The sequence below is a fragment of the Papio anubis genome, unplaced genomic scaffold, assembly GCF_008728515.1.
Source record: "Papio anubis isolate 15944 unplaced genomic scaffold, Panubis1.0 scaffold551, whole genome shotgun sequence".
Taxonomy (NCBI): domain Eukaryota; kingdom Metazoa; phylum Chordata; class Mammalia; order Primates; family Cercopithecidae; genus Papio; species Papio anubis.
In genome coordinates, this window is record NW_022165729.1 from 1 (window position 1) to 51,264 (window position 51,264).

Sequence of the window (51,264 nt, forward strand, 5' to 3'; positions counted from 1 at the left end):
TGATGTAAATGACGAGTTGATGGGTGCAGCAGACCAACATGGCACAAGTATACATATGTAACAAGCCTGCACATTATGCACATGTACCCTACAACTTAAAGTATAATAATAATAAATAAATTTAAAAAAAAAAACATTGTATCTTGGAGTTTTACACTCCATGCATGTTGTTTTGATTACAAATGCTGTATAGTGTGAATAAAACACAAGTTAAAGTATGTATGTACAGTTATAGCACAATATTTAACTGAATTACCTATTCTTCATCACTGAAGAATGCCATACTATTATATACCACAATTTCTACAAATTGTGAGTTTGTTTTTGGGACTGTCCATTTCTGTCCCTGTATATCCATTTTTTAGCCACATATTAGGACACAAAATGAATCTTAAAAAACTTCAAAGAACTAACCTCATAGAGATTAAATTCTCTGGCCAGAATGCTATTAAATTAGAAACTGGTAACAAAAAGATAGTTTAAGAAAACATGCTTGTAAACTAAGAATGCACTGCAAAATATTACTTAAGACCTTGAAAAAAGCTTGAGAGAAGGTCCAGGTGCAACTCCTGCCAGTGCATGGAGAAAAAGAAGACTGCATTTACAAAATTTGTTGGGATAAAAATGTATGAGTTTTCCTTAGACTAACTTTCCTTGGACCCAAGGATGGTACATGAGCTGTGTCGTCTTGAAAATCATTCCACCTCAGAGAATTTCTTGCTTGAGTAAGGCAATTCTAGAAGAAGCTTAGAAGGGTGCAGTCAGATGTCCAGCATAAGGGAGGGGCTCTAAGGGATCCGACAGGGTATGAAATAGTCTTGTCTGGGAAGAATGCAGTAATGGTTACCTGTAGGTGGTCTCAAATGGACCAACATGATGCTCCGCAAGAGAAAAGAGTCAGTATTTGTAACTTCTACCAGCTTGATCATTCAAAAAGACCTTACCTTTCCATTTCCCTTCTTCAAATTAACACTGCAATAGCCAGAGACAGGAAAGGAAGGAGACAATGGTGCAATTATGAAGAGAGTCACATCCCCCTTTCCCTAATGCAGGTTTCTGGATGAAAACATAAATCCATAAATCCTGCCTGGGAAGAAAGCACAGTTTAAATTGCTTGAGAATTAAAATGTTTATATTCTAATGTGTTAGAATTTTAGTACCTAAAAATGAGACTTTTCAAAAAGCAGTCGTGTGAAAAAAGTTACTTTTTGCTTTGTCTCTGCAAAGTTCAGCTTCTTCCAAAAATACTCTCTTAACAGAAGATGTTCTCCTTTAATCTTCTCTACCCTATAAGAAATTTTGTTACTATTTGACATATGAAAAAGCATAACTTGCTTAAGATCACATAGTTAATAAATGGCAGATATGGAGTGAAGCTCCAGGTAAGTCTGACTCCAAAACCTTTGTATTAACTTCTAGACTACTGCACTTTAGTAGAAAATCTCTTTTTCTAGTTAACAAATGTTTAACGAGCACCCACTCATTTCCCAGCTCTGTGTTAGGTATTAGGAAGTCAGTGATGAATGCAGGAAGTCAGTGATGAATGTTTGTTTGTTTGTTTATTTATTTTTAAGACAGAATTTCATTCTCGTTGCCCAGGCTGGAGTGCAATGGCACGATCTCGGATCCCACTGCAACTTCCGCCTTCTGGGTTCAAGCAATTTTCCTGCCTCAGCCTCCGAAGTAGTTGGGATTACAGGCACCTGCCACCATGCCTGGCTAATTTTTTGTATTTTTGGTAGAGACCAGGTTTCACCGTGTTGGCCAGGCGGGTCTTAAACTCCTGACCTCAGGTGATCCACCCACCTTGGCCTCCCAAAGTGTTGGGATTACAGATGTGAGCCACTGCTCCTGGCCAGTATATATGTGTACGTATGCGTGTATGTGTATATACAGAGGTTCATATGAATATATGTGTGTGTGTATACACACACATTAACAGTGTACATTGGGAGATAGGCAAGTCAATATTTACAAAGTTACTTGAAAAGTGAAAAGTGCTGTACTGTGCAGGGACTTGGTGAAGTATCCAAGTAGAAATGAAACCATCATGTAGCTTTTCACTTGTTAGCATGTGGCGCTAAGTTTGGGCCCTAAGAGGATGGGAGGACATTCCATGAAAGAGAAAATATCATGTGTAAAAATGCTTTTTATTTTTTCAATAGTTTAAAGGGATATAGAATTTGAGTTTGGTCATTATTTTCTCTCAGCACTTTGGAAATATTATTTCCTAATTTTCTAGAATCTCTTGCTGCTGATAAATCTTTTGTCAGTCTGTTTGTCTTTCTTTCTTGTTGCTTTTAATATAACCTCTTTGTATTTTCTATTCAGTGGTTTCCCTAACAGTGTCTATGTATGGAATTTAAAAAATTTATCTTGTTTGGGAGTTGTTGTGATTCTTCAATCTGAGGATTCATTTCCTTCATTAAGTCTGGCAAATTCTTAGTTTGTGTCTCTTCAATATTGCCTCTCCTCTGTTTTCCCATATATTTAATCTTGGACTTATTTTTTATTATGTATATTTAATGTGTACAACATAAGATTTTAATGTACACATACATAGTGAAATGGTTACAACAGTCAAGAAAATTAACATATCCATTACCTCACATAGCTACCTATTTTTTTTTGTGGTAAGAACACCTTAAATCTACTTTCTTGGCAAATTTCCACGATAGAAGTATACAATGCAATATTATTAATATGTCATCTTGCTGTATAGCATACCTGTAGACATCCATCCTACAAAACTGTAACTTTGTATCTTTTGACCTCATTTCTTCCCCTCCCCTACTCCCGCTAATCACTCTTCTAGTCACTGTTTCTATGTATTTAGCTTTTAAAAAATAAGATTCTATGTAAAAGTAAAATTATGCAGTATTTTTTTCCTGTGCCTGGCTTATTTCACTTAACATAATATCCTCCAGGTTCATCCATGTTATCACAAAAAAAGAGCAGAACCCCTTCTTTTTTAAAGACTAAATAATATTCCACAATTTCTTCAGCCATTCATTCATTAAAAGACACTGAGGTCATTTCCATATTTTAGCTATTGTGAATAAGGCTGCAGTGAACATGGGAGTGCAGATACTCTCTGAGGCACTGATTTATTTTCCTTTGGGTATATGCCCAGGAGAGGGGTTGCTGGGTCACCTGGTCATTCTATTTTTAAGTTTTTGAAGACCCTCTGTACTGTTTTCCATAATGGATGTACCAATTTACATTCCTACCAACAATGTGCACATGTTCCCTTTCCTTCACATCCTTGCCAATGCTTGTTATTTCTTCTTGTTATTCTGCATAATAACCATCCTAGCAGGCGTGAGGTGCTATCTCATTGTGATTTTGATTTTCATTTCCCTGATGATTAGTGATGTTGAGCACACTTTCATGTACCTATGGCCATTTGTATATCTTTGGAGGAATATTTATTCAGGTTCGGGTATGGTTTGGCCCTGTGTCCCCACCCAAATCTCATCTCCAATTGTAATCCCCACATGTCAAGGGAGGGACCTGGTGGAAGGTGATTGGATCATGGGGGTGGTTTCCCCCATGCTGTTCTCATGAGAGTGCATTCTCAAGAGATCTTATGGTTTTATAAGTGGCAGTTCCCCCTGCATTTTCTCTCTCCTGCTGCCTTGTGAAGAAGGTACTTGCTTCTCCTTTGCCCTCTGCCATGATTGCAAGCTTCCTGAGGGCTCCCCAGCTGTGTGGAACTGTGAGTCAATTAAACCTCTTTCCTTTATAAATTACCCAGTCTTGGGTATTTTTTGTTTCTTTTTTCTTTTTTTTTGAGGTGGAGTTCGCTCTTGTTGCCCAGGCTGGAGTGCAATGGTGTGATCTCTGCTCACCACAACCTCCGCATCGTGGGTTGAAGCGATTCTCCTGCCTCAGCCTCCTGAGTAGCTGGGATTACAGGCATGTGCCACCATGCCTGGCTAATTTTGTATTTCTAGTAGGGACAGGGTTTCTCCATGTTGGTCAGGCTGTCATGTATTTCTTTATAGCAGCATGAAAATGGACTAATACAGGTTCTTTTTGCCCCCACCCCTACCCTTTTTTTGAGACATAGTCTCGCGCTGTCACCGAAGCTGGAGTGCATTGGTGTGATCTCGGCTCACAGCAACCTCACAGGGACCACAGACATGTTCCACCACACCTGGCTAATTTTTGTATTTTTAGGAGAGACGAGGTTTTGCCATGTTGGCCAGACTGGTCTCGAACTCCTGACCTCAAGTGATCTGCCTGCCTTGGCCTCCCAAAATTCCGGGATTACAGGCATGAGCCACCATGCCTGGCCTCTTTGCCCATTTTTAAACTTGGTTATTATTATTATTGTTTTGCTATTGAGTATAAGTTTTTAAGCATATTTCAGATATTAACCCCTTATCAGATATATTGTTTGCAAATATTATCTCCCAGTCTGTCGGCTGCCTTTTCATTCTGTTGATTACGTCATTTGTTGTGCAGAAGCTTTTTAGTTTGATGTAGTCTCACTTGTTTACCACTGCTTTTGTTGCCTGAGCATTTGATGTAGTATCCAGAAAATCACTGCCAAAACTAATGTCAATGAGTCTCCCCCTTTTATTTTCTTCTCGGAATTTTATGGTTTCAGGACTTGTGTTTAGGTCTTTAGTCCATTTTGAGTTGATTTTAGTAAATGGTATAAGATAAGGGTCCAATTCCATTTTTTTGGTATGTAGTGTCCATATTTTTTCCTTGGACTTATTTGATATATAGTGGGTTTTCTTATTTTGTTTCCTGAGATTCTTAACTCTTGATATGGTTTGGCTGTGTCCCCACCCAAATCTCATCTTGAATTCCTATGTGTTGAGGGAGGGAGTCAGTGGGAGGTAATTGAATCATGGGGGCAGTCTGTCCTGTGCTGTTCTCATGATTTTAAATAAGTCTCACGAGATCTGATTTTTTTTTTTTTTTTTTTTTTTTTTGAGACGGAGTCTCGCTCTGTCACCCAGCCTGGAGTGCAGTGGCTCAATCTTGGCTCACTGCAAGCTCTGCCTCCCGGGTTTACGCCATTCTCCTGCCTCAGCCTCCTGAGTAGCTGGGACTACAGGCACCCGCCACCTCGCCCGGCTAGTTTTTCGTATTTTTTAGTAGAGACGGGGTTTCACCGTGTTAGCCAGGATGATTTCGATCTCCTGACCTCGTGATCTGCCCGTCTCGGCCTCCCAAAGTGATCTGATGGTTTTATAAAGGGGAGTTTCCCTGCAGAAGCTCTCTTCTCTTGTCTGCCGCCATGTGAGATGTGCCTTTCAACTTCTGCCATGATTGTGAGGTCTCCTCAGCCTTGTGGAATTGTAAGTCCATTAAACCTCTTTATTTTTTATATTGCCCAGTCTTGGGTATGTCTTTATCAGCAGGGTGAAAACAAACTAATACAAATACCCTTCATATTATCTTTTTCAGCAGGGTGAAAACAAATGAATACAAACCCTCTTCGTATTATCTTGGTCACTTTGTACTGTCTTCTGGGTATTTTTCTTAGAATTAGCTGCTTTCCATTATTCTAGGTGAAGTAACTCAGTAATGGAAAACCAAACATTGCATGTTCTCACTCATAAGTAGGAGCTAAGCTATGAGGATGTAAAGGCAAAAGAATGATACAATGGACTTTGGGGACTTGGGGGAAGGGGTGGAAGGGAGGTGAGGGATAAAAGACTACAAATTGGGTACTGTGTATACTGCTTGGGTGATGGGTGCACCAAAATCTCAGAAATCACCGCTGAAGAATTCACTCTTATAAGCAAATACCACCTGTTCTTCCAAAACCTATCAAAAAAAAAAAAATTTAAAAAGAACTAACTTCTCTCTTCAGCCACTGTCCAACCCATCCATTGAGTTTTTCATTTCAATGTGAATGTTTTTATTTTCTAGTAATTCTTTTTGGGGCTTTAAAAATATGTTTTCTCTTTCTGATTACTTCTTTCTTATAATCTTTATTTTCTCTCTTAGACGCTAAGTACTTTAAACATAATGTATATTCCTTAACAGTTTGGTTAATTTTATGACATTTCGAGGAGGCGATTCACATTATTTGTTGATTGATGAATATCTTCATAATGAATAAACATTATGTGTGTTTTGTAATTTTGAATTGTGAGCTTGTCTTTGGTGGGTTTCTGTTTGTGGGATTCCTGTCTAGAGTCTGTAAGTCACTGAGGAGAAGTTTTATGTTCCCTTCTATAAGATACTCCAATGCTTTTACCTGTATGAGGATAATTTTTATGTTACTTTTTTATTTTGATGGTTCTAGAAAAATGTATATATTTTGTAAATTAGCATTATCCACTCCTTATGTGGTACAGATCCATAACTGAATTTTCATTAGTTCTCACATACCCTGTGTGGGTGTAGGTGTGTGTGTGTGTTTTCCTGTTTGTGTATACCCTTTCGCTGAAAGTTTAGCCTTTTGAATGTCCTGAATTTATGTGGTGATCTCTACCTCCTGCCTCGTACAGGTTTGAGCTCTCATCTGTTCTACATGGATGTTAATAATCAAGCCTGTGAACTATGAAGACTGATGTGATGCCCTTGAACCTACCTGCCACCTCTCACCTGCCTTCACTATCTCCACCATCACAGATAGTTTTAAGATATTAATTTTTCATATTCCTCTTTGATTACAGACTCTTATATTTCCCTTACATTCTTGAAAGCTCAGTTATGATTTTAAAAGTATGATTATTATATTTTCTCTAAATTTCTATTTGTGTTGAGTGGGTGTGTGTGGATGATTGTATTATGTACCTCATATTTCAGAAAGCCCAAATTCTCAAAATAATGGGAAGATGTGCAGGGGTGTGAGAGCTTACCATGTTTGAGAATTGAGAAAAAATGTCTAGTTTAAAACATTGGGGCCGAGCATGGTGGCTCATGCCTGTAATCCCAGCATTTTGGGAGGCCAAGATGGTTGGATCATGAGATCAGGAGTTCAAGACCAACCTGGCCAACATGGTGAAACCCTGTCTCTTCTAAAAATACAAAAATGAGCTGGGTATGGTGATGTGTGCCTGTACTCCCAGCTACTTGGAAGGCTAAGGCTGGAGAATCACTTAACCCTGGGAGGTGGAGGTTGCAGTGAGCCAAGATCGAGCCACTGCACTCCAGCCTGGGTGACAGAGCGAGATTCTGTCTAAAAAAAAATTGAAACAAACAAAACAAAACACTGGATATGTGACTCAGTATAATCCTAAGAGAAGTTATGTACTAATAATGAAAGTTCCATACAAGACAGATTAAGCCATTTGGATTTTATTCTGAAGTCCCTGACTATTTAAACACAGAGTCACATGTTGAAAGTTTTATTCTGGTATCAGTATGGAAACCCTATCAGGAGAGATAAGTAGAGAAACCAGTAATGAGGTTATAGAAATTAGTATTGGTTAGAGATGCAAAAACTTAAACAGTCATAGTAGACTAACAGCAAAGAATGGATATAAGGGAAAACATAGAAGTTAATGAGTGATTGGATGTGGGAGATGATGGAGTAATTCCTTCAGTTTTTTGTTTGTGCATCAGGCAGATGATAATGATAATGCCATTAACTAACATAGGGAACAAAGAGAAAGAACAGGTAATTTCATGACATTCTAAAGCAGTATCTCATGTAAGAGTTGTTTGATGGGGTCTTTAGGTTTTTCTAAATATAAGATCATGTTGTCGGCAAACATGGATAATTTGGCTTCCTCTTTTCTAATTTGGGTGGCTTTTCTTTCTTTCATTGGCCTGATTGCTCGGGCTAGAACTTCTAGTACTATGTTGAATAGGAGTGGTAAAAGTGGACATCCTTGTCTTGTTCCAGATCTTAGAGGAAACATAAAAATGTCAGCTTTGTCAGAAGAATTGTTTCTTTATATGGTATGTGTTTTAATGGTATGTTATTTTCCATACAGGTTCAGCGAGAAGAAATCATGAGGATTGCAGTTGGCTGAGGTATGAATGGAAGGTAAGGAATCAGAGACAGTGAATATAGATAATTCTTTCATGCAGTCAGCCCCTGGAAAAAGATAAGAAATAGTTGGATGAACAGACAAGTATGAATGAAGAGTTTTTCACTGTAGGTGGAACTTTAGTAGGGCTTGTGAAGTAGATGGAACAAGTCACTACGGTGGGTGAAAAGGAAGAAATAAAGGAGAAAATAAATACATTAAGGAAGCGAAATCCTACACCTTAGAGAGGGAGCATAGATGGTCAAGGTTGAATCTAGGTCTTTAATGATATTGAGTAACATAATATAATTAAATAGAAATGTTATGATCCCTAACCTCAGATCCATGAGTTTCTTTTTGACTTAAATTGTCTTTCAGGCAGACTGTCACTCATCATGAGCTGTGCCTCTAATGCTTCACACTCTCCAGTTTTCTTGCTCCTCGGGTTCTCAAGAACTAATATCTCCCACACTCTCCTCTTCTTCCTGTTCCTGGCTGTTTACCTGGCCACCATATTGGGGAATGTGACACTAGTGCTGCTCATCTCCTGGGACTCCAGACTCCACTCACCCATGTATTATCTGCTTCGTGGCCTCTCTGTGATAGCCATGGGGCTATCCACAGTCACATTGCCCCAGTTGCTGGCCCATCTGGTCTCTGATTACCCAACCATTCCTGCTGCCCGCTGCTTGGTTCAGTTCTTTTTTTTCTATGCATTTGGGGTTACAGATACGCTTGTCATTGCTGTCATGGCTCTGGATCGCTATGTGGCCATTTGCGACTCCCTGCACTATATTTTGGTAATGAATCACCAACGGTGTACCTGCTTACTAGCATTGAGCTGGGTAGTGTCCATACTGCACACCATGTTGCATGTGGGACTCATCCTGCCTCTTTGCTGGACTCGGGATGCTGGGAGCAATGTTAACCTTCCTCACTTCTTTTGTGACCACCGGCCACTTCTGCGAGCCTCTTGTTCTGACACACATTCTAATGAGCTGGCCATATTCTTTGAGGGTGGCTTCCTTATGCTGGGCCCCTGTGCCCTCATTGTACCATCTTTTGTCTGAATTGGGGCCACTATTCTACGTTTGCCTTCAGCTGCTGGTCGCCACCAAGCAGTCTCCACCTGTGGATCCCACCTCACCATGGTTGGTTTCCTCTATGGCACCATCATTTCGGTCTACTTCCAACCTCCCTCCCAGAACTCTCAGCATCAGGATATGGTGGCTTCAGTAATGTATACTGCTATTACACCTTTGGCCAACCCTTTTGTGTATAGCCTCCACAATAAGGATGTCAAGGGTGCATTCCACAGGCTGCTTGAATGGGGGAAGGTAGACCCCTGATTAGCCTGCTGTGGGCCATATTGAATAGGCGAGAAAAGTTATGGGCATATTATAAGCAGAGTTGGTTTTGGGGAGATCAGAGGGAGGAATATCAGAGGGAGGGAGGGCCTAGATAACTTAAGGAACTCTAGATTTGCTTCTTGTCAATGTTTTGCTTTGATAGAGCCATAAACATTGTATATTCATAGACACATAACATCAGGGCTTCTTTATCAACATACCTCTGGACACCCTCCATCAGGCCTTTTATTTTATCAAAATGGATGAAAATGAATTACCAAGTCTGGGTGGTTTTAATTTTAGAGTTCTGAGGGAATATGAGGATAGGATTGTGAAACTATGAACTAAAGGAAGGGCAGTAGAGTTAATCATCGTCACATTTAGGTTGGTGTGCGTTCTTGTGGGAGTGTGTTTGTGTATATCAGAAAGTAAGGGAAGACAGCAGTTTAGACAAATAGGGCTGTCAAGTTCACTACCTATTCCATTCAATGAGCAAAAATATGTCCCAGAGTGAGTATGAAATGATAATCACAATTCTACTATTCCGTAAGTTAGCCCTAATTTCCATGGGTTTCTTATAGTGTGAGCATCTAACTCTGATGCATATGAGTTCTATTTTATATATTTTTAATTAATTTTTTATGTGCATTAAAAATAAAATATAGATAGAAAAATGCAAGCTAACTACTTTGTTGCATAAAAGAAGGAAGAGTGAACTATCTTAACACTGATTAAAGCATTGGGACTTTTCTTAGCTTTTTGGCAGCTGGAAAATTGGTCTCTATTTTGGTGCTTCTTAAAAGATTAAAATGGTAATTTTGAGGGTACTCAATTTTCACTTTTATGCATTGACTTTTGCCCTCCACCCCACTTGAGATGCAGCTTCACTCAAATAGATTGTAATGTAATTGTAAGCAGCGTTTTCTGTGTTGAGGATTTCCAGGACATCTACAGCTTCTAGAGTTATAAGAACTCTAGAAGGCACCTTGACAATCACAGAACACTCTTTTTGGGACATCTTCAGCATTATTGGTCATTATTGGTCCAGCCAAGATGTGGTCTTCTCTGCTGCTTCTCCTTACTGAGTTTGCTGACCTCTGTCTCTATTCCTCTATAAGTCCCTCTACCCCCATCCCAAGGTACTACTTCAGTCCCTGGGATCTCCCCATTTCAGATACAATTTCTATATTCCCCTGACTACTTCCACACTGTCTTCTCACCAGCATCTTCTGTTCACTCAATACATGCTACCTTTCTCAAAGCATTGGAAACATGTAGTGGTCTCATCTCAATGCTTAATCTACATTGTCTGCTGGTGAGTTTTGACATAGTTTGTTGGGAACCATCACTTCACCCATATGCCTGGCTCCCTTGACATTGTACCATTGGTGGCCTCTAATGTCTCTCCATCTTTTCTGTACCCTGTGTGACATCTCTTCCCTCTACTTCAAGTCTTAGGCACCTTGCCTATGCTTGTCTCATCCTGTTACAGAACTCATTCACTCTAAATATGTCACTTCTCTTTTCAAATTAATACCACCTTACAATGAAAATCTAGGAAACTAAATCCTCACAGTAGATTCATTTCCACAGCTCTTCATTTATTGCCATTATCACCACTGATATCTAAGGTTACAATAAGTCAAGCCTAATTCTTCCTCTGTCTATATCAGTACTTTTCAACTTTCACCGTACATTAGAATCACCTGGGAGTTTTAAGAAATTCAGTTTCCTGGGCCCCCACTCTAGAGATTTGGATCCACTTGCTGTGAGGTAAAGCTTAAGCATCAGTATTTTTAAGTGTTCCCCAAATGATTCTAATATGTAGCTACAGTCAAGACCATTGGCTTAATGTGATATGTTTTGAAGCTTATCAATTAATCCTCCTAAAACCTCTTGCATCTGAACAGCAGCAATAGCTTTTATATAGCACTTACTATGTGTCAGACACTGTTTTAGGATCTCTCCACATATTAACTCACTATGTCACTATGTCACTCAGCAACCTGATGAAGTAATTGCTGTAATTGCCCCCATGAGGCACAGAGAGAATAAATTACTTGCTTGGAGTCAAACTTTGGTCATCTGTCTCCAACTATCCTGCGGCTTGTATTCCATATTTCCTCTCCAAATTGAACTATACCTAGTTCTCATAATTTTTACGTCATCTAGATCTTTATCACATCCTATGCAAATTACAATGGGCCTCCTTGCTATCAATCTCTTCCATTGTTGATGGTGTTAATCTTACAGAGTGCACTGCATAAATCAGCACATATGCCACCCATGTGCATTGGATTTGAAGTCATCAGGCTTCATCCAGTTTTGTTCAACTCAATCCCATCACTTCCTCACTGTGTCATCTTAATTGAAGTCTTGCATCTGTGAGCCTTGGTTTTCCCAGAGATGATAATACCTGCATTACTTTCCTCACGAGTTAATTATGCTTCTAACATTGTGCATGCGATTTTGCTTTGTAAACTGTTAAGAACAGAAAACCAAATACCGCATGTTCTCACTCCTAGGTGGGAATTGAACAATGAGATCACTTGGACACAGGAAGGGAGCATCACACACTGGGTCCTATTGTGGGAGGGGGTAGGGGGAAGGGATAGCATTAGGAGATATACCTAATGTAAATGACGAGTTAATGGGTGCAGCACACCAACATGGCACATGTATACATATGTGACAAACCTGCACATTGTGCACATGTACCCAAGAACTTAAAGTATAATAATAAAAAAAGAAAAGTTATGACGATTATGGTCCATTTTTCAAGTTCATCAGCATCATTTTTGAAATTGGATTATACTGTTGAAGAGAGAAAAGGCTATATTATATATTTATTAATTATTTCCCAAAGTAGCTGGTCACGAAACAGGTGCAAATATTCATAAGCACCCATTGACAACTATGTTCTTTGTTCTTTTTTTGCTGGAAATGCTCACAGTTTCTACAGCACTGGAGTACAAATGATGAGAAATTTTAATTTCTCATCAAATTATACATTTTCCTGGAATCCTGTCCCAGCCCCCTCTATTCTCTTCTCTATTGTTCTCTGTCTTTCCTTTTCTTCCTCTACCTCTTCTGTTTCTTCTGCTTCTGCTTCTTTTGACAATTTCCTAGTACAGTGCTTTTCAAACTTTACATGGAACTTTTATTTCTAATAATAGATTTTCATGTAATGCCAATGTTGCTGCTCAGTGGACCACACGTTGAGTAAGTAGCAGGGTCCTAGTGTGTTTTATTTGATTAAAAAATTATCCTACCAGTAGAACATAGGAATTTTATTCGTATGCATATTTTCATAATAACAATTTACATACAATTTTGCAAAAATGTTTAAAATAATGTCAAAATAATTTTCATGGTGTTACAGTGTCATTGTTATAAGAATTTTCATGGCTGCTAAATACCTGGTGGTAGGAACCATTTAATTCTTCACCCTCAAGTGTCCATCAAAGAGAACCAATCTTACCTCAAAGTGCAGAAGTAAAACAACTGGCAAGAAAATTTCTGTAACCCTCATCTACCACTTATACACAGGAAGAGGAGGAATTTTTCTAATTAGTAATCTTTACATTTATTCTGGCTAGCCCTGAGCTTCAATCTTCTGTGTCAGTGGCACAGAACAACCCCACAGCATATCAGAAACATGTGATAGCTCTAAAAGTATACTGATGCCCAGGTCATACCACAGACCAATTAATGCAGAATCACAGAGGTGGGCCAAGACAGTGATATTTTTACGATTTTCTCCAGGTGCAAAGTCAGTATTGTGAATCATGGCTGTATGAACTAATGTGACTATAAATAGTCACACTTCTGCTCTCTCTGTCCAGGTACAGGGAAGGTTAAGGAGAAATTATCCTCAATTGGGAGGAGGAAGAAAAAATCACTCTGTTATGAATTGAATGTTTGGGTCCCCCAAAGATCTGTATGTTGAAATGCTAACCTCCTAGGTGATAGTGTTAGGAGGTGGGAGACTTTGGGAGATAATCAGGTTGTGAGGGTGGAGCCCTCATGAATAGAATTAGTGCCTGTACAAGAAGAAGTTGGAGAGAGCTTCTTTATCCTGTCTCTCTGGCTGTCCACCATGTGAGGATACAATGAGAAGATGGCTATCTGAAAACCAGGAAGTATGCCCTCACCAGACACTAGATCTGCCTGCACCTTGATCTTGGATCTTCCAGCTTCCAGAACTGCAAGGAATATTGTTTAAGCCACCCAGTCTGTGTTACTTTGTTATAGCAGCCCTAACTGACAGACAGATTTACTGTTAATAAAACTTTGATCCTGATGTGACCCTTTTTGTCTGCTCCATTGGTTAGAAGCTGAGTGAAGCAGGGATGTGATCTCTTAACTTCCTACAATAAACACTGAGTGGGTACACCACTATTTATTTTCTTCTGTAAATTAATGTTGTCTCCTTTTTGTTGCAGTTAATATATGCACTTACTCCATATTTTGAATTACTTCCAGATGTGGGATTACTCAGAGATAGTGTATGATCTTATTTTAGCTCATATATTCTCATAATTTGTATTGCATTTCACATTTTTTGTTATCTTTTCCCCCACTAGATATCTAGAGGCTTATATGTCTTACTTTTATTTAACTGCTGGTCATATTTACATTTTTCAAAATTGTACTGAAGTTTATATTTCACTGACAATATCAAAAACATATCTTTGGATGCCTTCTCATATACACTGTGAGGTTTACCATGATTTTTCTGCTATTGCCCAAAATGCATTTGGTTTTTATTTTATTTCCTAAAAATAAGATTAATATTTTAAAGTAGCTTTAGGGCTGGGCATGGTGGTTCATTCCTGTAATTCCAGTACTTTCAGAGCCCAAAACAGGAGAATCACTTGAGGCCAGGAGTTGAAGATCAGCCTGGGCAACATAGTGAGACCTCATCTCTACAAAAATTAAAAAAAAAATTAGCCATGCGTGGTGGTGGGCATCTGTGGTCCCAGCTACTTGGGAAATTGAGATATGAGGATGGCTTGACCTGGGAGATTGAGGCTGCAGTGAGCTATGATTGTGCCACTGTACTCCAGCCTGGGGGACTGAGTGAGACCCCGTCTCAAAAAATAATAAATGAAATAGCTTTAGGTTCACAGCAAAATTGAGCAAAAAACACAGAGAGCTGCCATTTACTTCTTTCTCTCATGTACATAGTCTATTCCACTATTAACATTCCACACCAGAGTAGTAGTATATTTCTTAACATTGATGACCCTACATTGACATACTGTCTCCCTGAATCCATACTTTACATTGGGATTCACTCTGGGTTTAGTACATTCTATGGGTTTGGACAAATGCATAGCAGCATTACAGAATCATACAGAAGAGTTTGACTCCTTAAAGATCCTCTGTGCTCCTCCTATTCATCTCTTTCTTCCCCCTAACCTAGAAGCAGATTATGTAGTTGTTCTGTGTATGAGTTTTTGAGGAACCTCCATACTGTTTTCCACAATGGCTGTACCAATTTACATTCCCACCAACAGTGAACAAGAGTTCTCTACTTTTCGCTCTTGCACTTAGGTCTTTGGTAAATTTTGAGTTAATTTTTGTGTATGGTATGAGGAAAGAAAGGGTCTAACTTCATTCTTTTACATAAAAATAGCCAGTTATTCCAGCACAATTTTTTGAAGCATTGAATGTTTGGGTCCCCCAAAGATCCATATGTTGAAACGCTAACCTCCTAGGTGATAGGAGGTTCTTTCCTCCTTGAATGTTCTTTACACCATTGTAAAAAAATCAATTGACTTTAGATAGATGGACTTATTTCTAGACTCTCAATTCTATTTCAGTGACCTATATTTCTATATTTTTGCCAGTGCCACATGGCTTTTATTGTTGGGAACAGGCCCACAACTCTGGCCATAAACTGGCCCCAAAACTGACCATAAACAAAATCTCTGCAGCTCTGTGACATGTTGATGATGGCCATGATGCCCACACTGGAAGGTTGTGGGTTTACCAGAATGGAGAGCAAGGAACACCTGGCCCACCCAGGGCGGAACACTGCTTAAAGACGTTCTTAAACCACAAACAATAGCATGAGTGATCTGTGCCTTAAGGACATGTTTCTGCTGCAGATAACTAGCCAGACCCATCGTTTTGGCCCATCAATTTGTTTCCTGTAAGGAATACTTTTAGTTAATCTATAATCTATAGAAACAATGTTTATCACTGGCTTGCTGTCAATAAATATGTGGGTAAATCTCTGTTTGAGGCTCTCAGCTCTGAGGGCTGTGAGACCCCTGATTTCCCACTCCACACATGATATTTCTGTGTGTGTGTCTTTAATTCCTCTAGTGCCACTGGGTTAGGGTCTCCATGACCAAGCTGGTCTCAGCAAGCGGCACCCAACGTGTAGGCTCGAATCCAGGTTGAAGTGTCGGTGGAGCGACAGTTGAAGAACGTGGAACTAAGCTGGAGGACACCAGAGTACTCTTAAAGCAATCCCTGTGATGAATAAGGGGAACTTGGAAGCATCAGAGTAACAATGGGACAAGTGTGGGCTCTGGTTCATTCCACCTTGGAACCTTTTCACACTAATGATAAGGAAAAAAGGAGAGTATAATGAAGTAACAGAACAGGTGACAGAGCAGGTTTGTTTACCAGCTAAAGCTAAAGCGGCAAAGGAGGAAGAAGTTCATCCTTACCATTCTGTACCCACTCCTTATTTTGAAGAAAAAAGAGTGGCCTGACCCCCCAGATTTTTCTTTTCTGGAGGACCCTGGGCGAAAAGTAGTTGCCCCAGTGACTGATTGAGCAGCACCTCGAGAAACTGCTCTGAGTTCTATTCAGGCAGGAATTCAGCAAGTTAGAAGAGAGGGTGATTTAGAGGTTTGACAGTTGCCTGTTAGAATACACCCCTCAGATCAACAGGGAAATATAGCTACATTTGAGCCTTTTCCTTTTAAATTCAGGAAAGCATATTTAGTTGACTATATCAAGGCCTGTGATGATATCAGAGGTAATGTGCATAAGGCTACTCTGCTAGCCCAGGCAATGGCAGGACTGAGAGTGGATAAAGGAAATACTCCATTTCCTGGAGCTTGTTTTAAAAAGCAAAGCATACTAAACATACTAAAGGAAAAAACATACTAAAAAAGAATGTAGAAAAAGTCAGCGAGGCAGGCTGCCAGATAGGGAAAAAAGAAAACTGCTGAGCCTGAAATATGTCCAAAATTTAAAAAAGGAAAACATTGGGCTAATCAGTGTCACTCTAAATTTGATAACGATGGGAGCCTAATTTCAGGAAATGCCATGAGGGCCTGTCCCATGCCCTGTTCCAAACCAGGGCATTTCAGGCTCAGGCCATTCCCTCACCCCTGTACAATGTCTGTCTGCTACCACAGCTGGTAGTGCCACAGTAGATTTATGCTACACAAAAGCTGTGAGACTTTTGCCTAGGGAACTCCTGCAAAAAGTTCCAACAGGAATCTGTGGACCCTTGCCAGCTGCGATGATAGGATTACTTCTAGGAAGGTCTAGTTTAAATTTAAAAGGGGTACAAGTACAAACAGGAGTCATTGATTCAGATTACAATGGGGAAATTCAAATTTTTGTATCTACTTCTGTTCCCCAGAAAACAGAGCCAGGAGAGTGCATAGCACAGCTCCTGATTGTGCCATATGTGGAAATGGGGAAAAGTGAAATTAAATGAACAGGAGGATTTGGAAGCACAAACAAGGCAAAAGAGCTTATTGGGTGAATCAAATTACTGATAAACATCCTACCTGTGAAAGAACTATTCAGGGAAAGAAATTTAAAGGTTTGGTAGATACAGGAGTGGATACTTCAATCATTTCTCTACAGCACTGGCTGTCTGTGTGGTCAATTCAATTTAACACAGTTGGAGTTGGTAAAGCTGTATGTCACAGTAGTTATATTTTGCATTGTGAAGGGCCTGAAGGACAACCTGGGACTATTGAACTAATTATAACTTCTGTACCTATAAATTTATGAGGAAGAGCTTTATTACAACAATGGGGAGCACAAGTTCTAATTCCAAAGCAATTCTATAGCCCTCAAAGTCAACATATGATGCATGAAATGGGGTATGTCCCTGGTATGGGACTAGGAAAAAAATTGCAAGGTTTGAAGGAACTGCTTCAAGCAGAAAGACAAAGTTCCTGCCAAGGTTTAGGATATCATTTTTGATGGTGGCCATTTTAAGCCTCCAGAACCTATACCTTTAAAATGGTTAACAGGTAAGCCAATTTGGATAGAACAATGGCTGCTGAGTAAAGAGAAACTGGAGCCTTTAGAGGACTTAGTTACTGAACAATTCTTGATAATCATTTTTCTAAAATGAAACTGTTTCAATTTTTGAAATTAACTAATTGGATTCTCCCTAAAATAACTAAATTTAAACCAACTGAAGGTCCTGAAAATGTTTTTACAGATGGGTCTAGTAATGGTAAAGCTTCTTATTCTGACTCAAAAAGTAAAGTGTTCCAGACGCCCTATACTTCAGCTCAAAAAGTAGAGTTTGTAGCTGTAATTGAGGTATTGACTGCTTTTAATATGCTTACTAATGTGATTCGGTGTTTTGCGGTGATGGGCATTCCAGCTTCTATTAATGTATGTTTATTGCAGCACTATTCACAATAGCAAAGACTTGGAATCAACCCAAATGTCCATCAGTGACAGATTGGATTAAGAAAATGTGGCACATATACAGCATGGAATACTATGCAGCCATAAAAAAGGATGAGTTTGTGTCCTTTGTAGGGACATGGATGCAGCTGGAAACCATCATTCTTAGCAAACTATCACAAGAACAGAAAACCTAACACCGCATGTTCTCACTCATAGGTGGGAACTGAACAATGAGATCACTTGGACTCAGGAAGGGGAACATCACACACCGGGGCCTATCATGGGGAGGGGGGAGGGGGGAGGGATTGCATTGGGAGTTATACCTGATGTAAATGACGAGTTGATGGGTGCAGCAGACCAACATGGCACAAGTATACATATGTAACAAACCTGCATGTTATGCACATGTACCCTACAACTTAAAGTATAATAATAATAAATAAATTAAAAAAAAAAAAAAACAGATAATGCCCCAGGCTATACTAGCCAAGCTCTAGCTACATTTTTCTCTACATGGAATATTAAACACATTACTGGCATCCCATATAATTCTCAAGGACAGGCCATAGTAGAAAGAATGAATCTCTCCCTGAAACAGCAATTGCAAAAGCAAAAAGTGGGGAAATAGGGATTATGGGACACCCCATATACAATTGAATCTAGCAATATTAACTTTAAATTTTTTGAGCCTGCCTAAAGACCAGATGTCAACAGCAGCTGAACAGCATCTACAGAAACCAACTGCAAAGACAGAAGCAGAACAACTGGTTTGGTGGAGAGATCTGATAACAGAAAGTTGGGAAATAGGTTAAATAATAATTTGGGGTGAGCAGATTAAGAAACTGTTGCAGATGGACGAAGAAAACCTGAGGAAAGCGGGACAACCAGTCACAATGAGTAATTTACTGGTAGCTATGATAGTGGTGATCACCATTGCCATGAGTATTCTTTCAACAAGGGCTGACAGAGAGAACAATTATACTGATTGGGCGTATTTATTGATCTTGGCTGGCAATAATGCCTGGATGTAATCACTATATGACACAGTTACACATGCTTTCTGGTCTCAGTATTTATCATAATGAATGTGTTCCTATAATTAAGGCATAACACCCTCAAAAACCTATTTGTAAACAGGATTGGACCCAGTTAGAAAAAATGAACATACTTGTTTAGGAAGATTGCTTTGCAGAACAGGCAGAGTTGCTGCGCAACAATTCCTATGGAATCATTATTGATTGGTCCCCTAAGGGGATGTTTAGCTTGCAGTACAACTCTCAGTCTGTGTGCCATGGCCACACTATGTTCAGCTGATCTGAACAAAATTGTCAGACGGTAGAAATGGTAAGAAGTAGAGCAAGAGTTCCTATTATCTGGAAACATGGTAGTATAGTGGCACATCAACCTCAAATGATATGGCCTGCTCTAGGAGCTAAACATAAGGATTTGTGGAAAATATTAACAGCTCTTAATCAGATCAAAATTTGAGAAAGAATAAAAAAATCTAGAAGGATACTCTACAAACTTGTCTTTGGATATTGCAAAATTAAAAGAACAAATATTTAAAGCATCCCAGGCACACCTGACCTTAATGCCAGGAACTGGAGTGCTTGAAGGAGCTGCTGACAGATTAGCTGCTAGTAACCCATTAAAATGGATAAAAAACACTTGGAAGCTCTGTGATTTCAATGATTATTGTGCTTTTAATCTGTGTTGTCTGTCTTTGTATAGTCTGCAGATACAGATCCCAACTCCTGTGAGAAGTAGCTCACTGTGACAAAGATGCCTTTGCTTTTATCGTTTTGCAATACAAACAAGGGGGACATGTTGGGAACAGGTCCCCAAATCTGACCATAAACTGGCCCCAAAACTGGCCATAAACAAAATCTCTGCAGCACTATGACATATTCATGATGGCCATGACACCCATGCTGGAAGGTTGTGGGTTTACCAGAATGAGGGCAAGGAACACCTGGCTCACCCAGGGTGGATAACCACTTAAAGACATTCTTAAACCACAAACAACAGCATGAATGATCTGTGCCTTAAGGACATGCTCCTGCTGCAGATAACTAGCCAGACCCATCCCTTTGTTTTGGCCCATCAATTTGTTTCCTGTAAGGAATACTTTTAGTTAATCTATAATCTATAGAAACAATGTTTATCACTGGCTTGCTGTCAATAAATATGTGGTGGGTAAATCTCTGTTTGAGGCTCTCAGCTCTGAAGGTTGTGAGACCCCTGATTTCCCACTCCACACATGATATTTCTGTGTGTGTGTGTCTCTAATTCCTCTAGCACCACTGGGTTAGGGTCTCCATGATCGAGCTGGTCTTGGCATTTTATGACTCTAACTTTGCAAAAATTTTGGAACTAGGAAAGTGTGGATTCTACAAATTTGCTCATTTTTTTTTCCAGATAGTTTTGGCTACTCATTGTTTCTGGCAATTTCATGTGAATTTCAGGATTGGCTTTTCCATTTCTACAAAATAGTCAATAAGGCTTTTTATAGGAATTGCACTGAATCTGTAGATCAATTTATGGATTATTGCCTTTTTAAGAATATTAAGTCTTCCAGTCCATTTCATGGATGTCTTTCTATTTATTTAGGTCTTTTAAATTCATTTCAGCAATGTTTTTCAGTTTTCAGCATACAAGTATTGCATATCCATGGCTGAATTTTTTCCTGTTTCATTCTTTTTGATACTATTGTAAATTAAATTTTATTTCTTTTGAAGGTTATTCATTGCTAGTATACAGAAATACAGTTGATTATTCATGTTCATGTTTTATGCTGAAACTTTGCTGGTTTATTAGCTCTATTCATTTATTAGCTGCAACAGTTTATTTTATTTTGTGTGGGTGGATTTTTGAAGATTTCCATTTGGTTCCTTTTTATAATTTCTATCTCTTTGTATATATTTTCTCTTTCATGAGACATTCTTTTTTGGTTTACTTTTGTATTTTATTAGTAGTTTATTTATATTTTATGTTCAAAAAGTTTGCAGTTGGTCAGTCCAGGGCCACAGAGGCACTCCATGGCATCAGGAATCCAGGCATCTTTAAACTTTTTTTTGGTGTTTATGTTTATTTTATTTTAGAAATTATTATTTTGATTGATACATAATAGTTGTATGTATATATGGAGTACAGTGTGATATCTTGATACATGTACATGATATATTATGATCAAATCAGGATAAATAATATATTCATCACCTCAAACATTCATCATTTCTTGGTGTTGGAGATATTAAAAAATCCTCTCTTCCAGCTTTTGAAAATATACAATAAAGAGCAGTGGTTCTCCCAGCGTGGTGTTCAAGCTCTGAGAACAGACAGACTGCCTCCTCAAGAGGGTTCCTGACCCCGTGTAGCCTGACTGTGAGACACCTCCCAGTAGGGGCTGACAGACACCTCATACAGGCAGGTGCCCCTCTGGGATGAAGCTTCCAGAGGAAGGAACAGGCAGCAATATTTGCTGTTCTGCAATATTTGCTGTTCTGCAGCTTGTGCTGGTGACACCCAGGCAAACAGGGTCTGGAGTGGGCCTCTACTCCAGCAATCTCCAACAGACCTGCAGCTGAGGGGTGTGAGTGGTAGAAGGAAAACTAACCAACAGGAATAGCATCAACATCAACAAAAAGGACATCTACACCAAAACCCCATCTTTAGGTCACCAACATCAAAGACCAAAGTTTGATAAAACCACAAAGATGGGGAGAAACCAGAGAAGAGAAGCTGAAAATTCCAAACACCAGAGTGCCTCTTCTCCTCCAAAGGATCACAGCTCCTCGCCAGCAAGGGAACAAAACTGGATGGAGAATGAGTTTGACAAGATGACAGAAGTAGGCTTCAGAAGGTTGGTAATAACAAACTTCTCTGAGCTAAAGGAGCATGTTCTAACCCATCACAAGGAAGCTAAAAACCTTGAAAAAAGGTTAGATAAATGGCTAACTAGAATAAACAGCGTAGAGAAGAGCATAAGTGACCTGATGGAGCTGAAAACCATAGCACGAGAACTTCGTGATGCATGCACAAGCTTCAATAGCTAATTCAATCAAGTGGAAGAAAGGACATCAGTGATTGAAGATCAAATTAATGAAATAAAGTGAGAAGACAAGATTAGAGAAAAAAGAGTAAAAGGAAATGAACAACGCCTCCAAGAAATATGGGACTATGTGAAAAGACCAAATCTACGTTTGATTGGTGTACCTAAAAGTGATGGGGAGAATGGAACCAAGTTGGAAAACACTCTTCAGGATATTATCCAGGAGAACTTCCCTAACCTAGCAAGGCAGGTCAACCTTCAAATTCAGGAAATAAAGAGAACACCACAAAGATACTCCTCAAGAACAGCAATCCCAAGACACATAATTGTCAGATTCACCAAGGTTGAAATGAATTTTAAAATGTTTAGGGAAGTGAGAGAGAAAGGTCAGATTACCCACAAAGGGAAGCCCATCAGACTAACAGTGAATCTCTCTGCAGAAACCCTACAAGCCAGAAGAGAGTAGGGGCCAATATTCAACTTTCTTAAAGAAAAGAATTTTCAACCTAGAATTCCATATGCACCCAAACTAAGCTTCATAAACGAAGGAGAAATAAAATCCTTTACAGACAAGCAAATGCTGAGAGATTTTGTCACCACCAGGCCTGCCTTACAACCTCCTGAAGGAAGCACTGATCATGAAAAGGAACAACTGGTACCAGCCACTGCAAAAACATGCCAAATTGTAACGACCATCAATGCTACGAAGAAACTGCATCAATTAATGGGCAACATAACCAGCTAACATCATAATGACAGAATCAAATTCACACATAACAATATTAACCTTAAATGTAAATGAGCTAAATGCCCCAATTAAAAGACACAGACTAGCAAATTGGATAAAGAGTCAAGACCTATCAATGTGCTGTATTCATGGAGACCCATCTCACATGCACAGACACACATAGGCTGAAAAGGATGGAGGAAGATCTACCAACAAATGGGAAGCAAAAAAAAAAAAAAAAAAAAAAAAAAAAAAAAAAAAAAAAAAAAAAAAGCAGGGGCTGCAATCCTAGTCTCTGATAAAAAAGACTTTAAACCAACAAAGATCAAAATAGACAAGGCCATTACATAATGGTAAAGGGATCAATTCAGTTAACAAGAAGAGTTAACTATCCTAAATATATATGCATGCAATAAGGCAGCACCCAGATTCATACAGCAAGTCCTTAGAAACCTATGAAGAGACTTAGACTCCCACACAATAATAATGGGAGACTCTAATACCCCACTGTCAGTATTAGACAGATCAATGAGACAGAAGGCTAACAAAGATATCCAGGACTTGAACTCAGCTCTGCACCAAGTGGACCTAATAGACATCTACAGAACTCTCCACCACAAATCAACAGAACATACATTCTTCTCAGCACCGCATCGCACTTATTCTAAACTTGACCACATAATTGGAAATTAAACACTCTTTAGCAAATGTAAAAGAATGGAAATCACAACAAACTGTCTCTTAGACCACAGTGTCATCAAATTAGAACTCAGGAGTAAGAAACTCAATCAAAACCACACAACTACATGAAAACTGAGCAACCTGCTCCTGAATGACTACTGGGTACATCACGAAATGAAGGCAGAAATAAAGATGTTCTTTGAAACCAATGAGAACAAAGACATAACATACCAGAATCTCTGGGACATATTTAAAGCAGTGTGTAGAGGGAAATGTATAGCACTAAATGCCCACAAGAGAAAGCAGGAAAGATCTAAAATCAACACCCTAACATCACAATTAAAGAAACTAGAGAAGCAAGAGCAAACACATTCAAAAGCTAGCAGAAGGCAAGAAATAACTAAGATCAGAGCAGAACTGAAGGAGACAGAGGCACAAAAATCCCTTCAAAAAATCAATGAATCTAGTAGCTGGTTGTTTGAAAAGATCAACAAAGTTGATAGACTGCTAGAAAGACTAATAAAGAAGAAAAGAGAGAAGAATCAAATAGACGCAATAAAAAAAGATAAAGGGGATATCACCACTGACCCCACAGAAATACAAACAACTGTCAGAGAATACTATAAACACCTCTATGCAAATAAACTAGAAAATCTAGACGAAATGGATAAATTCCTGGACACATACACACTCCCAAGAATAAACCAGGAAGAATTCGAATTCCTGAATAGACTAATAACAAGTTCTGAAATTGAGGCAGTAATTAGTAGCCTACCAACCAAAAAAGAGCCCAGGACCAGATGAATTCACAGCTAACTTCTACCAGAGGTACAAAGAGGAGCTGGTGCCATTCCTCCCTGATGAACATCAACGCGAAAATCCTCAATAAAATACTGGCAAACTGAATCCAGCAGCACATCAGAAAACCTGTCCACCACGATCAAGTCGGCTGCATCCTTGGGATGCAAGGCTGGTTCAACATACACAAGTCAATGAATGTAATCCATCACATAAACAGAACCAACGACAAAAAACACATGATTATCTCAATAGATGGAGAAAAGACCTTCGACAAAATTCAACAGCCCTTCATGCCAAAAACTGTCAATAAACTAGGTATTGATGAAATGTACCTCAAAGTAATAAGAGCTGTTTATGACAAACTCACAGGCAATATCATGCTGAATGGGCAAAAACTGGAAGCATTCCCTTTGAAAAGTGGCACAAGACAAGAATGCCCTCTCTTACCACTTCTATTCAACATAGTGTTGGAAGTTCTGGCCAGGGCAATCAGGCAAGAGAAAGAAATAAAGGGTATTCAATTAGGAAAAGAGGAAGTCAAATTGTCCCTGTTTGCAGATGACAGGATTGCATATTTAGAAAACCCCATCATCTCAGTCCAAAATCTCCTTAAGCTGATAAGCAACTTCAGCAAAGTCTCAGGATACAAAATCAATGTGCAAAAATCACAAGAATTCCTATCCATAGGCCGGGTGTGGTGGATCAAGCCTGTAATCCCAGCACTTTGGGAGGCCGAGAAGGGCAGATCACGAGGTCAGGAGATTGAGACCATCCTGGCTAACATGGTGAAACCCCATCTCTACTAAAAAAATACAAAAAACTAGCCAGGCAAGGTGGCGGGCGCCTGTAGTCCCAGCTACTTGGGAGGCTGAGGCAGGAGAATGGCGTAAACCCGGGAGGTGGAGCTTGCAGTGAGCTGAGATCTGGCCACTGCACTCCAGCCTGGGCGACAGAGTGAGACTCCATCTCAAAAAAAAAAAAACCAAAAAAACAAAACAAAACAAAACAAAAAAAAGAATTCCTATACATCAATAATAGACAAACAGAGAGCCAAATCATCAGTGAACTCCCATTCACAATTGCTACAAAGAGAATAAAACACCTAGGAATCCCACTTACAAGGGATGTGAAGGAACTCTTCAAGGAGAATTACAAACCACTGCTCAACGAAATAAAAGAGGATGCAAACAAATGGAAGAACATTCCATGTTCATGGATAGGAAGAATCAATATCATGAAAATGGCCATATTGCCCAAGGTAATTTATAGATTCAATGCCATCCCCATCAATCTACCAATGACTTTTTTCACAGAATTGGAAAAAGTACTTTAAAGTTCATATGGAACCAAAAAAGAGCCCACATAGCCAACACAATTCTGAGTTAAAAGAACAAAGCTGGAAGCATCATGTTACTTGACTTCAAACTATACTACAAGGCTACAGTAAGAAAAACAGCATGGTACTGGTACCAAAACACAGATATAGACCAATGGAACAGAACAGAGGCCTCAGAGAGAACACCACACATCTACAACCACGTGATGTTTGACAAACCTGAGAAAACTGAGCAATAGGGAAGGAATTCCCTATTTAATAAATAGGGAATTTATTAATTCCCTAATTAATTGTGTTGGGAAAACTGGCTAGCCATATAGAGAAAGCTGAGACTGGATCCCTTCCTTACACCTTATACAAATATTAATTCAAGATGGATTAAAGACTTAAATGTTAGACCTAAAACCATAAAAACCCTAGATAAAACCTAGGCAATAGCATTCAGGACAGAGGCATGGGCACAGACTTCATGACTAAAACACCAAAAGCAATGGCAACAACAACCAAAATAGACCAATGGGATCTAATTAAACTAAAGAGCATCTGCACAGCAAAAGAAACTACCATCAGAGTGACCAGGCAACCTACAGAATGAGAGAAAACTTTTGCAATCTACCCATCTGACAAAGGGCTGATACCCAGAATCTACAAAGAATTTAAAGAAATTTACAAGAAAAAAAACATCAAAAAATGGGCAAAGGATATGAGCAGACATTTCTCAAAAGGAGATATTTGTGCAGCCAACAGACATGAAAAAATGCTCATCATCATTGGTCATCAGAGAAATGCAAATCAAAACCACAATGAGATACCATCTCTGACCAGTTAGAATGGTGATCATTGAAAAGTCAGGAAATAACAGGTGCTGGAGAGGATGTGGGGAAATAGGAATGCTTTTACACTGTTGGTGGGAGTGTAAATTAGTTCAACCATTGTGGAAGTCAGTGTGGCAATTCCTCAAGGATCTAGAACCAGAAATACCATTTGACCCAGTGATCCCATTTCTGGGTATATACCTAAAGGATTATAAATCATTCTACTATAAAGACACGTGCACATGTATGTTTATTGTGGCACTATTCAGAATAGCAAAGACTTGGAATCAACCCAAATGTCCATCAATGATAGACTGGATTAAGAAAATGTGGCACATATATACCACGGAATACTATGCAGCCATAAAAAAGGATGAGTTCATGTCCTTTGTAGGGACATGGATGCAGCCAGAAACCATCATTCTCAGCAAACTATCACAAGAACAGAAAACCAAATGTCGCATGTTCTCACTCATAGGTGGGAATTGAACAATGAGATCCCTTGGACACAGGAAGGGAAACATCACACACCAGGTCCTATTGTGGGGGGCACGGAGGAGGGATAGCATTAGGAGATATACCTAATGTAAATGACGAGTTAATGGGTGCAGCACACCAACATGGCACAAGTATGCATATGTAACAAACCTGCACGTTGTGCACATGTACCCTAGAACTTAAGGTATAATAAAAATAAATAAAAAATAAAAAATAAAAACATTGGCATGTACGTTTTAAAAAAATTGAATTAATAAAAAAGTCAGGAAATAACAGGTGCTGGAGAGGATGTGGAGAAATAGGAATGCTTTAACACTGTTGGTGGGAATGTAAATTAGTTCAACCATTGTGGAAGTCAGTGTGGCAATTCCTCAAGGATCTAGAACCAGAAATACCATTTGACCCAGTGATCCCATCTCTTGGTATATACCCAAAGGATTATAAATCATTCTACTATAAAGACACATGCACATGTATGTTTATTGAGGCACTATTCAGAATAGCAAAGACTTGAAACCAACCCAAATGTCCATCAATGATAGACTGGATTAAGAAAATGTAGCACATATACACCATGGAATACTATGTAGCCATAAAAATGATGAGTTCATGTCCTTTGCAGGGACATGGATGAAGCTGGAAACCATCATTCTCAGCAAACTATCACAAGGACAGAAAACCAAACACTGCGTGTTCTCACTCATAAGTGGGAATTGAACAACGAGAACACATGGACACAGGGCAGGGAACATCACACACTGGGGCCTGTTGTGGGGGTGAGGGACTAGAGGAGGGATAGCATTAAGAGAAACACCTAATGTAAATGACAAGTTGATGGGTGCAGCAAACCAACATGGCCCATGTATGCCTATGTAAGAAACCTGCATGTTGTACACATGTTCCCTCGAACTTAAAGTCTAAAAATTTTTTTTTTCTGCCAAGTGTGAAGAACCAGAGTCAACTAATCAAAAGTTGGTATTAATTCTTTGTTTTCATTTTATAAGAACCAGGGCTCCCTTTACCTTGGAAGAATTTATTCTACAGGTGCGACGAAAACTTAGGGAATGTGACTTCTCAAGTCTACTTCAGTGGTACAAATTTTGAGTAAGACTTATATACAAGCTATATGAAATCCTTCTATCATGTTACAAAAAAATGCCACAATGTTAGCTCCATCTCAACTCAGTGTCATAACCACTCATATCCTACAAGAGAAAGTTTATCTAAACAGGTGGGCTAAATTAGTCAGCACTTGCAACTCTGACCCATGTCCTGGGGTGCCCCTCCCACATTTTCCATTTGATCCTTCACCCATAAGACTGAACAATCAACATTTTATTTTATTTATTTTAGGTTCAGGGGGGTATATGTGCAGGTTTGTCACATGGGTAAATTGCGTGTCATGAGGGCTTGGTGTGCAGATTATTTCATACCTAATGAGCATAGTACCAAACAGCTAGTTTTTCAACCCACCTTCCACACTTCAACCTCAAGTTTGTCCCAGTCTCTATTTTTTTTTCCTTCTCCGTGTTCCTGTGTATTCAATGTTTAGCTCCCACTTACAAGTGAGAGCATGCTGTATTTGGTTTTCTTTTCCTGCATTAATTTGTTTAGAATAATGACCTCCAGCTCCATCCATGTTGCTGCAAAGGAAATGATTTCATTCTTTTTAATAGCTACATAGTATTCCATAGTGGATATATACCAGTCCACTGTTAATCGGCATCTAGGTTGATTCCATGTCTTTGCTATTGTGAATAGTTCTGTGATGAACATAAATGGGCGTGTGTCTTTATGGTAGAATGATTTCTATTCCTTTGGGTATATATTCAACAATAGGGATTGCTGGGTTGAATGGTACTTCTGTTTTAAGTTTTTTGAGAAACTGCCACACCACTTTCCACCATGGCTGAATTAATTTATGTTCCCACCAGCATTGTATAAGCATTCCTTTCCTCTGCAACTCCACCAGCACCAGTTACTTTTTTAAAACTTTTATTTATTTATTTTGAGATGGAGTCTTGCTCTGTCACCCAGGCTGGAGTGCAGTGGTATGATCTCGGCTCAGTGCAAACTTGCCCCCTGGATTCAAGCGATTCTCCTGCTTCAGCCTCCTGAGTAGCTGGGATTACAGGCACCTGCCACCACACCAGGCTAATTTTTATATTTTTAGTAGAAATGGAGTTTCCCCTTGTTGGCAGGCTGGTCTCAAACTCCTGACCTCAGATGACCCATCCGCCTCAGCCTCCCAAAGTGCTAGGATTACAGGCATGAGCCACTGCACTCGGCCATTTTTTGACTTTTAAATGATATCCATTCTGACTGGTGTGATGTGGTATCTCACTGTGGTTTTGATTTGCATTTCTCTGATGTTTAGTGATGATGAGTGCTTTTCCATATATTTGCTGCCTGCTTGTATTTCTTCTTTTGAGACATGTCTGTATGTATCTTTTGATGCTTTTAAGTGGGGTTGTTTTTTATTTGTTGAATTGTTTAAGCTCTTTATGGATTTGAATAGTTTTTGAATATTTTCTCCCATATTATAGGTTGTCTGTTTACTCTGTTGATAGTTGCTTTTGCTGTGCATAGATCTTTAGTTTAATTAGGTTCTAATAGTCAGTTTTTGTTTTTATTGCAATTGCTTTTGAGGACTTAGTCATAAATTATTTCCCAAGTCCCATGTCCAGGATGGTGTTTCCAAAGTGTTTTCCTAGGGTTCTTATAGTTGCAGGTATTACATTTAAATCTTTAATCCATCTTGAGTTAATTTTTGTATATGGTGAAAAGTAGGGATCCAGTTTCAGTCTTCTGCATATGGCTAGCCAGCTAGCCCAGCACCATTTATTGAACAGGGCGTCTTTTCCCCATTGCCTGTTATTGTTGACTTTGTCAAAGATCACATTGTAGTTGCTTACTTCTGGGTTCTCTATTTTGTTCCTTTGCTCTATGTGTCTGTTTTGGTACCAGTACCATGCTGTTTTGGTTTCAGTAGAGTTTGAATTTTGATAGCGTGATGCTTCTGGCTTTGTCCTTGTTGCTTAGGATGCTTTGGCCATTTGGGCTCCTTTTTGGTTCCATGTGAATTTTAGAATAGTTTTTTCTAATTATGTGACAAATGTCATTGGTAGTTTCATAGGAATAGCATTGAATCTATAAATTTTTTTGGGCAGTATGATCTTTTAATAATATTGAGGAATCAACATTTTAACAGACTCTTGGTGCTTGAACCTGTTCTTCATGCCCAGTATCAACTGGTCAGAAGACAATTTTCACCCACTATTAGACCAGTCCCACATATCAACTACAGAAGAGATCAGGAACATGCTGAGGCAAAAGGAGTTTGATTTATCCCTGAGTAGTGCAGGTAAAGCAGGTTAAGAAAAATGCAAATTGGCAAGCATCACAGTGCTTCGTTGTGGAGCATCTATAATTTCTGACTCCAAAGAGTAGACATTATCATTATGTTCCTCTTCTTATATTGGAGTAGTTACCCCATTTCACCTGACTTCTATAAACTTATAGAAAATAAAAGCACCAATATTGCTCTCCCAGTTTTCCTGGCAGCTAGGGGATGTGTTGGTGACAAAATTCTTGACCAGTCAGATGCAACACGTTATTTTGAATCTAGACATAGTAGTGAAAAGAATAAGAAGTGGACAGTTCTTTCTGGATGTGGTAATAACTAGTTTATAGACCTTCAAGGACTATGCCCAGTGACTACTGCAGGTAGTATAGGAGGAGGTACAAGCTGCAGTGAATACAGTTTGGTGGCAATAGTAGTGTCCTCATCAGACTGGTTCTGAGCTTTGATTTTCACTGTGGTTCTTATGATATGACCTTTATTATTCTTGTCATTTTTCTTGAGTGTAGTTCCCTAGCCTTGGAAATGCATGAACTCCACGTATCTTTTCAAGAAACTCATTTCCTGCATGCATAAGCCAGAATCAGTTTCTATTGCCTACATCTAAGAACTCTGAGAGTTACAGCCCTAGTGTTTAGTTGCAGAGAACACTGTTAATTATAGTTAAAGAAATGCTTGTGTTTTACACTAAGTACATGGTGGCTCTTTTTTGTTTTATGTACTTTGGATTTAATAGATTTCTCTGGGTAATATCCAATGAGAAAATACATGATATATAGCTAACTTAGATATTTCTTCACACACAGAAAGTTCTAAAGAAAGCAGATCTGTGAGGCACAACATTATTTCTCCAGAATCATAGGTAAATCTCTGAACTGTGTTTGGGGTTTTATCTGAAGAAAAATGTCTGCATTCTGCTCATCCATTTCATGAAGGCTCCCTTGACATCCCCATTCCTCAGGCTATAGATGAAGGGGTTCAGCATGGGAGTCCCCACTGTGTACACAACTGTTACAATGCGACCCTTGGTCACTGAATAGCTGGAAAGGGGCCGGAAGTAGACCCAACTGAGGGTGCCATAGAATATGGCTACCACAGTGAGGTGGGAGCCACAGGTAGAAAAGGCTTTCCACTTGCCCTTGGCTGAGGGGATCCGGAGGACCACCAAAATGATGCAGGCATAGGAGGCAGTAATGAAGGCCAGAGCTCCACTGATTACAACAGCACCTTCTGTGTGAATCATCAGGGTGTTGAGGTAGGTACTGGTGCAGGAGATCTTCATCAGAGCATAGAGGTCACAGAAGAAGTGAGGGATTCTCTTATCTGCACAGAAGATTAGTCGGCCCATGAAAAAGGTGTGCAGCAGTGCATGAAGGTGGGAGAGGGCATGGCACATCATCACCATCTTCACACACAGCATCCTAGTCAGGATCATAGGGTAGTGGAAAGCGTTGCAGATGGCGATGTACCTGTCATAGGCCATCACAGCCAGGATGAAGTTTTCCATGGCTGCGAAACAAATGAAGAAATAAGTTTGGGCTAAACAGCCTGTGTAGGAAATTACCTTTGTAGGGGAGAAAATATTCTGCAGCATCTTGGGGACGATGGTGGAGGTGAAGCAGATGTCTGTCAAGGCCAAATTACTGAGGAAGATGTACATAGGGATGTGGAGGCATGGAGCAGAGAGAATCAGTGTGATGATGGCCAAGTTGCCAGAAATGTTGATTGTGTACATGAGTGAAAAAACAAGGAAGAGTGGGATTTGCTCTTCTGGGTGGGTGGAAATGCCCAAGAGAACAAAATGGGACACACTGGTCCAATTGCTATTGTCCATCTGTTGCCATAAGAACAAAAATAATTATTTCTATAGACTTGGACATACGGGCAGGCTGTTTAGTTAGTCACTGTTGTGCCCCAGTGTAAAATAAACATGGTGCTAATAAAGGGATTAAGTGATTGTGACTTTTCCAAAATAATATGGATTTTTCATTAACATCATCATTATTAAAAATTTGGCTAAAAACCACAATTACTTTTGCACCTACCTAATATCCCCATAGATAACATTTTCAGAACATTTACCTTAAACCAGGGATTTTCTGTGTTATCATATTTAAATCAACTCTATGAGGCTATTATTACTACTACTACTATTATTATTTCACTTTTATAAATTTGAAAACAGGGACGGAAAGTTTAAATTCATAAAGAGCAAAATATGAATTTAAGTCACATTTATCTGGTGCCAAAGATTATACTATTAACCACTATATAACATGACTCTCCAGATTAAAACCAAGCCGTCTTATTCATGATAATAAGACCTGTTGATGAGTTATATAACCAAGGAATCTGCCTGCTGAAAGGGAGATCAGAGGTCATTTGGTTCAGTAATTTTCACTTTGGGGGACACATACTCTGGCTGATATCCAGAGACTTCTCAGTAAAAAGATAATGGTTTTAGGAAAATAATTTTCTAGATCCTCAATTTCCACATTTCTCTTTTCTAAACTTGTCTTATATTTAAGATGTCACCTAATGCATAATCTTGTTTCCTATGTAACAAATGAAACCTAAACGGTAATATAATTGATGTTGATTTTGACTGATTTTAGTAATAAGTAATACTCATTTTTAGATATGTGAAGTAAAAAATCTCCTACTAGATGCCTTTAATTAAAATCTTATTATTTAGATATAAGAATTATTTTCAAAGTTTGTGATATATTACCATATGAAATTACCATTTTTGTAGATCAAAATAGGTGAACATTGGCAACTTAATGTTATTGAAGCTAATAATTACATAGTTTTGGTCAGTTATTTGAACTAGTAATAATTGTGATAATAACTCAATGTAGATGATTTTTCACAATTATTTTAAGAAAATTTTGTGGTCATTAGAAATAAAAAAAACTTTTATTCTTTATTGTGAAAAGTAATACAGGTGATTATAAGAGACTTTCCAGCATAAAAGTTTATTGCAACAGGATACCCATCAAGCCACTAATGAGTTTCTTCACAGATTTGGAAAAAACTGCTTTAAAATTCATGTGGAACCAAAAAAGAGCCTGCATCTCCAAGACAATCCTAAGTCAAAAGAACAAAGCTGGAAGCATCACGTTACTTGACTTCAAACTATACTACAAGGCTACAGTAACCAAAACAGCATGGTACTGGTACCAAAACAGAGATATAGACCAATAGAACAGAACAGAGTCCTCAGAAATAATACCACACATCTACAGCCATCTGATCTTTGACAAACCTCAGAAAAACAAGAAATAGGGAAAGGATTCCCTATTTAATAAATGGTGCTGGGAAAATTGGCTAGCCATAAGTAGCAAGCTGAAACTGGATCCTTTCCTTACTCCTTATACGAAAATTAATTCAAGATGGATTAGAGACTTAAATGTTAGACCTAATACCATAAAAACCCTAGAGGAAAACCTAGGTAGTACCATTCAGGACATAGGCATGGGCAAAGACTTCATGTCTTAAACACCAAAAGCAACGGCAGCAAAAGCCAAAATTGACAAATGGAATCTCATTAAACTAAAGAGCTTCTGCACAGCAAAGAAAACTACCATCAGAGTGAACAGGCAACCTACAGAATGGGAGAAAATTTTTGCAATCTACTCATCTGACAAAGGGCTAATATCCAGAACCTACAAAGGACTCAAACAAATTTACAAGAAAAAAACAAACAACCCCATCAAAAAGTGGGCAAAGGATATGAACAGACATTTCTCAAAAGAAGACATTCATACAGCCAACAGACACGTGAAAAAATGCTCATCATCACTGGCCATCAGAGAAATGCAAATCAAAACCACAATGAGATACCATCTCACACCAGTTAGAATGGCGATCATTAAAAAGTCAGGAAACGACAGGTGCTGGAGAGGATGTGGAGAAATAGGAACACTTTTACACTGTTGGTGGGATTGTAAACTGGTTCAACCATTATGGAAAACAGTATGGCGATTCCTCAAGGATCTAGAACTAGATGTACCATATGACCCAGCCATCCCATTACTGGGTATATACCCAAAGGATTATAAATCATGCTGCTATAAAGACACATGCACACGTATGTTTATTGCGGCACTATTCACAATAGCAAAGACTTGGAATCAACCCAAATGTCCATCAGTGACAGACTGGATTAAGAAAATGTGGCACATATACACCATGGAATACTATGCAGCCATAAAAAAGGATGAGTTTGTGTCCTTTGTAGGGACATGGATGCAGCTAGAAACCATCATTCTTAGCAAACTATCACAAGAACAGAAAACGAAACACCGCATGTTCTCACTCATAGGTGGGAACTGAACAATGAGATCACTTGGACTTGGGAAGGGGAACATCACACACCGGGGCCTATCATGGGGAGGGGGTGGGGGGAGGGATTGCATTGGGAGTTATACCTGATGTAAATGACGATTTGATGGGTGCTGACGAGTTGATGGTTTCAGCACAGCAACATGGCACAAGTATACATATGTAACAAACCTGCACATTATGCACATGTACCGTGGAACTTGAAGTATAATAATAATAATTAATTAATTTAAAAAAAAGAATTATCCTATTGCAGGTTTCAAGACAACAGTGTTAGCAAACTGATCAATGAAAAGAAAAGTGTAACTCAGTGAATTGCATTCACACATCACAAGGCAGTTTCTCAAATGCTTCTTTCCAGATTTTATGTGAGGCTATTTCCTTTTTCACTATTGGCCTCAATGCACTCCCATATATCACTTTGCAGATTGCATCAAAACAGTGTTAGCAAACTGTTCGTGAAGAGAAAGGTGTATCTCTGTGAGTTATTTCACACATCCCAAACAAGTTTCTCCGAAAGCTTCTTTCTTGTGTTTATTTGAGGACATTTCCTTTGTCACCGTAAGCTTCAATGCGATCCAAAATATCCCTTCTCCGATTCTCCAAAAACCGTGGTAACAGACTGCTCCATGGAATGAAAGTGTAACTCTGTGAGATGAATTCAAATACCAGAAAACAGATTCTCAGCTTCTTTCCAGTTTTTATCAGGAGGATATTTCCTTTTCCACCATAGCCCTGAAGGCGCTCCCAAATATCACCTTGCGGATTCCACAAAAAGAGTGTTAGCAAACTGTTTCATGAAGAGAAAGGTGTATCTCTGTGAGGTGAATTCACAAATCATCAACAGGTTTCTCAGAAAGCTTCTTTCTAGTTTTTATCTGAGGATATTTCCTGTTCCACCAAAGCCCTCCATGAGCTCCCAAATATCACTATGCGGGTTCCTCGAAAACAGTGTTAGCAAACTGTTCATGTAGAGAAAGGTGTATCTTTGTGAGTTCATTTCACACATCACCAACAAGTTTCTCAGAAAGCTTCTTTCTCATGTTTATTTGAGGACATTTCCTTTGTCAGCGTAGGCTTCAATGCGATCCAAAGTATCCCTTCTCAGATTCCCCAAAAACCGTGGTAACAGACTGCTTGCTGCAGGGGAAGAAAGTGTAACTCTTTGAGATGAATTCACACATCACAAAGCAGTTTCTTAGAAAGCTTCATTCTCCTTTTTATCTGATGATATATCCTTTGTCACCATAAGCTTCATTGCACTAAGAATTATCCTACTGCAGATTTCGGGACAACAGTGTTAGCAAACTGATCAATGAAAAGTGTAACTCTGTGAGTTGCATTCACACATCACAATGCAGTTTCTCAGAATGCTTCTTTCCAGTTTTTATCTGAGGATATTTCCTTTTTCACCATAGGCCTCAAGGCGCTCTCAAATATCACTTTGCAGATTCCACGAAAACAGTGTTAGCAAACTGCTTCTTGAAGATAAAGGTGTAACTCTGAGAGATGAATTCAAACATCACAAAGAAGTCTCTCAGAAAGCTTCTTTCTAGTTTTTATTTGAGGATATTTCCTCTGTCAGCGTCGGCTTCAGTGCGAGCAAAAATATCCCTTCTCAGAATCCCCAAAAAAGGGGTAGCAGACTGTTCCATGAAACGAAAGTGTAACTCTGTGACATGAATTCACATATCAGAAAGCAGTTTCTCAGAAAGCTTATTTCTACTTTTTATCTGATGATATTTCCTTTTTCACCATAAGTTTCATTGCGCTAAGTATTATCCTATTGCAGATTTCAAGACAACAGTGTGCCCAAACTGATCAATGAAAAGAAAAGTGTAACTCAGTGAATTGCATTCACATATCTCAATGCAGTTTCTCAGAATGCTTCTTTCCAGATTTTATCTGAGGCTATTTCTTTTTTCACTATAGGCCTCAATGCGCTCCCAAGTAACACTTTGCAGAATGCAGGAAATCAGTATTAGCAAACCGTTCATGAAGAGAAAGGTGTATCTCTGTGAGTTGATTTCACACATCACAAACAGGTTTCTCAGAAGGCTTCTTTCTCGTGATTATTTGAGGACATTTCCTTTGTCAGCGTAGTCTTCAAAGCTATCCAAAATATCCCTTCTCAGATTCCCCCAAAACCATGGTAACAGACTGCTGCATGAAACGAATGTGTAAGTGTGTGAGATGAATTGAAGTATCAGAAAACAGTTTCTCAGAAAGCTTCTTTCTCCTTTTTATCTGAGGTTATATCCTTCGTCACCATAAGCTTCATTGCAGTAATAAACATCCTATTGCACATTTCAAGACAACAATGTTAGCAAACTGATCAATGAAAAATGAAACTCTGTGAGTTGCATTCACACATCACAATGCAGTTTCTCAGAATGCTTTTTTCCAGTTTTTTCTGAAGATATTTACTTTTTCACCATAGGCCTCCATGCGCTCCCAAATATCATTTTGCAGATTCCACAAAAACAGTGTAAGCAAACTGCTTCATGAAGAGAAAGGTGAATCTCTGTGAGATGAACGCAGACATCAGAAAGCAGTTTCTCAGAAAGCTTCTTTCTAGTTGTTATCTGAGGATATTTCCTTTTTCAAAATAGCCCTCAGGGGCGGAGCAAGATAACTTCAGAATAGGAAATAGCTCAGTCTCAACTCAGCGAGTGACACAGAAGACCAGTGATTTCTGCATTTTTCTTTTTTCTTTTTTTTTTTTTTTTTTAATTTATTTATTATTATTATACTTTAAGTTGTAGGGTACATGTGCATAACATGCAGGTTTGTTACATATGTATACTTGTGCCATGTTAGTCTGCTGCACCCATCAACTCGTCATTTACATCAGGTATAACTCCCAGTACAATCCTCCCCTCCCCTCCCCAGCAATCTGTGATTGTGATGTTCCCCTTCTTGAGTCAAGTGATCTCGTTGTTCGAGTTTACCTATGAGGTGAGAACATGCGGTGTTTGGTTTTCTGTTCTTGTGATAGTTTGCTAAGAATGATGGTTTCAGCTGCATCCATGTCCCTACAAAGGACCTGACTCATCCTTTTATGGCTGCATAGTATTCCATGGTGTATATGTGCCACATTTTTCTTAATCAATCTGTCACTGATGGACATTTGGGTTGATTCCAAGTCTTTGCTATTGTGAATAGTGCATAATATAAACATCGCATTATTATGTGTGTCTTTATAGCATAATTTATAATCCTTTAGGTATATCCCAGTAATGGGATGGCTGGGTCATATGTCATCTAGGTTCTAGATCTTGGGAATCGCCATACTTGTTTTCCATAATGGTTGAACTAGTTTACAATCCAACAGTGTAAAGTGTTCCTATTTCTCCACATCCTCTCCAGCACCTGTTGTTTCCTGACTTTTTAATGGTCGCCATTCTAACTGGTGTGAGATGAGTATCTCATTATTGGTTTTGATTTGCATTTCTCTGATGGCCAGTGATGATGAGCATTTTTTCATATGTCTGTTGGCTGTATGAATGTCCTCTTTTAATGTCTGTTCATATCCTTTGCCCACTTTTGATGGGGGTTGTTTGTTTTTTTTCTTGTAAATTTGTTGGAGTTCTTTGTAGGTTCTGGATATTAGCCCTTTGTCAGATGAGTAGATTGCAAGAATTTTCTCCCATTCTGTAGGTTGCCTGTTCCTCTGATGGTAGTTTCTTTTGCTGTGCAGAAGCTCTTTAGTTTAATTAGATCCCATTTGTCAATTTTAGCTTTTGCTTGCGTTTAGCACGGTGTTTTTAGACATGAAGTCTTTGCCCATGCCTATGTCTGAATGGTACTACCTAGGTTTTCCTCGGATTTTTATGGTATTAGGTCTAACATTTAAGTCTCTAATCCATCTTGAATTAATTTTTCGTATTGGGGTAGAAAAGGATCAGTTTCAGCTTTCTACTGATGGCTAGCCAATTTTCCAGCACCATTTATTAAATAAGAATCCTTTCCCCGACTGCTGTTTTCTCCAGGTTTGTCAAAGATCAGATGGCTGTGATGTTATTGAGGTATTATTTCTGAGGACTCTGTTCTGTTCCATTGGTCTATATCTCTGTTTTAGTACCAGTACTATGCTGTTTGGTGACTGTAGCCTTGTAGTATATGGTTGAAGTCAGATGGCGTGATGCCTCCAGCTTTGTTCTTTGACTTAGGATTGTCTTGGAGATGCGGGCTCTTTTGGTTCCATATGAACTTTTAAAACGGTTTCCAATTCTTGGCAGAAGAAACTCATTGGTAACTTGATGGGGGATGGCATTGAATCTATAAATTACCTTGGGCGAGTATGGCCATTTTCACGATCAATGATTCTTTACTATCATGAGCATGTTATGTTCTTCCATTTGTTTGTGTCCTCTTTATTTCACTTTGAGCAGTGGTTTGGTCTTGAAGAGGTCCTTTTACATCCCTTGTAAGTTGGATTCTAGGTGATTCTCTTTGAAGCAATTTAACGAATGGAGATTCATTCATGATTTGGCTCTGTGTTTGTCTGTTATTGGTGTATAAGAATGCTTGTGATTTTTGCACATTAATTTTGTATCCTGAGCTTTGCTTGAGTTGCTATCAGCTTAAGGAGATTTTGGGCCGAGACAATGAGGTTTTCTAAATAGCACAATCATGTCATCTGCAAACAGGGACAATTTGACTACCTTCTTTCTAACTGAATACCTGATTTCTTTTCTCTTCCCTAGTGCCCTGTAAGAACTTCCAACACTATGTTGAATAGGAGTGGTGAGAGAGGCATCCTGTCTTATTGCCAGTTTCAAGGGAATTTTTCCAGTTTTGCCCATTCAGTATGATATTGGCTGCAATGGGTTTGTCATAAATAGCTCTTATGATGATTTTGAGTCACGTTCCATCAATACCGAATTTATTGAGCGTTTTTTAGCATGAAGGGCTGTTGAATTTTGTCCAAAAGCCTTTTCTGCATCTATTAGAGATAATCATGTGGTTCTTGTCTTTGGTTCTGTTTATATGCTGGATTATGTTTATTGATTTCTTGAATGTTGAACCAGCCTTGCATCAGGGATGAAGCCCACTTGATCATAATTGGATAAGCTTTTGATGTGTTGTTGAATCCGGTTTGCCAGTATTGTATTGAGGATTTTTGCATCGATGTTCATCAGGGATATTGGTCTAAATTCTCTTTTTGTTGTGTCTCTGCCAGGCTTTGGTATCAAGGATGATGTTGGCCTCATAAAATGGGTTAGGGAGGATTCCCTCTTTTTCTATTGATTGGAATAGTTTCAGAAGGAATGGTACCAACTCCTCCCTTGTATACCTCTGGTAGAATTCAGCTGTGATCCATGCCGGTGCAAGACTTTTTGGTTGGTAGGCTATTAATTGTGCCTCAATTTCAGAGCCTACTATTGGTCTGTCCGGGATTCAACTTCTTCCTGGTTTAGTCTTGGAAAATTAGCCAAGTGTCGGAAATTATCCATTTCTTCTAGGTTTTCAGTTTATTTGCGTAGAGTGTTTATAGTATCTGATGGTAGTTTGTATTTCTGTGGGGTCGGTGGTGATATCCCTTGTCATTTTATTTAGTGTTTGATTCTTCTCTCTTTTCTTCTTTATTAGTCCTTTAGTGGTCTGTCAATTTTGTTGATCTTTTCAAAACCAACTCCTGGATTCATTGATTTTTGGAGGGGTTTTTTGTGTCTCTATCTCCTTCAGTTCTGCTCTGATCTTAGTTATTTCTTGCCTTCTGCTAGCTTTGGAATGTGTTTATCTTGCTTCTCTGGATTCTTTAATTGCGATGTTAGAGTGTCAATTTTGATCTTTTCCTACTTTCTCTTGTGGGCATTTAGTGCTATAAATTTCCCTCTGCACACTGCTTTTAAATGTGTCCCAGAGATTCTGGTATGTTGTATCTTTGTTCTCATTGGTTTCAAGAACATCTTTATTTCTGCCTTCATTTTCGTTGTATGTACCCAGTAGTCATTCAGGAGCAGGTTGTTCAGTTTCCATACATAGTTGAGCGGTTTTGATTGAGTTTCTTAGTCCTGAGTTCCTAGTTTGATTGCACTGTGGTCTGAGAGACAGTTTGTTATAATTTCTGTTCTTGTACATTTGCTGAGGAGTGCTTTACTTGAATTATATGGTCAATTTTGGAGTAAAATTTTGATGTGGTGCTGAGAAAGAATGTATATTCTGTTGATTTAAGGGTGGAGAGTTCTATAGATGTCTATTAGGTCTGCTTGCTGCAGAGATGAGTTCAATTCCTGGACATCCTTGTTAGCATATCTCGATTGATCTGTCTAATGTTGACAGTGGAGTGTTGAAGTCTCCCATTATTATTGTATGGGAGTCTAAGTGCTTTGTAAGAAGTCTCACAGGACTTGCTTTATGAATCAAGTGCTCCTGTATTGGGTGCATATATATTCAGGATAGTTAGCTCTTCCTGTTGAATTGATCCTTGACCATTATGTAATAGCCTTCTTTGTCTCTTTTGATCTTTGATGGTTTAAAGTCTGTTTTATCAGAGACTAAATTGCAACCTGCTTTTTTTGTTCCATTTGGCAGTAAATCTTCCTCCATCCCTTTATTTTGAGCTATGTATCTCTGCGTGTGAGATGGGTCTCCTGAATACGTAGACTGATGGGTCTTGACTCTTTATCCAGTTTGTCTATGCTTTTCATTTGGAGCATTTAGTCCATTACATTTCAGGTTAAGATTGTTATGTGTAGGCAGTCATACCATTATGATATTAACGTTATTTTGCTCGTTAGTTGATGCAGTTTCTTCCTAGCCTCGATAGTCTTTACATTTCAGCATGTTTTTGCAATGGCTGGTACCGGTTGTTCCTTTCCATGTTGAGTGCTTCCTTCAGGGTCTCTTGTAAGGCAGGCCTAGTGGTGACAAAATCTCTAAGCATTTGCTTATCTGTAAAGGATTTTATTTCTTCTTCATATGAAACTTAGTTTGGCTGGATATGAAGAATTCTGGGTTGAAAATTCTTTTTCTTGAAGAATGAGTGAATATTGGCCCCACTCTCTTCTGGCTTGGAGAGTTTCTGCCGAAGTCTGCTGCGAGTCTGATGGAGAAACTCCCTTTGTGGGTAACCCGACCTTTCTCTCTGGCTGCCCTTAAGATTTTTCCTTCATTTCAACTTTGGTGAATCTGGCAATTATGTGTCTTGGGTTGTGCTCTTCTCGAGGGTATCTTTGTGGCGTTCTCTGTATTTCCTGGATTTGAATGTTGGCCTGCCCTACTAGGTTAGGAAGTTCTCCTGAATGATATCCTGAAGAGTGTTTCCAACGGTTCCATTTCCCCTCACTTTCAGGCGCCCCAATCAGACGTAGATTTGGTCTTTTTACGCAATCATATACTTCTTGCAGGCTTTTGTTCGTTTCTTTTCTTCTTTTTTCAACTTTGGTTTCCTCTTCTGCTTCATTTTCGTTCATTTTGATCCTCAATGGCTGATACTCTTTCTTCCAGCAGTTGATCAGTGGTTACTGAAGCTTGTGCATTTGTCACGTATTCCTGCGATGATGGTGGTTTTCATCTCTTTCATTTCGTTTAGCGGCATTTATGTAGGTAGTTATATAGCCGTCAATTCTTCACTTTTTCAAGATTTTTTAGTTTCTTTGCACTGGGTACGTAATTCCTCCTTTAGCTCTAAGAAATTTGATGGACTGAAGCCTTCTTCTCTCTCATCTCGTCAAAGTCATTTTCCGTCCAGCTTTGATCCGTTGCTGGCGATGAGCTCGCGCTCCTTTGCGGGGAGATGTGCTCTTATTTTGAATTTCAGCTTTTCTGCCCTGCTTTTCCCCATCTTTGTGGTTTTATCTTACCTCTGGTCTTTGATGATGGTGATGTACTGATGGGGTTTGGTGTGAGTGTCCTTCCTGTTTGATAGTTTTCCTTCTAACAGTCAGGACCCTCAGCTGTAGGTCTGTTGATTGCTTGAGGTCCACTCCAGACCTGTTTGCCTGGGTATCAGCAGCAGAGGCTGCAGAAGATAGAATATTTCTGAACAGCAGGGGTGTACCTGTCTGATTCTTGCTTTTGGAAGCTTCCTCTCAGGGGGTATACTCCACCCTGTGAGGTGTGGGGTGTCCAGACTGCCCCTGAGTGGGATGTCTCCCCGGATTAGGCTACTCAGGGGTCAGGGACCCACTTGAGCAGGCAGTCTGTCCTTCTCCAGATCTCAACCTCCCGTGTGTTGGGAGATCACTGCTCTCTTCAAGCTGTCAGACTTGAGAGTCCGTTTAGCGTCTGCAGAGCACTTTCTGCTGCTTTGTTGTTGTTGTTGTTGTTGTTGTGTGGCGTGCCCTGTCCCCAGGGTGGAGTCTGCAGAGACAGGCAGGTTTCCTTGATCTGCTGTGAGCTCCACCCAGTTGGGGCTTCCCGCTTAACTTTGTTTACCTGTAAGCCTCAGCAATGGCGAGCCCCTCCCCAGCCTGCTGCTTGCCCGGTAGATCACAGACTGCTGTGCTAGCAATGAGGAGGCTCCGTGGGCGTGGGACCCTCCCGGCCAGGTGTGGGATATGATCTCCTGGTGTGCCTGTTTGCTTAAAGCGCCAATATTGGGGTGGGAGTTGCAGATTTTCCAGGTGTTGTGTGTCTCAGTTCCCCTGGCTAGGAAGGGGTTCCCTTCCCCTTGGCTTCCCAGGTGGCTGATGCCTCGCCCTGCTTCAGCTCTCGCTGGTCGGGCTGCAGCAGCTGACCAGCACCCGGTGTCGGCACTCCCCAGTGAGATGAACCCAGTACCTCAGTTGAAAATGCAGAAATCACCCGGTCTTCTGTGTGCTGGCTGGCCTGGGAGTTGGAGACTGGAGTGTTCCTATTAGGCCAAAGTCTTGCTCCGCCCCCGATTTCTGCATTTTTCAACTGAGAGGTACTGGGTTCATCTCACTGTGGAGTGCGGGCCGGTCGGTGCTGGTCGCTGCTGCAGCCCGACCAGCGAGAGCTGAAGCAGGGCGAGGCATCGCCTCACGTGGGAAGCGCAAGGGGGAAGGGAATCCATGAGAGACAGGGATAAAAGAAGGCAAATATCAAAGTGAAGAGAAGAGAGCATCAGGACTCTGATAGCTAGGGAAACAACAGGAGACAGCAGAGCCAGAGAAGGTCAAAAAATCTGCTATAAAAGGGCAGATAGTATTAGTTCATTTTTATATATTTTAGAGACAGGGGTCTCACTATATTGCCCTGGTCAGATTCAAACTTCTGTGCTCTAGCAATTCTCCTGCCCCAGCCTCCCCAGTAGTGAAAACTACAGGTGCATGTGAGAGTGCCCAGCAGTATTAATTATTTAAGGGAAAAATATATTGAGTTGGGAAAGAGTGAGAGCAGGAGGCCAGACCTGTTAAGTCTCCTTCAGATCAGAATTCCCCAGAATATTGGAATTTTCACCTACATTCGCAATCTTCTTAGTGTCACTCAAATTTTATGTGTGGAGAAATCAAGGAAACTAAAGGCTTAGTGACTTGCCTAACACATGGCATTAGAGTTCATGTTTTACATTATTCTACCCAATAAAAATATAGAGGTTTCATGCAAAGGACTATATCAGGTGCTACAGACTGAATGTTTGTGTCTCCCCGAAGTTCTTATGTTGAAGCCTAATCACCAACGTAATGGTATTTAGATGTGAGGCTCTTGGGAGGTAATTGGAGTCAGAGGTCATGAGAGTGGAGACCTTCTGAATGACAATAATGATCTTACAAGAAGAGACATGAGAGAGAGATGATCTCTCTCTTGGCCATCTAAGGATACAATGAGAAAGGAGCTAACTATAAGCCAGGAAGTGAGTCCTCACCAGACACAAGATTTAACAGTGCCTTGATCCTAGACTACCCAGTCTCTAGAAAACATGTTTGAAAACACAAAATTACCAGAGTTTCATTTATCAGCAAGGCTGATTCCTAACAGATTCGACTATTAAAAACAAAAGAAAACTATCAGGCAATTAAAAGAACAATAGAAAACAATGAAGAAAAATTCTAACCATTCAGTTATTTTGCTTTGAGTAACTACAGCAAAGAATAAAGGGAGAGGGAGAGTGGAGATTTTCTAAGTTTAAATTTTTTAATTTGAAACTAAGTTTTAGTTTTAAATGTCATTATTTACAATCAGGCTTATGTGATATTTTTAGTGTTTATCAAAAGATTATAATAGCATTGCCAAATACTTAACCTTCTATCATGTTTTATCCACTTTCATCAGAGGATTAGAATAGGATAAATAAGATTTTGAGAAGACTTTTAGAGAACATGAAGCTGGGAAAAGAATTGGATATGTTGGGTGAAAGAATCAAGTTTTTAAAAAGTTTCTTAAGGTTGGAATGATGGATCAATTCTGTAAGAAAATAAAATATGGAGGTGAGTAAAATTCGATACTGGTCTGCAAAATGACTCTATACATACAGCACTGGAAAGAGAGACAGGGAAAATGGCAGTATGACAGTGGCATGTATGAGTCAACACTGGATTTTTCATGGCCTTAGTTCATTGATTGCTGTTGAAAAAGTAAACATAATCTTTGACTTCATAAATACAGGTGCAGACCAAAGGAGGGAAACATCTTCTTTCTGCCCTGATAACAACCTGAAGTCTAGGTATTATCCTTGACTTTTCTGCCTCTTCCATTCCCTCCATCCTCTCCATCACCACCTATTATCAAGTCTACCTCCAGAACTTCTCTTGAATCTGTTCACTTCTCTTCATCTACTGATGTTCTAATCACCATCAACTCTTTCCTGGATAACCACAATCACTTCCCAACTGGTCCCTTTCCCTCAGTTTTCTGTGCCTGCCTCAGTCTTCCAAATTATTCTTCACGTAGAAACCAAGAGAATTTATTTAAAATGCAGATCTTTATGTTCTATGCTGTTATTTATAACCCTTCAGAGGTTTTCCCCATTGGTGCTAGAATAGAGAACAAGCATGTTTATACAATTGACAAGGCCCCTGGATGGTCCAGACTCTGCGCCTTCACCTCACAACGCTGACTTTTTTCCTCTCGTGCTGTTTAACCCTGCTGCCCTCTTTCCATAAATATGTCAAGTTCCTGCTGGCCTTAGGGCTTCCACATAGGTTCCTTCTGCCTGAAATATTTTCTCCTCGTCTTCTTCTTCCTAATTTCCACTCATTATTTGGATCTCAGATGAAGCCTCACTTCCTCACTGCTATGTTCTGAATGTTTATGTCTCCCCAAAATTCTGTTGAAAACTAACCATCAGTGTGATGGTTTTTGAAGGTAGGACCTTCGGGAGGTGATAAGACAATGAGGACAAAGCCCTCATGAATGGGTTTAGTGCCATTATAAAAGAGGCCCCAGAGAGCTGCCTTGACCTTTCCACCATGTAAGGACATGGTGAGAAGTCACCAGTCAGGAATCAGAAAGCAGTTTTCACCAGTGCAGAATCTGCCAGCACCTTGATCTTGGACTTCCCAGCCTCCAGAACTGTGAGAAATATATCTCTATTGTTTATAAGCTATGCAGTTCATGTTTATAAGCTACTGACGTTTGGGCTGCTATAACAAAATAAATACCAAGATTGATGCTGCTATAACAAATACCTAATGTGGAAGCAACTTTGGAACTGGGTAATGGTAGAGGCTGTAAGAATTTTGAAATGCATGCTGGAGAAACCATACATTTCTGTGAATGGACCATAAAGGGCAATTCTGGAGAGGGCTCAGAGGAGAGGAAGGTTGGAGAGCAAGCCTCAGTCTTCTTAGAGAATATCCAAGTGGTTGTAAATAGAAGGTTTATTAAAATATGAGTGTTAAAGGCCATTCTGATGACAAAAATATGCTTGTAAAAGAACATCTGTTGTAGCATTGTCTTTGTAAGGCCAGAACGAAGAAGATAAGTAAGTGGCATGAGGGGGAAATGTGGAAATGTTTAGAAGTTGTGGTACATCTAATATCCTCTGAAATGCCTTAAAAATAATAATGTAGGTCCAAGAGTGCTATAGGAGGTCCACGATATATTGATGAGAGAAACAAAGAAAGTTCCAGAACAAATGATTCCATTTTTATAAAAACAAAATTTTTTATATCCAAGTTAATTTGTGCATAGAAATTGTCTAAATGGGTACATGTCACAATAATAGCAATTACTCCTAGAGATGAATCAGGTAGGGAATGGCGAGAAACACTCTCACTTTTTATTCAACATATTTCTTACTGCTAATTTTTTTAAAATATAAGTATGTGCCACTAAAAAGCAAATAAGATGCTGCATCTCTAAGAAAGAAATCAGGCAGGGTGACAGTCCTTCCCTGCTTTGACCATATCGAAGTTTCTATGGGCTTTCTTATCAAAGCCAAATTTTGGAGGACATGCAGTCAACCCCATGTCCAAACTGATCTCCCAGGCCCTGGCTGCTCTCCTGGGATCAGCTGAGCTGCTAAGCCACAGTCACTAACACTGACACCAGGAGCACTGTCTCATGGGCCTCACTCCCCAGAGAAGTTAGTGAGGTTGGACAATGATACATTTGGGACTCTATGCTTGTGAGAACCACGGAATCCATGCAGAAGCATGTGATAAAACATCAGCTCCCAGCACCATCCCCAGAGAGGTCCTCCTGCCCCTGACGAGCAGAAGCACTACCAGGAGTCTGGCAGCTCTACCCCTACTGCCCCTCCCTGATGCCTTTCTTTCTTCTGTGCTTGAAAACTTCCTCTGTCTTCCCTGAGTGGTCAGCTCCATGCTGCTGTCAGAACAAGACATGATGACAGATGTTGCCTGAGGCGGGTTGGGAGAGCCAGGGCCAGTACAGCTGAAAGGTAAATATCTGCACTTAGGGGCCTGCACACCAGAGCACAGAAGTTTCTGGACACCTCAGATAATTCTTATATAGTCTTTCAGTAATTTCTGGAGGGAGGACCATCTTTCTCAATACTGATCCTTTGTACGATCCTGTTGAGTATTGTGAAGTTTGTTTTTGACCTCCTAATCTTCTTGTGTTTTTCCTCCCCTCATCATGCCTCCTCCTCACATCATCCTCAGACATGCTATGTCTTTATGGACGCTCCCATTTCCCCTTATCAAAACCTATCCACAAAAGATATGAACGATTTATAGGTTGGTGCAAAAGTAATTGCAGTTTTTGCCATTATTTTCAATGGAAGTAATTGAAAATTATTCACTAATACATAGCGAAGAGTAAAATTTTCCCTGAGTCAGAGAAAATAGCTAATAGATTCCAGAGATTTTCAATCCATCAGGGAGGTATTATGAATAATCAGAGTTAGGTGACCCAGAAATCATCACTGGACATGGTTGTTCACTGTGTCTTCTCTTAACAACTGACCCAGATTTTCTTCCCACTTCTGAGAAACTCAGAGACTTTATTAAGTCATGTTATCCCAGTGTCTCCTCTACTTACAAAGGGCAGTTTATGGATCCGATTGCTAGCAGTTATAGAAAGCTATTCTGGGATAGCAAAGGATAGGAAATCCAGGTTCCCACAGAAATTTAAAATAAACAACTTCTCACTGTTTCTTGGGACATTTAAAGGGCCTTCATGTCTATAGTCTCTTCCGACATTCTTTGATATCAAGCTTCTGCATTGAAAGCAGTTATTATTCTTCCCATTCCCCAGATGAAGAAGCTGAGGCTCCAGAGAAAGGAAGCGGTTTTCCCAATGTTTCAGAACATTTTCATGGCAGACCCGGGACCAGAGCCCAGATAGAAAATGGAAATTTCCCGGGTCAAGCACCACTCCTACACACAACATTACTGTTTTATTTTAAAATCCACATCCTTTTATAAAGTAATGTTCTCCTCTTTGAGTTCCCCATTCTTAGTCTCCTGCTTCCTTGTCCACACCACACTCCTCCTCTCTGCCATAAGGGCCCATATGCTGCACTATAGGTCAGATAGGATGATTTCTGCCAGCCATGAGGAAGACAAGGAGGACTCTAAGTTTCTAGGCAGCTACCCACCATCCGCTTCTGGGACTCTCTCTACCTTTTTGAGTAGCTGTGTCACAAGAGCTACATGGACATTGCCCAGGTAGCATCTGGGCACAGGCTACTGACTGTCAAGTAGAGCTCAGTCCGCTCACAGGCCTTTCTGAAGATCTGGAAAGAAAGATAAATCTCATGTTTCCTAAACCATAAACTCAGGGCCACCTGACGCCCAGCCCTGCAGGCTAGAAATGTGAATCTTCATTTGAAGAATCCAATTACAATGCCACATTTTAAGAGAAAACCAGCACAGGGAAGGAATGGAAGGTGTTTTCCATTCCATTCCAACAAGCTATTAAGTCATGTTATCCCAGTGCCTCCTCTATTTACAAAGGGCACTTTATGGATCTGATTGCTAGCAGTTACAGAAAGCTATTCTGGGATAGCAAAGGATAGGAGACACAGGTTCTCACAGAAATTTAAAATAAACAACTTCTCACTGTTAAATCGGTGAGGTTGGAGAGGAAGAGTTAGACAGACTGATGATCAACCTGGATCTAACTCTACTCTCTTTGACCCTGAGAAAGTTAATTCATCTCCCTCATCCTCAGTTTCATGATCTCAGTATGGGAATCATAATATCTATGCTTAGTTTTATAATGAGGATTAAACTAGAAAAAATATGATGGGTGCTTATCATTGTCCAATGCACAGGATAGCACAGTAGAAAAGAAGGAAACAAAGAGGAAAATAGAAGCTAGAATAGCAAGAGAAAACTTAAGAAGTAGCATAGCCCCACGGTTGAGAGCATAGGCTTTGAGGTCAGACAGAGCTGAATCCAAATTTCATTTCTACCACTTACTAAATCTGTGACCTTGAGCATGTCACAGGACCCTTCCAAGCTTCAATTTGTTCTTATAAAGTAGAGCTAACACCTATGTCACAGAATTGCTGTGATCACATGAAAAACATATATACAGCTCTTAGAATAATTCCTGGTATATAGTAAGTGCTCAGTAAATGTGCACTTTTATTTTACATATTTGTCCCCTTGAGCTGTACACAGTGGCATCCTTTAGCTTGAGGCGTGAAAGCAGACAGACTAGGAATGATAAATTCTATTCTGTGAAGAAGAAACTAAATAAGTGAAATAGGCAGTCAGGCACATATGAGCCCTAGTGGTTCCCAGACATAAGTGTGAAGTCGTCACCAATTACTACTAAGTTATACTGAGCGAATCACTTCACCTCCCTAAGCCTTGGTATTCTCATATATAAAATAAGGATAGTAAGTGATTGTGGCTAGGACATACAACTAGACAAATAATGAGATTGCTATATGGATTATCTGAGATATGTGTAAAAGTGCCTTACATAGGAACAATTCTTAACTGCTGGCACTTTTTCCTCCCAACAACCAAATTGCACAGTCTAAGAATTCTTATAGCCATAAACACATTTTATTTGTGGGCTGCCAACTCTGATCTCTACCCAAAAAGATTATTTGGTTATTATTTATGACCAGATTAAATCATTATGACTACCCTGTGATGAAAAATCAGACTCTTAGAATATTGCTTAGTTCTGGAAATGACATTTTAAGGACAGATGCAAAGTGAACAGCTTCACAGTAGAAACCTGGATGGCAGAAAAACCTGGAGACTATATGTTTAACAAGACTGAAAAAAAATGAAAAAAAAATCGCCAGCATTTACTGAATATTTTCCAGAAAGCAGGTACTCTCATTTAATCCTTGTAACAACCTTAAGAGTAATAAACTATAAAAATCCCCATTTGACAGAGGAGAAAATGAAGGCTGGGCTTTTAACCACTGCACGGTGCTGCACGTTTCGATTTCTCAAGGGCTGTCATGGTGAAGAATGACAGGCTTGCTGTGTGAGATCCCAGAGGACCAACCTCATTCTGCGAGACAGAAATGAGAGGCAATCATACTTTAGCTTCTCCTGTTAAAAAAAAAAAAAATTCTGACAACTAGAGCTTCCTGCCCCTAAAAGCATTCAAGAGGAGAAAGGATGTTTATTTCCCCAGGATCCTATAAAAAGAGACTGAAAATTGATTGAGAAGTTGGGTCAAGTTCTTATGCTTTAAGACCCATGCACTTTTAAAAACAGGCATATAAAATTATTCATTTGATGTTTAAATAGCTATAAGTATATAATACATGGAGTGTTGTATTTTTAAAATAAAACTTTACATTATTTCTTAAAATGTACCCAATGGCATCTAAACACAGAGTGATTTGATAATCACATCGTTCATTTTTAAAATGCAAGAACAAAGTCATTAGTAAAAGCTGTACATTTTACATCATTCCTTCTCCATTTAAACATGTATTTCCATTCTTCTCCTATACAAATTTTATTTTATTTTATTTTTTATTTATTATTACTATTATACTTTAAGTTCTAGGGTACATGTGGATAACGTGCAGGTTTGTTACTTATGTATACTTGTGTCATGTGGGTGTGCTGCACCCATCAACTCGTCAGCACCCATCAACTCGTCATTTACATCAGGTATAACTCCCAATGCAATCCCTCTCCCCTGGCCCCTCCCCATGATAGGCCCCGGTGTGTGATGTTCCCCTTCTCGAGTCCAAGTGATCTCATTGTTCATTTCCCACCTATGAGTGAGAACATGCAGTGTTTCGTTTTCTGTTCTTGTGATAGTTTGCTAAGAATGATGGTTTCTAGCTGCATCCATGTCCCTACAAAGGACACAAACTCATCCTTTTTTATGGCTGCATAGTATTCCATGGTGTATATGTGCCACATTTTCTTAATCCAGTCTGTCCATCAGTGACAGACTGGATTAAG

The 51,264-nt window shown here is 39.4% G+C and overlaps 2 protein-coding genes across 2 annotated transcripts; one reads left to right on the forward strand and one right to left on the reverse strand.

The window, feature by feature from the left end:
• The first annotated feature begins 7,746 nt into the window (after positions 1 to 7,746).
• LOC101022406 (olfactory receptor 1B1) lies at positions 7,747 to 11,870 on the forward strand. Its single transcript, XM_021927180.2, is given in 1 exon segment — positions 7,747 to 11,870. A coding segment is annotated over 1 exon segment (954 nt). The 5' UTR covers positions 7,747 to 8,344; the 3' UTR covers positions 9,299 to 11,870.
• Positions 11,871 to 30,930: 19,060 nt separating this feature from the next.
• LOC101022050 (olfactory receptor 1Q1) lies at positions 30,931 to 32,113 on the reverse strand. Its single transcript, XM_003911272.4, has one exon. It carries the CDS (start codon positions 32,031 to 32,033, stop codon positions 31,089 to 31,091), a length of 945 nt encoding a protein of 314 aa, XP_003911321.3. The 5' UTR covers positions 32,034 to 32,113; the 3' UTR covers positions 30,931 to 31,088.
• Between the last annotated feature and the right edge of the window lie 19,151 nt (positions 32,114 to 51,264).

Coding starts and splice junctions, on each gene's coding strand:
- LOC101022050 (XM_003911272.4), bottom strand. CDS start 32,033: ATGGACAATAGCAATTGGACCAGTGTGTCCCATTTTGTTCTCTTGGGC.